Source organism: Alosa pseudoharengus, unplaced genomic scaffold (assembly GCF_046254945.1).
Source record: "Alosa pseudoharengus isolate Yale_2024_CS ecotype anadromous, Long Island Sound unplaced genomic scaffold, YU_APseudo_1.1 YU_APseudo_1.1_scf_12, whole genome shotgun sequence".
NCBI classification, from domain to species: Eukaryota; Metazoa; Chordata; class Actinopteri; order Clupeiformes; family Clupeidae; genus Alosa; species Alosa pseudoharengus.
The window spans coordinates 21,652,104-21,724,192 of record NW_027468587.1 but is presented as its reverse complement, the minus strand read 5'-3'; the positions used below and the strand labels follow the sequence as shown (position 1 = coordinate 21,724,192).

At 41.8% G+C, this 72,089-nt stretch overlaps 3 protein-coding genes across 4 annotated transcripts in view; all 3 read right to left on the bottom strand.

Annotated features, from left to right (window-relative positions):
• The window catches only part of LOC143119170 (mitogen-activated protein kinase kinase kinase 5), a 28,585-nt gene extending 22,317 nt beyond the window's left edge, over positions 1-6,268 (bottom strand). For both annotated transcript variants that reach the window (XM_076280468.1, XM_076280469.1), the window contains exons 1-4: positions 5,810-6,268; positions 5,443-5,582; positions 1,692-1,879; positions 1,043-1,211 (exon numbers count right to left, since the gene is read on the bottom strand). In XM_076280468.1, the coding sequence (XP_076136583.1) occupies positions 1,043-1,211; positions 1,692-1,879; positions 5,443-5,582; positions 5,810-6,146 (834 nt within the window). In that variant the 5' untranslated portion in view covers positions 6,147-6,268. The remainder of the gene's footprint in view (positions 1-1,042; positions 1,212-1,691; positions 1,880-5,442; positions 5,583-5,809) is intronic.
• A 9,374-nt stretch (positions 6,269-15,642) lies between these two features.
• On the bottom strand, positions 15,643-18,854 carry snip1 (Smad nuclear interacting protein). Its single transcript, XM_076280467.1, has 4 exons — positions 18,584-18,854; positions 18,055-18,178; positions 17,240-17,856; positions 15,643-16,893 (listed from the first exon to the last, which is right to left on the bottom strand). The coding sequence occupies exons 1-4, from the start codon at positions 18,739-18,741 to the stop codon at positions 16,635-16,637; spliced, it is 1,158 nt and encodes a 385-aa protein (XP_076136582.1). The 5' UTR covers positions 18,742-18,854; the 3' UTR covers positions 15,643-16,634.
• A 14,180-nt stretch (positions 18,855-33,034) lies between these two features.
• Positions 33,035-51,723, bottom strand: rspo1 (R-spondin 1). Its single transcript, XM_076279467.1, has 5 exons — positions 51,618-51,723; positions 46,075-46,269; positions 41,175-41,318; positions 39,339-39,545; positions 33,035-33,255 (listed from the first exon to the last, which is right to left on the bottom strand). Exons 1-5 carry the CDS (start codon positions 51,721-51,723, stop codon positions 33,035-33,037), a joined length of 873 nt encoding a protein of 290 aa, XP_076135582.1.
• Between the last annotated feature and the right edge of the window lie 20,366 nt (positions 51,724-72,089).

The window sequence follows — 72,089 nt, the reverse complement described above, 5'->3', positions numbered from 1 at the left end:
TTCCAGTGGTTATTGCTTTTAGCCATCTTTAGCTATGGTAAATAGTCATGCAAGTCTCATTATGTTACAGAAAAAGTACAATCAGTAGATGATGTCTTCTATGTATATTGAAACAGACAAAAGTGATAAAGGAAAACCACTAAAAAGACTGAGATCACACAGGGGTTTTCCTGTCTTGAGCTGTGTGAAGATCTAACTGCATAAAATGTCACTGCAAATGCAACACCTCAAAATACATTTTGTAAAGTACATATACTGCAAGGTATAGTATCACTTATGGTGTAACATTTAGTAATTGCACCTCTGATAAGATGCTAACTAGATTTCATTGGTTTAGTGCCCGTTCTGGGCACAATGACAAAAAGATTAATCTAATCTAATCTAATCTAATCCTATGACTGGGTTGGAGCCCCAAAAGCAGGTTGTGGAGAAAATGATGTTGCACAAAAAGCTCCACGTGATGGACATATCAGTGTTTCCCATACATTGACTTATTTGTGGCGGCCCAGCACAATATCAACACTGACCACCACACAATGATTTTCTATGTTTTACTACTTAAACTGGATGAAATCCTTTCATTGTACAGCTATGTGAACCTTTGCACAGCCTCTCCTTGTGTCTCTGTCCCTCAACAAACCTGCATGCACGTTTAAAGAAAACTATAAAAATCCTACAAGGATTGTTGTTGGCATAGAAGACAACTGGCTAAATCGTGATTAAATCCGTTAGCATCATAACCACATTGCGCAAATTTGTTCAAAACTGTGAACACCCCCGTCACCTACCACCACAAATAGAATTCAATTCTGTGGGAAACACTGCACATCACCGACACAAACGACTGGTTAGACAGCAGTGTGTTTTCAGTCAGAAGCTCCCTCAGCTCTACTGTAATGAGGACTGAGGCCACACGATTTGGGGAAAATGTCTAATTGTGATTTGTGACACACACACACACACACACACACACACACACACACACACACACACACAAGACGTGTACTGGTACACACATTGTGGGATGCATACACACACACACCTGGACATCCCTGTAGGAGAGCAGCAAGTTGATGACAATGTCGGGGGTTAGGAGCTCCACAGTGTCCAGCCTATTCTGGATGTGGCCCAGCTCCTGACTCAGCTCCTGGCCCGTGAAGCGCTCACGGGCCAGACGGATCTCCCGTCGGATCGACTCCCGGAAGTACTCACTGCAACATTTTACTCATTAGTTTAATACAATAACAGTGTGTGAGGAATGTCCAAGGCCTGAACTCAGGAACGTCCAAGGTCTGAACTTCCTACAAAAAGCACAAGGAAATGGTGGCCAGGGGAATCTTCTTTTTAACAGGAAGAAACCAGCTCAGAAGGGGCATATTGAACTGGCATTCAAAACACTGCCCTATACATGCCAGCAAAAGCTTCAATTTGCTTCTCAATCTGCTCTGAAAGGCTCTGTACATCTATGTAAGAGATTTAGAGGGCATTGGAAAAGGAAGCTATGCAGAAACTACCCAAAACCTTCAGTAACTTCATGACTGATATTGCCAAGTTGAGTCAAGACACAAAATCATGATATCAGACATTTGTAGAGAGACACCGGCAATACTGATCTTTGAATTATAACAGTTATTCCATCTAAATATCACATTGCTGAGGGTCAGCGACAATCAGGGATGTGTTTAATGGACCTGGAATGGATTTGGACATTCTCCAGCATCTGGACCAGTCTGTCCACCAGAGGAGTGAGCAGTGGTTCCAGTTTGAAGCTGGGCTGCATGAGGTCCTGGATCCCCTTCATGGTGGAAGCATCACTGGCAAACACCTTCCCCTGGGGGGACACCATGTATGGGATGAAGGTGTAGCTCCCACATTGCTCCTGAGACGAAAACACACACACACACAAAAACACACACACACAAACACAAACACACATGTAATGGTAGCCAGCTGATACAATAGCTGCACAGTATGTATGTTAGGTAAACCTCCCTCCCAACATCTTGTTGATGTGTTGTTAATAGATGCTAGCAACCATGGGTTTTTAGTTCCCTTGCTAGCATGCTCGCCTCCCAATCCAAGGTGCTGCAAGTTGCGGGTTTGAGAACTGTGTGGCCGGTCAAAAACAATGCAGGTACACAGACTCCAAGATACTAGACCTGAAAGTACCCACATAAGCTGATGTGGCTGACATAGATGAAGGCCGAGAAGCATCCCAGCCAAACCCCAACCAAATTTTAGACTCCAGGCCCATCCGTGCCTACGCGTATGCTTTCTAAATTATTTAGCTAACTCCATCCCCATCAACAAACTTAGGCTATATGGCCAATATCTTTGAAATTTAACGGTCTTGGTTTTATTTGTGGGCATGCCTCAGACTCGTGGTGTGAGCGGTATGGGAGCGGAACAGAGCGGCCACTCCCCCTCTAAATTAAAAAGCGCTCCGCGCTCAAATTCCATCCATACAGGGCCGGCCCGAGGCATAAGCGAACTAAGCGGCTGCTTGGGGCCCCCTGGCCACCAGGGGGCCCCCAATCGAGTTTCTTTTTTTTTTTTTTACATAATAAATAACGTAAACAAGTGACATCAATGAATGAATAAATGAAACAATTAATCATTCAAAACAAGAAAATTCTGATTTCATGATCAATATACCTGCCTACCTCTACTGTGTCCGCCAGCCTTTTGAGTCGCGCATAAACTAGACACCTCGGGTGCATAGACTGCATCAAGTTCAACAATCGGAAGAGACGGTAATGTTAAGACAAGTCACAAAAAAGGACATATCCCTCTGGTGCCGAAAACAGAACGAAGAAAATGACACAGGAGGAGAAAAACGAGCAAGATACAGGTATGTTTGCATGATTATTTACAGTATGTTTTGTGCTTGAGGTAGCTAGCTAGCTGTCATGATCTAATATAAGCCATCACCAGAGCTAAATCTCCGCCATCAACAGAGAAATGTCTCCCATTAATATATATTTATCTAGATGTATTTCAGATGTCAAGGATATTGGGATTGTTTTGGATGTTCAATCAAGCATGTACCCTAGCTTTAGGTGGGCTTATTATGTCGTAAATTAACGTTAGCTAGCTGACTGAAGTGGACATTAGCACTACAGTAGCTACATGAAAACGTAGCTGAAGGCAAATTTACCACAGAGGGATTGTTTCTGATTTCGCACCTGAAAGTGTTGATAGTTTATTACTGTTCTATAATATGTGACATAGTGGTAAGTCTGATAGCAACAACAGGCTAAGCCCAGGCTCCCAGTCCCAACCCAACCCACTGACTAGCGCGACTCTGGGCATCGGTAACGTTCCAGCTTCATAGGCAAAATGGAACAGTAGCCTACGTGCGCTCTGCTCTAAGATCTTTGGAGAGAGATGGTAACGTTAGTGTTTGAGAAAATAGCCTACCATGTTGGGTGGGGAGACTTCTGTGATGAAAATAAACTTACATTTGATTAAGATAGTGGCAAGTGATGTAGCGGTGCTACCCTAATATTTAGACTGCAGTAGATCACCATGTTAAGCGTTCACCATACTGCAATTAAGTATATACTCTTTTGATTATGCCTCATTTGCCAATAGAATATTAATTGTTACATGTGGAATTGCTTGTTATTTGAGTGTAAGTAATGATAGCAAAATAAACTCATTCTGCTCGATCAACTATGCACCTATGCAATATTTTTTTTTTTCAGAGACACTGTTGAAGTCCTTTGGAGCACATCTCTACCTCTACCTAACTCTACCTTATCAAGTGTCTGCCTCCATGGCTGATGACACAGAAGGTGAGGTTTTTTTTGTTGATGGCAAAAGGTTACATAGCCTGTTAATATGACATGACACATTTAACAGTTTTTTTTTTTATTTATGTATTTATTTAATCATTGCAGGTTCGTCCACTGCAGAGTTGCAGATGCCTAAAAACCAGGAACGAAGTAGGAATAATTATCTATTTTTTGGGACATTTTATTTTTGATTATTAATGTTTGTCTATTTTGTTTTTATTTTGTAGTTGAAAATTGCTCATTTAATGCACATTTGCGGATTTGTTCAGCAAATCTGTTGAAAAACAAGTCATTAAACTTATGTACTTGTTTACAACAAATACAAATGCTGTTGTATTTTGTCATTTGTCAATTCAACTTCAGTAAACCACCCTTAGTGCTTCACTTTGAATATGAATGTTTCAAATAAATCTGTGATTTTAGTACCCTCTAAGATTAAAAGGTGACAGGGTTGGTGTAAATAACAACTATATTAATACATTGGTTTACCAAGCACATGGGGCCAGAAGTCTAGATTGGAGCCCCAAAACATTTTTGGCATGTGAGCAAGGATGGATTACTGAATGAGCCTACCGAGCCCAAGAGGTCAAGGGACCCTGAACCCCAAGTAGTTGTGTGAATTCACTACATATATAAGTCAAAAAGCAAAAGGCTATGAATCTGAACAAATTTAGGTACTGCCCTTCTCCAGCTGACCATCCCAAAAATGCACCAGAATACAGGAAATCACATCTAACCCCCCCCCCCCCCACACACACACACACACACCCGTTTGTACCCACATTTGCACAAACAGGGTAGGGGGAGAGGGTCCTTATGCATCTGTGTCCAGGGGGACAGTAGTTCATAATCAGTCGCTGTATTAATACATGACCTCACTGTATTAATTTATAATATGACATTATAGTGTGAAGTTGTCAATTATCGCCAAACACAGGTGACTGCGTTGTGGGAGGGGGCCCCCAAATCAAATTCTGCTTAGGGCCCCCAAAAGGCTCGGGCCGGCACTGCATCCATATTACACAAAACTATAAAATGATCTAAACTTCATTCACTCTCGGTGTATAGATCAGGACAGACTTGCGGAACAGGCTGCAGGTCAACAGCCTGCATGAAGATAAGCATTAATGGTCCAGTAGTAAAACAGTGCAATTACCAAAGGGCCCTTGAAATGATCTTTTTAAAGCCAAGGAGGATGGCTTGTAACAATGCTAGTTGTCAGCTCTGCCATAAGTAGTGACTGATCACATTTGCACATTTTGTTGTTTTGCACTTTCTGTTGCACTTGTTCTATAGTTTTGTGTAATAGTCTTTAAACTAGTCTGTTAAAATTGCACAAATTACACAAATATTTTGAAATATTTGTATACTGTTGTATAGTTTGTTTGGTGTTGTTACTTTGTTCTTTGTTAACTGTTATTTTGAGAATGGTTATTTATTTATAATGTAGTGTTTAATAAATAATTGTTAAATATACAGAGTATGTAGTGTATTGCACAAACAAGACGGCAACCGATACAAGAACCCCCCACCCCCCGCTCGGATGGCAACCGATACCAGACCCCCCCCCCCCCGGACCTACGACCTACCACTTTGACTAACACATTTCCTGCGGGAAACCCTGCTTAGGTTATGTGTCCTATACCTTGAGGGGTTGCAGGTCATTCTCCTGCTTATTACAATACAGAATGATGTTGTTCGTCATATTGAAACTCTCCCTCACGCCCAGGTGGTAGAAAAGGGAGGGCTGACAAAATGATTCACTCATCTCCACCACTGCAACATCTGAAACAGAAAGGACACGAAAATGAAAATGCACCTCAAACGGTTTACATCCACTAATTAGGACTCTGGACTTGGTCCAATCAATTACACTTTTCTGTCATAAATAGACAATTATTTCACAAACCGTATAGGCCTAACTCTTAACATGCATGCAATGTGTGCCTATACTGTTTGTTTGGTGTAGAATAGGCTAATGATTCCCTAAAAGAAAACATTCTACGACTTGCCTGCGTTGTAAAAGTTGTCCAAAACATCAGTTGTCCCCAGTGCTATTCTCTCAAAAGGAATAGTTTTCAACACAGCATGTGTGTCAGCGCACGCCTCTGTAAGGCATTTCAGAGAAAGATTTTCTTCTGTTTGAGGTACTGAAGCATGTTCAACGACAATGTAGACAACAGCCAGTGCCCTCGTCCGACTTCGAGGCGAAATTATATTTTTACCCGAGGAGGTGTTACTGAGTTCAATTGCCAACGGGTCCTGCCATAGACTTCCAGCCGAAACTCTAACAGGATCCTTTCTTTTGATCTCGTGCAGGCTCATTCGCCTGCGTTCGGATGTGTACATCGTATCTCCCTCAAAGTATCTTTTGCGCAACTACGAATCTGAGAAAACTACTTCGGAATTCCTTCATCTTCTTTTCAAGTTTCCAGAGCGCAACACGGTATTCCTGCAAGCTCCCAGGTGAGTCTTCCTCTACATTCCTTTCCTTCACAAGATTGGTCACGCCCTCTCCACTCCTCCTGTCAAACTCAAAAACATTTCGGACAGTTACTAGGAAGCTGCGTCCTCTGTCGCCGCAATGATACAATTGCAATAGCTAATCCACATAATCAAATTGAAGACTTCTGAACGATTTCTCGGTGGAACCATCACACATAGAAAGAGAAATCAATCTTAGCCTTTATTACATAGGCTAGTTTGTGCATGACTATTAATTAATTCTGACCCCAACAGGCGTTATTATTTGCAGAGGTGGACGAAGTACAATTCCTTTAGCCTACTTAAGATAGCCTACACCTTGTCAAATATTAGCCTACTCCAAGTCAGATTTTTACTTAAATTGAAGTAGCCTACAGAAGTAGGCCTACTTGCTTTTAAAAATACTTAAGTATTCAGAAGTACAAGTATTTGTCCTTTTTAATGTATTGTAATGCAATGTTTATTTGGTCATTATAGGGTTTGGTCACTCATGTGTAACATTTTACAGTTTACCCTGTCTAAAGAACATCATGCTACTTTATGTCCCACAAGGTGATCTTATCAATACGACAATAGGACAAATCCACTTGAGGGGTGGGGCAGGGGGGCGCGATCGTAACACACAATGAACCTGTCATGAAGAGGCCAAAATGATTGACCTCTCACCCCCCAAGCCAAATTGATGCAACTGCATTTATAGGCTAGGGCGGCCTAGGCCTACATGACGGGCCGCAAATAGGCTAAATACTTTTAAAAAAAACAAATCCCGGAGGTCACCGGACCACATGTGGACCGGCCCACTGGGCATTTGCCCGGTTGTACCACTGGTGTTCTTTATAGATCAGTGGGTTGTACAGATTACCAGTCCAAGCCTGCCCAGAAGTACGTCACATGAACTTCTGTGATTTTATTGGAATAAAGATTGAAGCTGCATTAACCGAAGAAACATCCTTTTTTCCTATGAACACCTTGTGTTTTTCTTAGGACTTACATCCAACAAAAACATTTTACCTATTTGCATTGCAACTGTTCAAATGGATGCAATAATATAATTTGAATCATTATTCATTCTCTGTTCACAAATCTAAAAACAGTTTAACTGTCAAATACAAAATCAGATAACTCAATTTTGAGTAGATTATTTATCGTTTAATGATGTACGCTAAAGACCTAGCTATGTGGTGAATGTCAGGTGATTGTCTAATTTCATTCCAATTTCACCATGGAGGATAACCTGGTTAACACCAGACCACTTCTCAAGTCTCGATTGCAGGTTTTTGTAGTTCTCCCAGGAGGATGTTCTAATGAAGAACCTATTGCAAACAGGTTTGTGTAGTTCTCCCAGGCTACATGGAGGATGTTCTGATGAAGAATCTATTGTCCCCATCATTACCACAGCCAATTCAGCCAAACTCAAATTGGACTATTGGAAAATAACTTCAAGATGGTCAATCGCATTATTGCATTCAAAGACTCAAATTTGGTTAAAAGTAATGAATACTTTATGCTCATATTTCAAATGTAGTGGAGTCAAAAGTACAGTAGGCCTAAGAAGACACAAAGGGGCTTAGGGCACTCAGGAGACTTCAGATAATTCCTTGCTCAGCGCTTCTATGACGGGTGAAGTGAGAATCCAAAGAAAAAAGATTTTGCAGAGGCACTCTGAGGTTGGAAAAGTATAAAAAGCCTTTAATTTACGCCCATGTCCATACTTCATAAAAAGGGGGAAAAGTCGCATTCCTCATGAAGCCCAGGGAAAGAGGTTGCCTTGAGTTTACTGATCCAAAAGGTTTCTCTTTGGAGAAGGGTCCTTAGATGGTCTCCACCTCTCACGGGTTTGGGGACAACCTCTATCACCATCACTTTGAGGGAGGAAGCAGAGGGATGACCTGCCTGCTGGTAATGGACCGCCATGGGGTAAGCATGATTTCTTGTCCTTATGGCGTTCTTATGTTCTGCAACTCTGTCCTTCAGCCTTCTTTTCGTTCTGCCGATGTAGAAGCAGCCACACTCACACTCGAGTCTATAGACTACAAAGGTAGTGTTGGCTGAGAGAAAGTGGATTAGAACATTATGTCCAATATTCCAATATGTGGTTTAATGTTCTGCATTTCTCATTAGTGGGTCACTTTGATACTAAAACTATGATTTTATGTAATGACTGTATGATATCTGTGTGTGACTGTGTAGAGATAAGCAGGAATATTATGACTTTGCAGTGTGTCACTGTTCTGCATGGCTGCGTCAGTAGCTATCTGCTCCGGATTGCCAGGCTGCCACTAATCAGGGTCTGATTCAGTGTAGTCCACGTGAGATGGGATGACCAACGCCATCTCCCATCAGCCTGGAAGGATACTTAAACCCTAACTATTTCCTTGTCTAGTTAGAGCAGCTGGTGGATCTTTAGGTGAAGTCATACTGTCTCTCCCTTGATGCGCATCATTGTAAATAAACTCTGTTCCTGATTTTTCATACTATTGGTCTGACTGGGTCTCTATTAAATCTATGATAAAAATTACCATCATGGCAAAGGCATTAACAGTAAAGCTTGTACTGGAAAACACATCCACAAAAGTAGCGTTTTTTACTACATTACCGCAATGGTTGCAGTTCTCACATCTGTGATTCCCTTTTAGTTTACGTAGCCAATGTTTTTTCTTTTCAACTGTAAGGTGACTCTTCACTAATTTATCTCTTAATGTGGGTGCTCGTCTAAGACAAAATGAGGGAGGATCACGGATCTCTTTCAATGAGAAGCTTTGAAGTATGGCCCAATTACTCTTTATTATGTTTTTAATTTTCAAAGCTGCCTTGCTGTATCTGGTGGAAAAATAAACTTGATGATTCCTCTTGGATTTCCGTCTTTTTATGAGTAGGTCACTCCTATTACATTGGTTGGCCCTCCTTTGGGCCTGTTGAACAACCTCTGTCTTGTATCCCCTTTCCTCAAAACGTTTAGTCATTTCCACAGATTTAGATTGAAAGTCATCTTGTGTGTCACAGATCCTTTTAAGACGAACTGTCCATACGGGAATGTTATATATCAGGTGTGGTGAATGAAAGCTGTCAGCTCTCAGGACAGTGTTGCGATCTGTGCTTTTTCTAAAGATAGATGAGTGCAAATCTCCATTTACCTCTTTACTAATTAATAAATCCAAAAATTGTATTTCTCTTTGGCTGTATTCTAATGTCATTCGTATGTTAGGATTAATGGAGTTTACACATTTTTGAAACTCCAGAAGGCTGGGTTCAGTACCTTTAAAATAACAAAAAAACAGTATAGTGGGGGGCCTTAAGCACATTTTCGCGCAAATTCATCTAAAAGCGCCAAATTTGGCACAGATGTAGCTCAGGTCATACTGAAATGATTTAGCTAGGGCGCCGGAGTCAGCGACCCTTGGGGCCAAGATGGTGGCCAAATCCAATATGGCCGCTGCGCGAAAAGGGTTCCGGCTATAACTTTTGAACTACATGGGTTACAAATACAAACTTGATATCTTTTTCAGCTTAATTGATCATGGGGAATACATAGGATGTTAATATTTAGGACCCGGGACATCTAGACCCCTTATTCCTCCAATTCTAATATGGCCGCTGTCCAAAAAAGCAGTTTTGGCTGTAGTATGGGGCCTTACACCCCATTGTTTGTGCAAATTAATCTACAAGCACAAAATTTGGCACGGATGCAGCTGTGGGCATAATGAAATGATTTAGCCAGGCCGCCCGAGCCAATGGTCCCTGAGACCAACATGGCAGCCAAATCCAAAATGGTTGTCGCCTGAAAGGGATTCGGCTATAGCTTTGGAGCCAGATGAGATACAAATACAAACTTGATGTCTATTTTACCTTTTTTAATGATGGGAAACCCATAGGAATACTTACATTTATGATTGGGTATATCAGGACCCCCCAAATTCCCTAAATTCAATATGGCTGCTGTCCGAAAAAGGGTTTTGGCTTCAAATTTTGAACCAAATGCGCTACAAATGAGGATGTTGTGTCTATTTTTAGTTTATTGACCACAGGAAGTCCTTTGGCATATTTATATGTATGCTTGGGTAAGTCTGGAACCTTTATTCTTTTCAAGACTTTGGTTGAAAATCTTTTTTGACCACAACTTTGAAGGTTATTCTCAATGTGTATTAATTTGTGAAAGTGAAGTGAAATGATTTTAGTGTACCACAGGTGAATACATTTCAAAATGTAATCATATAAGAAAGAATAAGACACAATTATTATTGCAAGGCAATATTTATAGTATGTCAAATTGTTAAAAGAATAATATAGTCAATTTGTCCAAAACTCTTCAAAGGTTTGCTTAGCATATCAAAAAAACAGCAATAACATAAAAACAACAACAGAGAATTCTCATGGTCTCTCTCATGAATTTTTGCCTGAAGAAGACCCAGCAGGGTCGAAATGTTGCCTGTTGTGCAAACATATGGGAGTCAAAAGCAGTGTTGCGGACATTATATTTTTTCAATTGAGTACGTTTTAATTTGTCCTGCACCTGCCAGAAGGTGGGATGTGCACACAATAACTGTTTGCTCTCTCATGAATTCTCATTCTCATGGTCTCTCTCACAATTGTAGTCATAAGAACAAAACACTTATAGAAAAAAGTACACCTGGTTAGGAAGGAAGTTGGTAGGAAAGGAAGTAGTTGGCTAAACACTGTTGCTGGTCATCTTCTGAGACCACAGGTGACCACTACATGGACCCATTACAATTTGCATACCGTCCAGAGGTGGGTGTGGAGGATGCCTTAATCTACCTGCTACCTGATAGAACACACTCTCACATGGACAGGGGCTGGCAGTATTGTGAGGATCATGTTCTTTGATTTTTCAAAGTGCTTTTAACACCATACAGCCTATGCTGCTACGTGACAACCTTTGAAGGATGCAAGTAGACACCTCCACAACTTCATGGATTACTGATTACCTGACTGACAGACCACAGGTTGTGAGAATAAAAGGGTGTGTGTCTGAACAGATAGTCAGTCGCATAGGAGTCTCCTTTTTTCTTCACACTGTACACCTCAGACTTCCAGTACAACTCTGAGTCATGTCACCTGCAGAAGTTCTCAGACAGTTCACAGACTGCAGTTGTGGGGTGTGTCAGTGATGGTGAGGAGACGGAGTACAGGCAACTGGTGGACCACTTTGTGACATGGTGCAGAAACAACCACCTTGTCTTGAATGTGGCTAAGACAAGGGAAATGGTGGTGGACTTTCGTAAGGCCAGGCCTGAGCTAAATACCATTTCAATACTGGGTGAGGAAGTTGTTGAGAACTACAAATATGTGAGGGTTCTTATAGACAATAAACTGGATTGGAGGTACACTGAGGCTGTATACATACCCTGGAATGGAATTGTCTCTGCGAGACACTCTGGCAAAGAGCAATGATGCACGTTACTTTTACCCCAACATTCCGGGGAACCAGCTAAACGGATGAAGACAGCTCTGCAACGTTGGTGGACAGTACACATTGGTCGTATTGTTATCCGATTGCGTCGATGCGTTAAATGCATGCTTGTTGCCGCCCCTCGAGTTGGGCCATTACATTGCTCTTTGCCAGACCCTTAATCTTTCTAGATTATCAGGGTCTGGATTTTCCAGGCTACTGAGGCTGTATACATAAGTATACTCTTTTGATCCCGTGAGGGAAATTTGACTCTGCATTTAACCCAATCCGTGAATTAGTGAAACACACTCAGCACAAAGTGAACACACAGTGAGGTGAAGCACAGACTAATCCCGATGCAGTGAGCTGCCTGCTACAGCGGCGCTCGGGGAGCAGTGAGGAGTTAGGTGCCTCGCTCAAGGGCACTTCAGTTGTTCCTACTGGTCGGTGTTCGAACCTGCAACCCTCCAGTTACAAGTCTGAAGCGCTAACCAGTAGGCCACGGCTGCCCCAAAGAAGGGTCAGAGCAGACTCTATTTTTTGAGAAAGCTTAGGTCATTTAATGTGTGGTCATGGTAAAAAAAAATAGTTTTCATCTGTAGCTTATTCGGTTCAAAAGTTGTAGTCAAAACCCTTTTTTGGACAGTCACCAGATTGCATTTGGGGACTTTGAGGGTCCACATATACCCAATCATAAATATATATATTTTGTGTTTCCCATAGCCAGAAAAGGTGAAATATTTATTAATTTTACATTTGTATCTCATCTGGTTCAAAATATGCAGCCTACAGTAATCCCTTTTCAGGTGGCGGCCATATTGGATTTGGCAGCCATCTTGGTCCCAGGGGCCACTGGCTCCGGCATCCTCGCTAAATAATTTCAGTATGCCCTCAGCTGCATCCATGCCAAATTTTGTGCTTGTAGATAAATTGGCGAAAACAATGGGGTGTAAGGCCATATTGGAATTGGAGGATTAAGGGGTCCAGATATACTGGGTCATACATATAAACATTTATATGTGTTTCCCATTATCAATTAAGCTGAAAAAGACATCAAGTTTGTATTTGCAGCTCATGTGGTTCAAAAGTTATAGTCGGAACCCTTTTCGGGCAGCGGCCATATTGGATTTGGCTGCCATCTTAGCCCCAAGGGTCGCTGGCTGCGGCGCCCTAGCTAAATCATTTCAGTATGACCTGAGCTACATCTGTGCCAAATTCGGTGCTTGTAGATAAATTGGGGCAAACAATGGGGTATAACTACAGTCAAAACTGCTTTTTTGGACAGGGGCCATATTGGAATTGGAGGATTAAGCTGTCCAGATATACTGGGTCATAAATATAAACATTCCTATGTGTTTCCCATGATCAATTAAGTTGTAAAAGACATCAAGTTTGTATTAGCTCATGTGGTTAAAAGCTAGTCGGAACCCTTTTCGTGCAGCAGCCATATCGGATTGGCTGTCATCTTGGCCCCGAGGGTCTCTGGCTCCGGCGCCCTAGCTAAATAATTTCAGTATAACTTGAGCCACATCTGTGCCAAATTTGGCGCTTTTAGAAGAAATTGCGCGAAACAACCTATTTATGTGCTTAAGGCCCCCCACTAGTAGGCCTATTTGTCTTTCAAATGTATAGTGGAGTAAAAGTCACAAGTTTCAAAAAATATTAATACTTAAGTAAAGTACAGATACTCAAAAATCATACTTAAGTACAGTAATCAAGTACTTAGTTACTGTCCACCCCTGATTATTTGCCAGTATGTCACCAGGCAAAGCCATTTTTTTTTGCTATTCATTCTCACTGCTGCTTTTCGCCTATAAGCAATCACAATTTATTTTATGTGGTTTGAGAACACATGAAGCAAAACTATTGACATTTAAATGCACCCTTAACAGTTTTTTTACCTTAACATAAAGTTTCCAAGATCATTTCGATGGCACATAACCTCATAACATGACAAACGTTTCCAGCTAAAATTGTTATTTAAAAAAGCTATGAAAATAGCCTTCCTTGGGCTACTATCCAGAGCATAGGATAGGATAGATAGGATGCCAGAGGACTGCTTGACGTCTCTCAAGCACAGCATAGGAAATGTGATGGAAGCCTACGATAAATCCATTACCATTCCATACATGACCCATGGACAGCACCAACTGGAGCCTACCAGACAGAGGCCCAAAACACGGATCCCGATTTTGCAAGAACTGTTTATTTATTGAACGAGATGTACCGCAGAGCACCGCCGCCCAGTCCAGCACATTTTTTCCACAAAAAGAAATCACGCTGAAAGGCCTATATGATTCTAACTGACCACAAGTACCAAAACATGATTAGTTCATAGATTTCACATGTAAAATTCATTTTATACAACCCCTCCTCCATCTTGCCTGTTCATAATTCTGAGAAATTCTTGATTGTTTGTGTTATGTTTATGTTATGTGTGTGGGTGTGTGTGTGTGTGTGTGTGTGTGTGTGTGCGTCTGCGTATGTGCCTGTGCATGCAAGCGTACATATGTCTACTGTGTGAGTATGCGTCATACGTATGATTACTGTGAATGTATGTGTGTGTGTGTGTATCTGTTTGTGCACATGTGTGCACATGAAATGGGTTAACATGACCCCTGGAAGCAAACATACGGGAAAAAATGGTCATCCTAGGCCCTACAGTTCTCAAGATATTCACAGAGAACTGTGTCTGCCCTACCCTCCTTTCGGGGGGTCCAGTCCAGCAGGGGGGGCTACAGATCAAAACGAAAAATGACGGTTCCATGCTATCCATGTGGGGGTACATGCCCACCAAGTTTTGAGTACCCTGGTCTTTCAGTGTCCCGGGAATCCTTGTTGGTGTACGTCACTAAATGTACACATAAATTATTTTATTGTAAGGCCCCCCATGAACGAAAGTACACAAAACTTGGCATGCATTCGGAGGGTGTCATAATGATCCTACACTTTTAATTTCGTGCAGTTTTGACCTTGTCAGCCAGAGATATTGTGATGAAAACACCTAATTTTTTGCTTTTTAATTTTTAACTAGGTGGCGCAATACATGAAATGTGGTAATGGGATGGGTTGACATGCCCCCTTAAGACCAACATACATAAAAAAAGGTGGACCTCCTAGGCCCTACGGTTCTCGAGATATTCACAGAAAACTGTCTCCGGCCACCTACAGGCCAGTTGGTGTATAGTAACATAAATTAATTTATTGTGTGGCCCCCCATGAACGGAATTCCACAAAACTTGGCGTGCATACAGAGGGTGTCATAATGATCCTACACTTCCAATTTCGTGCAGTTTTGACTATGTTAGGTCACAGATACCTTCAATTACAACACCTCATTTTTACTTTTTTGTGTTTAACTAGGTGGCGCTATACATGAAATGAGTGGTTATGTAATGGGTTGACATGGCCCCTTGAGATCAACATACAAAAAAAATGGTCCTCCTAAACCCTACGGTTTTCGAGATATTCACAGAAAACTGTGTCTGCCCTACCCTCCTTTCGGGGGGTCCAGTCCAGCGGGGGGGGCTACAGATCAAAACGAAAAACGATGGTTCCATGCTATCCATGTGGGGTTACATGTCCACCAAGTTTCGTGTACCCCGGTCTTTCAGTGTCCCGGGAATCATTGACGGAAATTTGGGCATGCGAAAAAGAAAAGAAACTAAACCTACAGTATATGACCGCCGCTTCGCTGCGCGGCGGTCATAATAAGGTGGTCATGCTGTGGTTTATTATTGCAACTGGAGCATTCTGGAACTCTTGATTTACTGATACATCTTCTGTGTTACGGATATTTGTGATGAGTCTCTGCCTAACCTGCTTCAGCTATGCATCTTAAGGTAGGGTGCTCATAGTTGAAGGCCTTTTAGGTTTTAAATATTAGAATTTAATTTCTTACACAATTTGAAATATCAGTTTGCCTAAATAAACAAAGGATTCAAACTGCAAAGGAAGTATTCAGAATTTAATCTGGAAAAGTGAACAATCACAGAAACCCTGTAGCCTTTTTCTTGCTGATGTGTAGTGGATTAGACCTCTTCATATAATGTCGCTTTTTCATATACTGCTCATAGGTCTGTTTGGAAACCAACAATACCCAAACAGCTATTTGGTTTGGTCATTTCAAATATAAGAGAATTGTCCACTAAGCCAAACCGATTTTTTTACATGTTTATTTACAATACAAAACATCTAAAACTAACCAAAAATATATATATGCCAAGATACTCTGGGGCTTACCAAAAAAAGTGTTTCTCATAATACATGAAAATAATCAATTTCTTTGTACGATGATACCAGTGATGAGGAGCATTGCAAGTGGAATCGGATACCACCTAAACTCAATGAAGATAACAAACTACAGCGACTGTACTCCACACTCTGCTTACAAACAGGACAGAGGAGCTGAATAAAGGCCCACAAAACAGTTTTGGTTTCATTTTCTTCTATAATACCGTGTGACCCACTGCTTTTTGCTGGATTTAAAATAAAAAAGTCCAGCAAAAACTTTCAATACATCCAGTGCATTGACAGTAAATAGCCTGGACATGTACAACAGAGGTACAACATATAGGCTAGTAATAAGCCTAATCCTAAATACATGGCAATGTCTTGTGATAGAGCGCATGAAGCTGGCGTTAAGCACATGTAGGAGTTGGCATGAGCTTGTAGAGGCAGTGGAGTGTGTAAACTGCACCACTGCACTCAGACTAACCACCTGAGATAAGAATGTCTTATACAATAGTTCCATGGACACTGGGGCCTGTCAGTATACAGACGTGTTGTGGAGACATTTCCACTTTTTTGTTCCATTACAACATGAAAACAGTTCGAATAACCGTGTCTTCCTCGTCACCTGCTATTTTGTAGTCGGTGATCTCAACCAAAGAGGAGGTTTTTCATTGTGCCTCAAAGGGCAGTCTTTGTCGAGCTTGACCCCTCCCCTACTCGTCCAGGCCTTCATCCTCGTCGTCCTCTTCCTGTTTGGTGTCCACCTCACTGGTGTCGGAGGTCTCATGCAGCAGCACATACTCGCGGCTGCTGAAGCCGAACTTGAGCACGTCCTTCTCCTTCAGTTCGTAGTAGCGCTGGGCCTCAATGCGTTGGTTGTTCAGGTATGTGCCATTGCCTGAGCCCAGGTCGATGATGTAGGGCTTCACCCGACGCCCAGAGGTTCCGTCGGCCCGGGTGTGTTCCACCAGCCTGAACAGTGCCAGAACACAGTTTGTTAAGTGAAGTTTGTATCATTACAGGGAAGTTTGTATCATTTAGACAACAGAAAATCACATCATAAATCATTCAGTCTTGTCTAAAATAGGTTTCCACATGACTAAGATAACTTTACTTGTAACTGTATTTTTATTAGGTTATGGCCTAGGCTACTCATTACATTACAACCTAGTTACCACAGAAAGAAGGGGCAGCGATGGCCACAGAAATCTTTTTGAAGAGATATCACAAAGATAAATTAGACATGAAAAGTCCACTGATAGACTGAAACACAGCTATATTTTTATGAGAAACATGCACATTTCATGGTAGTCCTCACCTATATTGGAAAACTGCATGCTGCTTGGAACAGGAGGGGTGGTCAATGGGGATATCGGCGATCTTCCTCTGCCGCCCCATAAGGTAGGCACTCTGCCTGTGGATGTACATAACTGGGAGCGGCTCATCATTCTTAAAGGGGTACAGGCGCCATCTCCTCTTAGGGATGCGGGCCTCAGGCGGCTCGTTGTATTTAATCACCACCCCTCTGAACGTGTTGGTATCTTCCACCAGGGCTCCTGACAGTTCAAAGTTGGGTTTCTCCTTGTCGGCGGCTGTGGCGTCATCATCCTCTTCCTGGTCAGGCCCACCAAAGGCTTGGTCTTCTTCGTTCCCAGCCTGCCTTGCGGCTCTCCTCTCCAGACGCTGCTCGTCGTGGCGCTGCCTCTCAGCTGACTGCTGCTGGAAGGCGTGAATATCCCGCTCACGAGCATGTTCAACTCGTCCTCCTCTCCCTCCACCTCCCCTCCTATCTCTTTCCCCGTCTCTGTCCCTCTCTCTCTCCCTTTCCCTCTCTCTCTGACGTGGGCGCTCTGCCTCTCTCTTCACCTGCCTGTCATCCACATCCTCCCATCGACTAGGACGCCTCCTCTCTTCATCACCACGAACTTCACGTTCCTGATGGCCAAATAACACATAACAGATTACTCTCACAGCATGCGATTATGGACACAATATGTTTGGGGCTGTTTATTATTCTAATTAACTGCAACGTCCAATAAGCACATTATATTCATGGGAAGTAGAGAATAGTAAGTGTATTGTTATAAGCCCGATAACACCGTGGCACACTAATAGTAAAATAAAACATGTCACCCGCTTAATTTTGATATCGGCATCCCGAGACGAACTACGACTTCTGCTTGGTGGAGACTTGTCGCGACCTCCTCTCGTCTTATCCCTTACTTCCGGTGAACGGTCCCTTCTCCTGCGCGGTGATCTAATAGAAAACAAGTTAATGTTCTCTGGTGACGTTAAGCGATGATCAGTAGTACAAATGCTATCGTCTTCACTAAACCCAGTTTAAAAAATTGCAATAAGCTTTACAGACAAATCAACCTAACGTCACTGCTAAGTTACTGGTATATGAAGGTTATGAAATACAGAAAAGTACTCAACGTTAGAAGCTAGCTTGTTGGATAACGTCAGTCCATAATTACGCCAGTTAGCGAGCATGAGGCAAACAAATCAATCCAGTTTACGAATCATTGTAGGCTAGCAGCTATGGCATTATGATGGCTTCGTGTATCTGTACAAGATTAACATGAACATACAACACTAACTACCAAACGTTTGTATCTGTGTTTTGATTAAGTTAGCTAATGATAGCAAGCTAGCTACCCACCTGCTGCCTCGTCTCCTCGGGGGACTTGAGCCGTTAGATCCAGAACTTGATCGGCGTGATCTCTGAGCCCGAACTGGACTGAGTTTTTCTTCTTTAATTTTTATCTTTGCGTCACGTATGGGAGATTCAGGCCGCTTATGTCGTTTTCTGCTTTCCATTCCGAGCACCTGGGATAACAAACTTACTTACTTCCTAAATTGGAGAATTAGCTTCATATCACACAACCACCGATAGAAGCTAAATTCACGTTGCTAATGCTGATGCTTAGCCCACTTCCGCTTCCGGTGGCCTGTTGTAAATAGTTCCGCAGTAGATACAAGGCTAAAAGTTCCGACATAGCTCATCGTCTTAATACAATTATTCGTTGAATTAATTTCCAAATATGACACAAAATGTAACAACATAAGTTTGATAAAGTTGTTTCTTGATTATATTAATCTATAATAATATTAATCTATAATAAATCAATGCATTAGAAATAAGTGGAATTGATGAAAAAACGCGATTTGGTTTTCAATCAACGTTTTATTTAATTCTCGGAAATGTATCCAGTGATCCCGAGGTTACAATCACAATGAAATACTAGGACTATGCAATGAAGTAGTGGGCCTACGTAGTTGTAGTGAAATGTACAAATACATTAAAACAAAATAAACAATAAAAGACGTAACATTTTAGGGGGGGGGGTAATTACAACGCTTAGGCTACACATTGACATCAGAAGATCTAAACTGACCATAGGAAGGTATAAAGACTTAATTTTTACAGTGCTATGTTGAAGAGTATTTTTTAATTAAGTTTTAGTTTAATTACGTTTTTTTTAAATATGTATTAAATTATTTATTAAATATTTATTAAGTTTGGGCATTATAGCAAAAGGCTGATTTTCTCAGCTCTTAATGAAAAATGCATGCACCTTGAGAATCAAACAGTCATTTGATCTGGTCTGATACAGGGACCAGAATTCCAATCAATAGGTGAAATATCAGATGGTCATTTTTTCATCATAGGTAGCCTAGATAAATGAATGTTTATTTCCCCTCTTTGTTAAAGATGGCCAACCCATTTCATCTGCAATGGTAAGTATATAGCCACCACCAGTAAGAGGCTAAATCTAAGGGCAGAGTGATAAATTGTGTCCAGGCAGAGCCTTGAGGAAGCTGCAGCATTTAAATTACCATATTACAATAATCTCTAGTCTAACACTGCCATAAAAACTGCTTTAACAATAATGTTATACACATAAGAAGGCTGGATTTGTTTCTGTAGACATTAAAATATATTGTCAAAATTTGTTTACATGTGTAGCAGGTAGACCTTCTCTGCCTGCTATTTCCCCATAGCACCTGCCAGTGCTAATGAAGGGGGCGGGGCATAGGCATTTAATCAATCTGGCACCAGTGGAGTGCTACTTAAGAGGGGCAGTAGCAATGTAGACTCCACTGGTGTAGCCCCTGTCTGCTACTGTCAGGTATGCTGTCTCCCCATAAACATTTGTGGTTTTATGTTATGTATATTGTGGTGTTGTCATTGTTTAATCTTCTGTGTTCTGTTCTTTTAGGCAGCACAGTAGGGATGTGCCGAGCGAGGCTTTTGAAACAGTGGCGCTTCTACAGCCAAACTGGTTTGATGCCTCGAAGCTTTTGACACACTACTCCACAACGCCATCTGGTGGTCAATAAAAATCCCTACACCAACATTACAGACATGCATGAATTTGCAGAAATGCACGAATACTCAAATACAAATGTTTTTATTTCAGAATATGATTTATTCTGCAGTGCTGGCGCTTAATCGGCTCTTTTTACTGAAGACATCACCAGCTTTGGAAAATGTACGTTTAAAAATATGAACTTTAGTATCTGCCCGCACCCGGAAACAGTAGGCTACTATCCCGGATCGGGAGTCGAGCGTGCAGTCAACCGAGCTAAAAGCTCCTTCATAGGCACTATTCTTGACGTTGTTTAGGCTACTAATGTAGGCTACATATAGCCTAGCATACTGGCTAAAGTTACATTCATGTGAAACAGATGTGCCCGTAAGAGCCTGATATATACTGGCCAGAGCATGAAGATGGGGGATACACAGACTTATGTTAGACATGATGTATTGTTTAATGCATTAACAGTTTACCTATTTGGGTGAGTCTGTGCTGTGTTTTGAGACCTGCATGACGTGTCAGTGAGGTAACGAAGCTTCGTTTCAATAGGTCACGTGACAACCTCATTTTAAGATAGGCTCCGAAGCGGTGTTTCGAAGCACTAGTGTTTCGCAAGCTCGAGACGTGTGTCGGGACTGTGTGTCGAGCGACCCATCCCTACAGCACAGTCATGCTGGTGGGGTAACATGGGTCGTGCTGCTGTCTTGTCTTGTCTTGGTTTTGCTTTGGTTATTTGTTATGTTTGGTTTTTGTGTTGCCTGTCTTGTCCTTCTGTGTGTAATTTTTATGTTTATTTAGTAGGGAGGTGGCTCTGAGGGAGGTCTAGTATAAGCACACGTGTGGTGTTTCTGGTGTGCTGCTTATAGCTTTGCTGTGTGCTGTGTAACAGGTGAACCTTTTATGATGTTTGCATGATATTTGTGTGGACTTCCATAACTGCCACCCTCAGATCTCCACTTCCCAAACTCTGTGTAGTGGGTGATTCTCCAACTATGGTACTTTTTCTGTCCTTGACATATATTTAAAAAAATAAAAAACATTTCTACTTTTTTATTTTTTTCACACTTACTACATATTTAGGGGAACCTATATATAAAAAATCATTGTTCAATTATGTTGTTTTTTATAAAATATAAGACATTTTATATGCGTTTTTTACTATTTTGCCTCTGTCCCTAGGCCAGACTTTGGGTCTTCGACCTTATCTCACTTAAAATCTAATACTGATATAATTTTAAATTCAAACAGAAAGTATGCATTATAACCCAATTCATTCAAATCTACTATTTGTTTTTATATTTCTTTTCGATTTGGCATATTTTAAACATGTTAAACACTTGTCCCTTGGGTTCACCGTCATTTCCACACCTCTGCATAAAATGCAATCCCAGGCTCAGTATTCTAGATTTGTATACTCATTAACCATAGCAACTGACACTCCAGAGGGATCCACATGGCTGAATGAAAGAATGATCCCAGCAGAGGTTAATACATAGGAGATATATCAAGGTAAATATGAGAAATACCGCGAGTATGTTTATTGTACGTCATTTCTGAACCGCTCATAATTCATTCCGATGGGAAAAATTCTGGATTTTTACCATTTCATTAGGTGTAATTTGAGATTATTTAATGCTAACTCTAAAACTAACACTGCAGGCTAGTCAAACATGAGATATTAGAGGGAAAGTGGGAAAATGTCATTTCCACGACCGTCTTTTCCACATCTGTCTCCATGGTAGTGATAGGTAGACAGGTTGGCTTGTTTTTGTTCGTTTGTGGAAATGACCATTGCTTTTGCCATTGTCTGGAAAAATGTCAAAAAATACATATTAATCCATAAAAATCAGCACAGCCAACTTCAGGGCAGGTATCTAGGCATACTGGGGAAACAAATTATGCCAGTAATATTTTAATTAAAAATGTTTAATTTTCTGAAAATGTTCAGGTCCAAAAAGTACCATAGTTGGAGAATCACCCAGTAATAAATCTTTTGCTTTGCTGGAATTCATGTCTCCTTTGTGTAATATTCGAACCTGAACGAGCTGTCTCTGTTTAGAGGTACGATCTCTTAAAGATTCCCTGATGCATTAGGCCTCAGGGTGGTGTAGTCTACTGTAATTGGCCCCTTGGCCCTTCCTATGTACCACCCTGTTACACATGCTATATATGGTTATTAAATGCAAATTTCTCACACTCGTATCCTTATTTCTAGCTAAACAGCATCATTTAATTGAGTCTAGTTTGTAGCATTAGGCATTACTGTAATGTACTAGCCTGGGTGAATCCAGACTAACCTGTTAGCAAATTTGAATGGGCTCTGCAGGTCAGTCTGGAAAAGATGAAATGCCCGCACTCTGCTAAAACCTATATTTATTGTGTTGCAACGTTTCGACCCGGCTGGGTCTTCCTCAGGCAAGGAAGGAAGACCCAGCCGGGTCGAAACGTTGCAACACAATAAATATATGTTTGTTTTAGCAGAGTGCAGGCATTTCGTTCCTTTTCTAGTTCCATTTGCCCTGCACCTCACAGGTGGGGATGTGTACACTTCCATAACAACTCAGTTTGGAAAAGATCCCATTAACATCCATGTTCCAAATCCCCAAAACGGGAATGTGTTATTATGACCGCTGAGAAATCAAGCGGCGGTCATATAGGTTTAGTAAGCATTTTTTATTTTTCTTAATTTTCAATAATTCTGTGTCAATGATTCCCAGGACACTGAAAGACCGGGTTGCACGAAACTTGATGGGCATATAGCCCCACAAGGATAACATGGAACCACTGTTTTACGTGTTGATCTGTAACTTATAACCCTTCAAAGCAGTATCAGTCATTGAAACAGTTTTTTTTATTTATTATTATTACAGTAAATATATCATTATATATAGTGTATAAATATATAGTAAACATATTTCCTTGAATTTCCCCTAGGGATCAATAAAGTATCTATCTAACTATCAGGAGGTGTCTAACATTAACACATGCACATCTCATTTCTTAAGTAAGCAATAAATAGTGGAATAAGACTCCTAATAGAAATGACATAGTGATTAATGGATTCTGACTTTGTCTGTAAATAGCCTATAGGCCTTTGTTATATTGCATATGGCTTAAAGCAGTGGTTCTTAAACTTTTTGTCTGGCGACCCCCCCCCCCAAAAAAAAACATTGGCCAAGTTTCGCGACCCCTTTCTCTCTAACCAGCAACAAGGCAGCAAATGTGTTATTTCTAGGCTACAGTATGAGCTAATCATTGCAAGAGGCGCAGGTAAATATTTGCATAAACAGAGCATTTACTTCTACGGAAGCACTGAGAGTTGTAAGCCTACATTTACTGAACATTCCAGTTCTTAAGCATGTTTGTCTAAAAACCTTTTGTGACTAACCCAATATTTTTGCTGTCCCCCAGTTTAAGAACCACTGGCTTAATGGGCTTGTAGCCTAAGTGACTCCTATAAGATTCATAACTGGCATTTTCAGCTTTCATAAATTTCATAAGTTACAGATTTGTTTTTAGATCAAGTAGAATAAAGTATCTCAATATCAGAATTATTTTTTTCAGTTTAGGTAGCCTACAGATGCTCATGACTGATTCTAGTAGGCCAACAGTGTTTGTTGAGCCTTGGATTAAGAGATGAAATTTGATCAGGGGCTACCATAACCAAAGATCCTGCCGGGCTATGCAGAGTGCATTGTTGAGTGAGCAGCCACCTTTTTCTTTGAAGAAACCACCACTAGGTGTCCTCAGTTGCATGAATAAAATCCATTCACTCACCACTTGGCTTCTACAGTGGCTCAGCGCTACATTTCATATCAACTCATTTGATATGAAGGGTTAATTCAGTTCTGGTCTCTCTGTGGTTTATGTTTATAAACATAATATACATTATATATTTATATATGTATAATATACATACTAACATAGTAACAAAATCAATGACAAATGATATTGCATCATAAAGATTCCAAAATAAGATTGGTTGAGGAATTGGTGTTATGAACAAAAATCTTTAACAACTTGTCGGATGAAGCATTATTATTATATAGGGATTGTAAATTTTTTTTTTTTTTTTCCGTCATCTACTTCCTGAATTTTTGGTCAACAATACCCGGGACACCGAACCACCGGGGCACATGCAATTTGGTGGGTATGTAGCCCCACTAGACTTTTACGGAAAAATTTAGTTTCGTCCCCGGGGTCCACTTTTACTGCAGGTACGTTAATCTTATAATATCAATAATGTTACGTTAGCGTTGGTTGAGTGATGGAGGCCAATTTGATTGATTGCATTTGTAGAAAACTATAAATGCGGTTATACCAAGCAAATTGATAGCAGCACTGTAATTGTATCTTTCGACTGTCATTTGTTGCACGTGCTACAAAAATCATTCTGTGCAATGGAAGATTTACCAACGTTACACCGGTCTGATACAGTTTTGCCTATACATGCGTGAGACTGAGACGCCTGTTTATTTTGTTTTAAGTGCGTGCAGGGTGTGAGAGGGGAATCGATGTGCTTTGATTCCAGCTTGGTAGTTGTAGTCTGTGAAATTAAAAAGCACGTGTGTGTGAAGTATCCAAACAATGACACCTTCATTTCATTATGGCTGCTTTAGCAACACACCTTAAACTACTGTGGGTCCCATTTAGAAGTGGCTACTTCATTCGCGCTTTAGTTGACTCATGGAGCTGCGTGCATTTTATTACAACTTTTCGCCACGATATGGCAATTTAAGTCCGCTTGATACTGTAAGGCGTAAGCCATTGGTTTCCAAAGGAGATTTTATTTGTGTCGCCAGCATAGCCTATTGACAATTTATGTTGTAAATAGGCCTACCTTATAAGCCTACCTGTAGCTTAGGGAAGCTAACAGCTTTGTATTAGGATCTAGTTTGTTAGTTACAGTTTTGTCATAACTCCCTGATGCATTTTTGCATTTAGAATAGCCAGAGCGTGAACAATATCGGGTGCCTATGGACTAGGCTTGGTGAACCCAGCCTGATCTGCCCATTCCGCTATTTATTTTTTGATTTCTTAAAAGATTGAGCTTGGTCTGGTGAAAGCCAGACTAGCCATGGACCTCAGTTACACAATGCAAGGGAACATGAATCAGCCTATATTTGCACGAACAATAACGGACAACAGCTCTTCAACTTTGGCCCGTTAAAATGTGTATGAACAGTCTAGCGACGCATTTCATCAAGGCCCATTTGGACATGTCAGTTATTTGCACCACTAGATGTAGCATTTCGTTTCAGACTACTGTTACTTAATTTGTGCATTGACAATAAAGTATTACATGAACTAAAGATGACTAAAATCTTATGTAGAAGAAGAAACATTCACAAAAAAATCCATCCATCCAAAAATGACCTTTGTTTTTGATAGCTGTTGAAAACGGCATGGAACTGACAGAGATGTTTTTGTATATAAATAAATAAATAAATAAATAACATTATGCTGATACCTTTTGCTTTTCCCAAATACAATGTAGCCTACAGGTGTAAGTGACCTTTCATCAATCCAGTTGCAATGGATGAACTGTGATGAACTGCCCTACTTGTGATTGTTTAGAGATTTTAAAGGTTTTATAACAATGCTACATCTTCTTTGGCTATTCTACAATCTATTCACCTTTTCAGCACCAGTAGGCTACTTTCTGTGCAGCCGCACACACACACTCAGGCATGCCAAACAAGCATACACAAAAGTTTCAAGAGTGGGGGATGGAGTAAAATATGGAGACAAATTGAAGTGTGATTTATTTTCGCGGAACGGATGTACAGGACTGAGCGGCGGTCATATTTTGTACCGCTATGCGGTACATCTAGTTAGTATATGGATGCACAAGAACAATGTTTAAACGATCTCAAAGATGTAAGTTTAGAGCTTAGAGCAGTCAAACCCATCAATGTGTTACTGTCAGCATATCACCTCTGACAACTTACGCAACCCTCTCCCAGTATTAAGTATCAGCAGAGTGATGCCTTTCCCCATTACAGAGCCTCATATCACCTTTTAACAACAGACCTACTGGGAAACTACTGACTTCAAACTGAAGAGCGCTCTCTGCGTTACGGCTCCTCACATCCAGAACACGACTGTTGGAGGACCTTCAGAGAGAAGCTGACACTCCGGTGAGGATGGCCAGCGTTCTGACGCCCACCCATCCCCCGCACCCTTCAGATAACCTCCACACTGGCCAAGCTCACCCGGCGTGCCCCGCTCACAGTCAGGCCCAGTTCAAAGAGATCAAAACATGGCACGGGGCTTGTCCTGTTGGAAGCCTCCAGCTCTGCGCTCCTCTCTCTTTCTCTCTCTCTCTCTCTCTCTCTCTCTCTCTCTCTCTTCCACAATCAGTTGTTCTCCTCTGCTGCTACTCCTGCGAGCCGACCCAGCGAGGCCTGGATCGGGCCCAGTGCTCAGTTCCAGACATGGATGTGTGTGTGTGTGTGTGTGTGTGTGAGCATGTGTGTGCGTGTGTGTGTGTGCATGTGTGTGTGAGTGTTTGTGAGAGAGTGTCTGAGTGTCAGAGTATGTTCATGTAGGTATGTGTGTGGGCACTCCCACATACAGACCCCCCCCCCCCCACACACACACACACACAATACTGGATGTCACGGCCCACTTGCCGTGCATGCACTTATAGCCCTCGTAACAAACGCAATGAGCGGCTGCACTGCGCTGCTTGCCATGCGATACATAGGTCACCGCACTTCAAAAGAGTGCGTGGCTGGCCAGTGTGTGTGTGGTACAGACTGGGGGATATAAATTCAGCATTAACAAAACCGCCTAATGGCTGTAGCCCTGGAGATGAATGGCCTAATGATGGGGGTTCATCATGTGCGATGGTTTCACAACTGGCCGCCAAACTCGTCTGCCATGGAAAACCATATCCCCACAATTACTCATCATCGGCACCCAGATCAAACGCTGACAAGCGGTGTTATTTGTAGTGCTTGCTTGAGAGAAGTCATAATTTTGTGTGCATACTCATGGTACCCATGTGAATGTGTTTCGAAATGGAAATAATGAGCTATTTTGTCTGGCCTGGGTTCGCATGGCCTCCTAATTCTTGCAGATAAGAAAACACAGGGAAAATATGACTTCATGCGTTAGTGCAGCTCATCCTCTTAGCACTCACATTAGGTGTAAAAGAAAACGTCAAGTCAGGAAATCACTTTGCCCATTACTATGGGCTACTGACTGCCTCTTAAAGGTGGACTTCAACAGTTTATAACACCCCTATCATCTTATCTCTCTTCCTCCAAAGTATGCATTCAAAGGTTGTCATGAAAAACCTTCTTTCATGAAAACAATATTTCTCAATTCAAGAATTGGGGCCCGGGCAGCCTCTCTACAAACAGCTCACCTGCTCCTGGCTGATTAACTAGCTTGTTTGTGTCTTTATGAAGAATTGTAAGGATTGGTTCAGTACCCCAATGAGGTCATGAAGAATTGCAGTTTGAATTCACATACTGAGGCTGTGATCGGTCAATCGTAGATACAAAGCCACTGCTTATTTCCATCATGATACACCTTGTAAAACATAGCCGACATCATACGGACATGTTAACAAGGTTAAAAACTTTATTTTCACTAAAGGGCATATTTAAATGTGTCATTTATAGTGGTTAGCAGAGGTTAGGTCAGTATGTTCGTGTGGTTACGTGTGCTGAAGTATATTTTCAAATTGCTGATAATGGGCTGCCGTGACTGGGCTTTTGACATCCACAAATGCACATTTCCAGGGCATCATAGACCCACAGACTAGCCCATGTGGCCTGTTGCCACTGCACTACATGTGCAAAAAAAAATAAAAAATAAATTGTGGATGCTTCCTTGCTTGCAGTGTTTGTTTTGGCCCCCGTTTCCGCCTTTCTCTCAGATTGGAGCCTATTGTAGAGGCCCTGCCACTGAGAGAAGGGGAACATGGGAAAGGAGGATCGGCACGGTCGGTCTCGGGGGGGAATCCTCGGGTTCAGCTGAGGAGAGCTGGAAGCCTGTGCGTAGCTCTCGGTTAGACTCTCTGCGAAGGGCAGAGGCTCGGAATTGGTAATAACACACTGAGCACTAATGTGTGCCGCTTTAGCTCTGTGGGCTCGCCCGAGACTCTGGTGGCCTTGAATGCCCCCGACTTCTGCTGGGCCGATGATGCAACAGCGTAAGCCAGGGACATCTGGTCCATGTTTACATGGGGGACGGGCACGAGCAAACTCACTGTGCTGAGCGTGACAGTGCAGGGACGTCATCACTCAAGAGCTGAAAGGGATCATGGGTGAATATAGAACAGGGTGCAGTTTTGAGAGTTGAAGGTTGAGGTGGTGAACTGACCATCACTTTGACTGAGAGTCAGGTGAATCTCTCTCTGGGGAAGGCCCACAAATGGACATATACATGTCCTTAAACCAGTAGGTTGGTCCGGGATGTGGAACAAAAACACTTAAAGGATCTTTAATTTCTCAAGATTTTACATTGTCATTTTCACAACACACAAACTCAGATTAGTTTAAGGTACTCTGGTGTTTAAGATCTATTTAGTACACAATTACATTTTGATAAATGGAAAATCTAAATGTCATGAGGATTCATTTATTTTAAAGGGGAAATCCGGTGTAATTTTGGATATGCTTAGCATGATAACGAGTTCGAACGTTCGTTGGGGAGAAAAAAACGCTAATGCTAAGCATATCCAAAATCCTTTTTACACTGGATTTCCCCTTTAAGTGAAGCATAGGCTACATCCATAAGATTTACAACAGACATGTAGGTCAATCAGATAGTGCTGTTTTACCATGACATCTGTTGTCCAAAACCATGGAGGTAGCTATGACCCTTATCAGGTAAGCGTGTGGTTATTAATGGGATGCAGTTTGTGAAGCTGGCTCTAGTGGTGTTGCCAAAGAAAGGTCACTAACAAAATGCTGAAATGACTTTTATGAAACGCTTCATTTATGAGGAACTCATTAGTGAAAATGTACAGTAGACTACAATTGCTTGGTCAGTGTAACATACAGTACTACTTGTACTCACTTATACTCTGTGCATTTGGTGGTTGTGTGTGTGTGTGTGTGTGTGAGGGAGAGAATGTCTACACTCAGCATTCATCTCCTTTATGTAAGTGCATGTGTGTGTGTGTGTGTGTGTGAGTGTGTGTGTGTGTGTGTGAGAGAGAGAGAGAGAGAGAGAGAGAGAGAGAGAGAGAGAGAGAGAGTCCTCTCTTATATGAGCTCAAAAAATGGCTGAATCACATGAACATCCCTAATCTAAAATCTCATAACTCTCAAATTACTGACATTAAAAACCATTTGGCAGATCTGGGCCAACTGAGCATATCATATCTCATCCCAATGCTCGCCCCTGATCTCAAATTGACATTTTCAAACTCATATGCAGTTGTACTAGTGAAAACATGCGAATAAGACACAAGATATGCTCCATAATGATTTTCTTTTTTAATGTAGACACACACAAGTAAGGCATCAGGATGAAAAAAAAGTCAAGACAGGGCACTTAAAACAGTTATGGTTCAAATGACTTGCTAATAACATTTGTATTGAAGTATATGTCATCCTTAGAGAGAATGTGGCCTGGTGTCGTGGAGATCCAGCCCAAGGGCACCTACTTTCAGGGAGGATAACCCTTCAGTCATAATAAAATATCATAATATACTGTACTGTTACAGCATATTATCAGTCAATATAATCATAGCTTTCTTCCAAAACTGAAGCTAACACACTGTACTCAGTGCGACGACCCATATTCTGAGTGTAGCCATTGCAGTTTTCCACTGAAATAAAGTACTTTTTAATGTGTGCGCACGGCTACCAGACCGAGGGAAAATTACAAGAGTGCTGATAGTGGCTCAAAAGCCTAAGTCAAACTTCAGATTGTCTCACCATACCATAACACTGTGAAAAAAAGTTTAATTCCATACAGCAATCTGAATACATTGCAAACATGGAGGCACTGTGCAATATAAATTCTTGCTATCTGACCCTGTAGCAAAACATAAATGTGTAAGTATTGAAGAGCTGTATGAACATGGTATACATATAACCAGATGATTAGGAATAATGAGGCTGTTAATATATAAGTGTGATGATATATTTCAACCATTTGTTTTCTCTTAGCAGGAGTTGATACAAACATAAACATCTGTAAACACACAGAAAAAGGATACAGTCATGTATTGACATGCAAACCACTGTCCTCCTCTCTCATCTCACTCTCATGCACACACACATGCACACGCACGCACACGCACACACATACACACACAACACATACAAATTCTCTTATCCATAATGCATATTTTGTAAACAAACACAATCCCTCTACATTTTAAATCTCATTCTGCCCCCCACACACACACACACACACACAATCTCTATTTTATTTTCACTCTTTCATCTTCATTCTTATTGCTCAATTATTGTGCATTACAATTTATTTTCCTTCTCATCAAAATAACATTTATAAAGGAACTAGCCAACTTACTTATGAGTGTTGAGTGAGGTCTTGGGAAGAGTATTTGGATAATAAAGAGTATATCTGCATTCATCTCCTTTATGTGATTGCATGTGTGTGTGTGTGTGTGTGTGTGAGAGAGAGAGAGAGAGAGAGAGAGAGAGAGAGAGTCCTCTCTTATGTGAGCTCAAAAAATGGCTGAATCACATGAACATCCCTAATCTAAAATCTCATAACTCTCAAATTTACTGACATTAAAAACCATTTGGCAGATCTGGGCCAACTGAGCATATCATATCTCATCCCAACGCTCGCCCCTGATCTCAAAGTGACATATTCAAACTCATATGCAGTTGTACTAGTGAAAACATGCGAATAAGACACAAGATATGCTCCATGTAATGATTTTCTTTTTTAATGTAGACACACACAAGTAAGGCATCAGGATGAAAAAAAAAGTCAAGACAGGGCACTTAAAACAGTTATGGTTCAAATGACTTGCTAATAACATTTGTATTGAAGTATATGTCATCCTTAGAGAGAATGTGGCCTGGTGTCGTGGAGATCCAGCCCAAGGGCACCTACTTTCAGGGAGGATAACCCTTCAGTCATAATAAAATATCATAATATACTGTACTGTTACAGCATATTATCAGTCAATATAATCATAGCTTTCTTCCAAAACTGAAGCTAACACACTGTACTCAGTGTGACGACCCATATTCTGAGTATAGCCATTGCAGTTTTCCACTGAAATAAAGTACTTTTTAATGTGTGCGCACGGCTACCAGACCGAGGGAAAATTACGAGAGTGCTGATAGTGGCTCAAAAGCCTAAGTCAAACTTCAGATTGTCTCACCATACCATAACACTGTGAAAAAGGTTAATTCTATGAAAGGTTAATTCCATACAGCAATCTGAATATATTGCAAACATGGAGGCACTGTGCAATATAAATTCTTGCTATCTGACCCTGTAGCAAAACATAAATGTGTAAGTATTGAAGAGCTGTATGAACATGGTATACATATAACCAGATGATTAGGAATAATGAGGCTGTTAATATATAAGTGTGCTGATATATTTCAACCATTTGTTTTCTCTTAGCAGGAGTTGATACAAACATAAACATCTGTAAACACACAGAAAAAGGATACAGACATGCAAACCACTGTCCTCCTCTCTCATCTCACTCTCATGCACACACACATGCACACGCACACACATACACACACAACACATACAAATTCTCTTATCCATAATGCATATTTTGTAAACAAACACAATCCCTCTACATTTTAAATCTCATTCCCCCCCCCCCCCCCACACACACACACAATCTCTATTTTATTTTCACTCATTTCATTCTTATTGCTCAATTATTGTGCATTACAATTTATTTTCCTTCTCATCAAAATAACATTTATAAAGGAACTAGCCAAGTTACTTATGAGTGTTGAGTGAGGTCTTGGGAAGAGTATTTGGATAATAAAGAGTATATTGGTTTACTCTATCTCTCATGTCATTGTTTCTTGGATCCTTTCCTTACCAAAAAAAGTCAAACATCTTTTGGTATTTGTTTTTGAACAAGCCACACATTAGTTCCAGTGCCTTTCTGTTGTTCCAACATAAAGTAGAAATTAAACAATAAAGCGCATTAATACTGTCCATTTCCTGCTCCGTCGACTTAAAACAAATACCTACAAACTTGTTATCTGCCTTGGACAAGCCATTATTAGAACAGTTACCATAATAACAAAGCAAACTGCTTTCAGACATTCTTATTTAAGAGTGTTTTGTATTTTCGAATTTCTCATCTCCACAGTTATAGGGCATAAGAGTGTAGTCCTTTGATCGATTAAAAAAAAAAACACTTGACTGTTCTCTTTTTCTTATGTTCGCCCACTGTGTTTTGTAAGGAACCACCTCCTGCTGGGCAGGTTCTCAGTGAGACCAGCCACCATCAGCTTTTGACTCACAGTACTTCCATCTATCCAACAAAGCCAATCTTTTTCATGTGTTGTTTTTGCTCCTCTCAAATGTCTTGTCTTTCTTCAATACAAAGCAAAAAGAGTTCATTTTTTGTATTTCAACAGTCCTCCAGTTCTCTCATGAGCATTTTCTGAGAATGCATAGCAGCAAGGATCTTCTCCTCATTTAGTTGGACACTGTTGTCATTTTTGTCTTGTGTTTGTTTGTTTGTGTTTTTGTTTTGCGTCTGGGTTTTGCGGTGGGCAGAGGTGTGGGTGGGGCGGGGGTGGGGGGGGGGGGGTGTCCATCCTCCTATCCAATGCTCCCACCTCAGAGCCAGGAGGGCACTAGGTGACGGTGCTCGCTGTTAGGATGGGTGTGGGAACAGTGGTGGCACGGAGTTTCTTTTTCTTTCCACCTCCTGCTCCTCCTCCTCCCCCTCCTCCTCCTCCCCCACCTCCTCCTCCTCCTCCTCCTGTTCCTTTATTGTCTCGGCCACGGTTCTTGCTGCCCGTGCCTTTATCACGGTTCCTCGGGCCATCTTGTTTGTCTTTTTTCCCCTTGCCTCCTCCTGTAGGAAGAGAAGAGAAGAGAAGAGAAGAGAAGACCAAAAGAAAAATTATGATCAGATTCTCTGGACACGTGTTAACAGCACAGACTGCATACACAGCTCTGATTGGCCAGAATTGATGACTGCAACAGAACCTCAGCACCCTCCCCAGCATGACTGTTCCGAGCCACACAAACATTTGGGTCTGGGATCCTTATGCACAGGTTGAAGACTAACTAGCGCCACTCACCGATGTGTGTGACCTGAGCAATGCACCGGCATCGTAAAGAATAAACTCTAGCCCAAGGTTCTCCTGTGTTTATGCTGTCATTTGCACCTAATTACCCTTCCCCTCTTTTCATTTTCTCTCTATCCCCCTCTCTTTTCCTACTTCTCTCTGTCCTTCCCTCTCTCTCTATCTGTCTGTTGCATTTATAAATGCCTCTGAGGCAGAACAGTACCACGGGTGCGTTGACAGTTATACACACAGCAGCCGTCTCCACACCGTAACTACAATCCCTATAATTAATACTCATACTGTGGAGACTGAGGCTCCTATGACTGATGTAAACTTCGGTGCCAGCCGAGGTGAAAGCAACAGGCCCTGGCTGGTTTTCTCCTCCTGTGCTCTCTAGGTTTCCACTTAGTCTAAGCTGGGGCCTGTCACTTACTTTAAGTGTCCAACCACTGTGTTCACACAAACCGCCTTTAAAGTGTTTGGTTGGGGATAAGAACTTAATCCAGCTCAAGAGAGGAAGGAGTGTGTGGAGAAGACTGGTGGCCTATGCGTTTTCTCCCCTACACTCTCTGATCATGCCCACAGCTCTTCAGAAGACCTCTTCCTGTTATATTATATGTCAGCTTATACATCACACTGTAATGGAAAAATAGAAATTTGACACTGAAATATTGTAATGTGTGTCGCTGAAGAGTGAGTTAGTAAAGCAGAATGCGTGTACAGAGTTTTAGGTTGACTCCGCCCGAAGCGCATAACTGCCTTCATAGCTCACAAATCACAGACTTAGTCAAGGGGTTGAGTAGCCTACAGGTAGGCTGAAAATGTGTGCATGGGAGAAGACTACTCTAAATTACTTGGGGAAACACTTACCAGTAGCAGCACACTAAAAATGCTGAGCTGGTGCGTCAGAGTGTAATGCAGACTGTGTGCTTTGTCCTGGACTATCCTAGTTTGAGGCCAGCGGCTACCAGACAGCGCTAAATGACATACTGTTAGCAAATGGAAAATAGACATTTAGAGAGAGATGAACAGATTCCTAAAAAGAGTCACTCACGGCACTGGAGAGAGAGAGAGAGAGAGAGAGAGAGAGAGATGATGATGATGAAAGACATGCAGAGAGAAAGACTGATACAGAAGGAGATAAGCGAGTAAACTAACATAAAGAGAACAGTGGAGACAGCCAGACCTACTGAGAAAGTGAAATAAATGGGCCGAGACTGATGGTGCGAAAGAGGGATGTGGATACAGGGAGAGAAAGAGAGGGAGAGAAAGAGAAAGACAGAGAGAGAGAGAGAGAGAGAGAGAGAGAGAATTTGGAAAAACAGAAATAAAAAGTGGGAGAGTGGTGAAACAGAAACAGAGAGTAAGTGAGAGTGTGAGTGAACGGGAAAAGCCTAAATGCTGGAAATCAAAAGGTCGTTTCCAAGCTCCCTTGTCAGTACAACCCTAACCGCAAACTGGAGGGGGGGGGGACTGACTGATGGCTGTTATGAACTGGTGTGTTGCGAGTTTCGGCGTTCCCTGGATACAGAATCAACACTCGTACGGGACTGGAGAACGTTTGCTGCGTGTTTGATGACAAGAGTCTTACGGTGGCGACGGCAGCTACCCCCTGCTCCAGACGCACTCTCCTCTCCTCCACTCTCCTCTCTTCTCCTCTACTCTCCTCTCTCTCTCCTTTCCTGTTCTGTCCCTCTTCTATTTACTTCTTCTCTCCTCTACTCCTCTCCTCTGACCTTGTCTCCGCACCTGAAAGTCTATGTGCACAGACCTGCTTGCTTTGTGTCTATTTTTTGACATCCAACTCCTTCAATGTCCTGCATAGGAATTTGACAAAGAACAATAATAAGTGCTCGCTTCAGATTTGTTGTGTACTTGAATGGTATTTTATTGCATTTCAGTAAACAAACAAAGAACGCAAAAAAAAGATCTCTGGCAGAACACTTTTTTTAATCAGTGCTATTTTAACAGAGCTCATTTTTTGAGCAAAAATAGACTCCTGAAAGAAAAGAGAATCAATTACCATTCTTTTCGTTTATTGAACAATGACAAATGCCAGGGTCTCCCATGGTGAGCTGGAGCATTCTGCACAACTTCAGGCTGACCAGCAGACTATACATGCAGTAACATGCTACATGACCACACTAAGATGGAGGCGCCCTCAGCATCATGTGCCAATAACATACTGAGACAGAGTTTATTTAAAACTTCTCTTCCTAACTACCCTCTAAAGGGCAATAAAAATAAACTTTAGAATGTTATATTGGCTAAAGGCTTGTTTGTTTATGGTTTTGCTCATTGTGTTTAATTTTGAAGCGTGTTTCAATTTTCGAGGGTGTTAAGCGGACCACGTTTTCCCTTAAGCTTTACCATGAGTGGATTGTGCTGTGCTAGTGAGAGAGGTTTTTGGACTCAGCACTCACAAAGCCTGGTCGTCTCCGAGCTCTCGGCGTGGCTGCATCACTTTAGGCTGTTTTAAAACACCGCTTAAAGGAGGGCTGGGGAGGCTCCACTAATTTATGACAGCAATGATTGCAGCCGCACTCACTCCAAGGCAAACACTGGTGCCTGACAAAGGCAATCATGCATTTAGCAAATTCTGTTTTCGTGCAAAACCCATCTATTACTTGACAGGAAGGAAAAAAAAGGAGTTCGGGCCAAATCGACACAAAGCGTGAGATCCACAGATCACTAAATCACCGCTGTTATACAAGCGCTGCCCCTTGTGATTTTTACAGCAGCTCCCTCTGCCAATTCTTGCAGATGTATTCACAGCCTAGCTAATTTAGCGCTCGGCATGCATTTACGCACAATGACAAAAGGGGAGGCGCAGGTCAAGACACCCATCACCTATGAGTTAATTCGCAAGAGAAGTACATTTATTCCTGGGAGTCCAGGCAACCGAGCGTAGCTCTTTCTCACATCCCCAAATCTGGATGAGGATCACAAGTCATGGCTAATGGCTAACATACACTACAACCCCAGCTCACAAATCTCCTGATTCAAAGACCTCACTCACCCAGGGTCTCCCAGTCCAGCAGGTTGGGGGTGTGCATATGTGTGTGTGTGTGTGTGTGTGTTGGGGGGGGGGGGGTTGCCAAGCCATGCTAACAAGTAACTTTTCTCTCACGGCCTGTCAGATTGTCAGCAACTGGTCGCTAAATTTAGATGTCTGGCAGGCAGGCATAGCATTTTAATGGGGCAGTTTATAATATTTCACCGTTAATTATTCTTCTGAACCAACGCTTGCAAATTCTTTCCATGAAGGTGTCATGCAGTGTAAATTAGCTTCTCATTTCTCACATCCTGTTCGGGCATTTGCCCCACACTCCACAGCTTTTTGCCTCTTCTGACATCCATTTACACAAAGGCATAGAGAGGGGTTTCCCCTCAAACTAAAACAAAGCTCTTAATCTTCGCAGCATGTCAATTATTTATCATATTTGGATTATTCACGCTCAGCGTTTACTGAAAAGAACAACATCCTTTAAAACACCTCGCTGTTTTGACATTACCACGCACTATGAAGTTTGTTATCTTCCTTGTCTTTGCAGTTTATGTTTCTTTATTTCAATGCTAATCCGTTTGTATTTTTATGTTAACTCAAGTTAAGTATACCTTCAGGAAGGGGTTAACTGTAGATAGTCATAAAAGAACATGGAGATAGAAATGAAACCTAGTCTTTATGGAACAGAATGTCATAATTTCTTCTATTTTTCATCAGGTAAATTAAGTAGATTAGCACTTGGGTTCACTAATAATTAAGATGCTGTATACCAACAGTTTAATGCGAAATAAAGGGGTCTGTATCCAAATGAAGGAATACAGCCTTAGCCTCCATTTGTTCTTCATGAGTTGAACCCTCTGAGCACAAGCAAGGCCCTCAGTCCTCTGTTCAGTTTTCAAAGGCACTTTTATTACTTAGGCAGAAAATTTAAAAAGATTGTGAAAACAAGCTGACCAAATAAAAAGCTCTCTGATTTGGTGTTTTGCGTGTAACTTGAGTAAAAAAGATTTGAGGCCAGATTCATTGTTTAATAAATACCTGTTCTGGACAATGTTTATGGCCAATCAGTAACAAACTGTGTGACTAACAAGACTGTTAAATTTCTTTAGTGCACAACTGAGCTGCACAACTGACCACATGGGTATTCTACACACTGTGAAATTTCTTTAGTGCACAACTAGGCTGCACAACTGACCACACGGGTCCTCTACACACTGTGAAAACAGTCTATGCTCAGATGTTCAGTTTGAACTGGAGACGTCCAGGTCCTTTTCGATGATTGCCTTCTTCAGCTGTCAAGCCAAGTCTCACTTGACCTCCACTTCATTATCACAGTGCCTCCATGCCAAAAACCTACAAGCATGTTCCAGTGATGAAAAGCTTACATTTCCAGCACTGCCTCTGTTTGTCTAGACTGATATGATATGTGTGCGCTTGTGTTGGTCCTGATCAGGAGGAAACCTCATGTTCTTCTGCGGTTTACACAACTGAGTGTTTCCCCGGCAACTCCACTCTGAGAGACAGCTCTGTGAGTAGAGGCCTGTAACTTTAGGGAGACCCTTGTACTCTCAACTAGGAATATGCTGGTTTATTCCATGTTTAAAACTCGTTCCCGTCCGATCAAAATTGAGTCAAAAATTACTCCTTAACAAATGTATGTTTGAGATGAGATTAATTAATTATTTATATGTGGGTCCAAAACCCCATGAAGAGCAGCTTTAATAGCAGTCCAAATGTGTTGTATGGTTAAATAACTTAATGGCATTAATCAGTGTCTGCCAGTGTCGTGTGTAACACGTTCCAAAGTACAAGTACAAGTATAAAGTAACGCATTACAGTAACGTAACTACTTTTTCGTGTAACGAAACATAGTTCCTTTTTCAATTCAACGCAACGTTACTTTTCCCATGGACAGATTTGACAGCGACACTGCTTTCTCAGCTGCGTGCTTGTGTAATAGTCACATGACAGAGGCTGGTGGTAGCATGGAGAGCAATCATGGCAAGCGAGAAGCAGCCAACGCTAACTTTTGAGGGATGGAGGTATTCCCATTACTTCAAACTCGTTGAAACTAAGGGTAGGAATGTATGTGCAAGGTGTACACACTGTGCCCTGGTGAGAAACTTTTGTCCACTGCCGCTAACTCAACTGCCAGCCTATTAAAACGATTTGCACTTAACTTTGCACCAATTTCGGAGGAGCCTGTTTAATGAAAGAGTATACGGCTATAAAATAAGTCCTTATGTATTTTGTGTTCACCTATATGCCCATAAGATGTATCGAGGCTATGTAAGGGATAATGTATAGAAATAGGACCCTAACGCGCAGCAGAGTGAATAGTGTTGTAATTTATATTGTTTTATAGGGCTTTAGTGGTGGTGTTGAAGCCTATAACAGCTCAAGGTTTTCTTGTCAAGTGCTCTGTCTGTGGCATTTTTTTATAATAAAGAGCACAAAAGAAATACCTGTTATGTCCTCCATAGTATTATGTAGGCCTACACTTTTAGGAACAGATATTGGGTTCTGCCCAAAGTCGAGCAACATAAAAGTAACGTAAAAGAAACGAGTAACGTAAAAAGTTATTTCCATAGAGGATAACGAAGTAAAGTAACGGATTACTTTTTTAAGAAGTATCACTACTTTTTAAAAGTAACTTCCCCAACACTGATGTTTGCTGTACTGTTGTTCGTGTTCTCTTTTGGGAGATTTAGGTAGCAACCACAATTTGTTTATAAAAACAAATAAACCTCTCACAGCCACTTTATGTGTCCTGCTGTCTGCATCTGCAATTCACACTCAACAGTTTTGAGTCTTTTAGAGCGGAGTGGTTTAGTTGCCACTCACCTCCTTTCCCACCACACTGGACCCTCTTGGGAACGGTGCACCTCTGGCTCTCGGTCTCCGGGGCGCAGGTGGAGGAAGGTGGGGGCCGGGAGGCCGTGTCGGGGCTGGGGGGCTGCGCTGGCTCCCTGACACGCGTCTGGGTGCCCTTCTTAAAGCCACACGTCTTGTTCTTCTTCATGCACGGGCCCCAGGCACTCCATTCACCCAGCTCACATTGCACTATGGCAGAGAGAGAGAGAGAGATTTAGAAAGAGACAGAGAGAGAGCGAGAGAGATAGAGAGAGAAAGAGAAAGAGAGGAGAAGATGTGGAGAGAGGTCGGGAGACATGATTGATAGGAATGGTAAACCACAGCAGTCGCTGATGGCGAAAAAATACACACACACAGCCTCTGCCCCTCTCTTTCTCTCTCTCTTTCCCTTTCAATCTCTCTCTGACACACACACACACACACACACACACACACACACACACACACACACACGCACGCACGCACACACACATACACGTACACACAGGCACAAACAGAGGCACACCAGAGGCAGACTCTTCGACTTGCACAACCAGAGTGTTTTATTGGAGCACGTATCCGTACCACTTAGAATCTGACAGGGATTAAAAGCCCAAATTGAGACGGTTGATATCTGACATCCCTCACATTCATCCCGCGGACCACACTGCAACCAAGGGAATGGGCCGGCCGTGATTACGCTTGGATCCACATTTACCCAAACTTATGATATGCTGTCATTCTGCAGCCTCGTCTCCATCTGGGCTGAGAGCCTCTCAGTTGCATGCAGACACTCAGTACTGGCTTTTTTTTTTATTCTTTAACTTGTTTTTCTTTTCTTTTTTCATTTTCTTTAACTTCTTCCCTCTGTGTTTTAAGAACAGGGACACAGGGAAGTGTGTGGGGGAGGGGGGGGGTGATGGTCTGGGGGGGACTTGACTATCTTAAAAAACAATCATGCACGCAGAGAGAGAGAGAGAGAGAGAGATATCAATGATAAGGAACGTTTGGATCGGACGGCTCACTGAAGGTTTGAGATGATAGAGCGGTCCAGGCTGCTCCAAGACGTCACGCCAGCAGCGGCGTATCATTTCTCACCGGCCTGGCCCGACCAGGGGGCGTTGGGTGGGGGTGTTCTCCCCGCGCTGTAATGCTATTAGGCAGTGTATTTGCTTTCTTATGACAGAACGGTTTTCAAAGGAAATCAATAATAGCTCCTTATCAGCCAACGGGCCTGCTTCCAGACCTCAACTCTCGAACGCACACTTGTGATTGAGAAACAGCAGAGGAGTGGGAGAACAGAGAGAGAGGAGAGGATAGTCTTTCATGTCTTTTATGCTTTGTAATTGATACCCCCTGATAAGACCAATTTGCTCATTTGGGGGTAATGATGACCTTCTGGTCATAAAAAAGCCAACACAAGATCCACATACAGCAATTTAATTCAGTTTCAGGCTTTTGGGAAAGGTGAAGGACAAAGCTGTGCATGTGTTACCTGACCAACGCGCTGTGCGTGATAATGTGCAATGCATCTGGTTCACATATGAATGTACTTACGTCATAAAGACTAGATAAATTAGTGCATTAATCTGATAATAATTCATTCATTTAGCCAACATCTTTCTATCCAGAGTTATATAACTTTGTATATCAGTATATGTGGCTGCCAAATCAATGAAAAATTATTTTGACGCGATTAAATTGTATTTATATAATAGAACAACATAAGAATGTCTCAAGGCATTTTAGAAAGGCCAACATAAACTAGATCCCCGAAACATAACTCTATTTTGATAACCAATGAAAACAGACTCTCCTAAAGGTCAAAAGGTCACTCACCCACACACTCCATAGTGCCATTGACTGTGCTGTGTCCCTCTGGGCAACTGGAGTAGCATCTGCCTCTGTGAGAATATAAGCCCTCCTTACACTTTGTGCAAAACGTTCGACTGAAGCACTCCTCACAGTTTTCTATTTTACATTCTACGGAGAAGAGAGAGAACAGACAAAAAAAGCAAAGGGATCATCAGAGGAAAATTTATGGCCATCATAATGTCAAAGGTGAAGTTTCACACCACCTCCCCCAGGGTTGACCCTGATCGGTCTGCGCCATTTCACAGATCTGCAAGTCAGACCCATACAGAAACATCCCTGTAAACACACCTGTTAAGATCACACTCTTTTTATGACTTCAAATAAGGCAGCAAGGAACAATTCTGGTGAACTCGTCTATTCAGGGGGGGGGGGGGTTCTGTCTTTTTTTCTCTTTCTGGACGTGTTATCAGCAAAGTTTGAACCATTTTCACCCCAGCAAATATCCTGGGATTTCTCCTGGAGAGTTATTTCCTCTGAATGGCGTCATGTTGGGGATTTATTAGTGGCAGATTGGAATAATCGAGGGGGAGAGGGTACATTTAGGATACATCATGAATAACATTTACAATCTCTTAAAAGCATTTGCTCACCGCCATCCAACACCACCGCCACCACCCACCACCCCTTTCCTTTTCTTTTCCTTTTCCACTTCAACCCCAGCCGCCAGCTTACCAGGGTTGAACAAGTCCAGTCGCTTCAACACTGCCCATCAGACTAAACGGAGGAGGCCTCCGAAACACCTCCCCTTAAACATGACCAACGCTCCTGCTCCAGTCTAACAAACAAACAGCTTTAAATTGGGGGGCAATTATGGAATGCAGGGGAACGAAGGCCAGACACCTACTGAGACTACCTGAACCTATCAGCTCCCTCCCTCACTTGATCCTTTCTGATTATCCTCATTATCTTATTTCTGCACAAACAGCAGCACCAGGCCAGCATCTCATTCCTATCTTTCCATTGGCACTTGGCAGGCGAAGTGGAGCCACGTCTCCTGGGAGACAGCTTGTATGTACACATATGGAGCAATGGAAAGCTAACGTTTGCACTGCTTACGTAGGGTGAGTGCATGAGCTGACACATTTCAGGGCAGAATACACACAAGAACATTTCAAGACTCTGTCGTACCAGAAGCATGGAACATGAAACAGTATGTTCTTAAAAACTACATCAAAGGCCTTGTTGAAGGACTATAGTCTCTCTGCTGACCTATGTCATACCATTGGAAAACACATGCCGTGTACTGTAACATATAAGGCAAGCACGTCCAGTTCTCTGGTCATTTGTCAGAGGAGGAGAGGTCCCCCCTTCATTTTTTTTCCCTTTCTTGTTTTTTTCCCTTCCTTTTTCTTCTCCCCCCCCCCCCCCCCCCCCCCGAATCGTAACCTCTGCTCTCAATTACTACTTTTAACTCTTGACAACTAAATTTGACATCAGTAATGTTTGGAGCGAATACTTTTGCACTGAACCGTTTATAAATGTTCCCCTAATGCAAGACAAATGTTGCTAACAAGACATCTTGGGGATTTGGAGACAAACGAAATGCACACTGCTGATTGAATAATCACAGCGCGTGAACCACGGCCGGGCAGGGCTCAAAGGTTGAAAGGGGAATGCTAGTGTGCACGCTTGGCCTCCTCTGTATCCCCGGCAAAGAACAGTTTGCATCCTCCAACTCTAATCCTGAAAGAAAACTTCAACGGCTTCAACTGTTTGTACGAGGGAGAAAGAACACAACGGTCTTTGTAATGTGAATCTGCTTGACGAGTGCACAGTGTTAGCATTCTCTCACAGTGCTGACAGTTTTCTAGAAGGAGCTGGATCCGGAAGATATGACAACGATATCATATCTGCCTGCCAATAAAATGGTATGAGTTAAACAGAAAGGCAACAAATGCTGTCAAACACCTCACACCACAGCAGGTTTAGTCACACAGGAGACCACAGGCAGAGAGACACCCATCCCAAAGCTTCAAAACAATTTAAACAGTTACTAAAAACCTTGGGTGCTTTCATACACTAGCCCATTGAGTAAATTGAAAAGGATCAATTACATTGGCGGAGAGGGAAACACCATTACCAAAGCTTGGCTCCCCATGTTTGCTCTGCAAAGAAAGAAATCCCTTGTTGAGTCCACAAAATGAAGTACTTATATCCCCCTTCCATCTTTGTTTTGTGTTTACCTGTTATGAGATCCCGTAAAAAGGCAAGAATCACGCAAACATCTGAGAGATATTAATGTGATCCAGCAATGGATAAAAAAGAATAGTATTTTTTTTCTCATAACAAAATATAATGGTTCCAAGCTGCAGTGCAGGCTAATTGGCTATCAAAAAAGTTCTAGTTTCTCAAACTGGGGAAGATTTCAGCGGTTTAAAGCATTGGGCTCCAATTTCCAAATTCTGACAAAGTCAGTCTCTGGTGGCGGATCGATTGAAGCGTTTTGTTCTGTCGGAAATCATATTATTTTGACTTCCTTCACTAAGTTGAAAAGACTTTCTGAGATGTACACATTTGCTTTCCATATTTCGAAACTATATTTTCATGTGTTCCTAATTAAGAGAAAATTGTTCTTAATAGAAGGAGAACATGATAACATTTTTTTAAGACCACATATTGCTGACATCTGTACTTGGGTAACAGAGGGGGAAACTTCCCTCGAACTGGAATGCCTTCGTCATTCGCAGGCCAAAATAATAACGTAGACATCCTAACAGAAAGACAAACAGCAGTGTTTTACCACTGTTTTGCTTTGGATTTTTTTTTCTCTCAAAGCCTGTTTTTCACCCACAACTAAAAGAAAACAGATCACAGTCCTGGCTGCTGGCACACACACAGAACAGGACCCTAGTGTGTAATGCCACCATGTACGTCTGTGTGTGTGTGTGTGTGTGTGTGTGTCAGAGCTAGTGAGCGGAGCAGAGCGCGAGCGAGCGAGGAGCGGAGCGGAGGGGATGGATTTTTGCTGGAGCGCGGAGCGCTTTTACATTCAGAGGCCGTAGCGGCCGCTCTGTCCCGCTCCATTTTCGCTCCGATACCGCTCACGCCACGAGTGTGAGGCATGCCCAAATCCACCCTGAATTCACGTCTTAGTAGTGTATCCAAGACCGCTACAATTCAAAACAACGTACTGACCATAATTGTAACAGTTTCGGGCATAGCCAGAGCTTTGCTCAAGATAAGCTTTAAAGGCTAGCATTCAGAATCAGGGGCGAGAATAGTCTACAGGTCACGAAAACAGCGCACACTAGTGGTGTGCGATACTGTAAAATTTGGTTTCGATCCGATACCAATTAAATATAAGGCCTGTATTGCCGATACCGATTCCAATACTGATATTTGCAACTAAAAGCTGTTTATATACTTTTATGTAGGGGAGAACATTGTGTCATGATTTATGCCGTGAATAAAACATCAATATACTACATTTGAATAAATTTCCATGACCATGACCATGATTTTATGATTTCCACTGTTTATAGTTTACAAACATTTCAGCAACAAAACATTGCAAAACGGGCATGCAAAATGTGAAAGGAATAGTGTTTGCATAACTGTAGGCTAGCCCTTGGTGAAACAGGAACAATGCATTTTGAATAAATTAAGAGATATTGGAAGTGAACTCAAATTAAAGTATCGATCTCATCACGCTGGTATCGATACGATACCAATACCAATGTTGGTATCGATACTATCGATATTTGGATCGATGTGCCCACCCCTAGCGCACACTAGGCGTGTCAAACACATACACACACTACACATACAGGGGTGGACGCAGCCCCCCACACAAAAAAGATCGCACACAAGGAAGACCTAAAAGGGTACGCTACACTAAAACACGGACATTAAAACAGTAAATAAAGGCATTAACACACACAAACAACCCCCAGAGTTCTCCCCCGTATCCCAGAATGCATTGTCCCAGAGTCCGTAGCACATAGGACTAGTCCAGCATGCCGACGTTACAGTAAGTTCGTTGGGGATGAAGTCGCTAAATATTTTAGAAAGGAAACTGAAAGTCATAGGGCTTACAAGCGTAGGCTACTATTCCTACTAAACAACTAGATACTAACAATGTAGAGCAAGAACATAACTGGTGACACTGTTCCAGTGAGATTTATTTTGGAATTTAAGAAGACACATTTCGCGGAAACATGAGTGTGCTAGGAGAGCAAAGAAAAACGTGAGCAATTTGAATAGCCTATGCTTTAAGTAAGGCTGAAGTAAACTCGGATGCTAAACCCCTATTATTTAGGCAATTAATCCCACGTATCCCTTTAGTTTAAGGCTTATTGATGTTAGCAAGCTTGTTCGTCGGTGTTGCATTAGGCTATCTTTTACAATACATGTTCTATGAGTGACATTGCCGTTGCTCTTAGTTCTTTGGGATTTAAGTTTTCTAAAGTGACAATTCGGCTTGTAGATTATTTGTGACGAAATAAGGGGAGCGAAACTGAGCGTAGTGGCCTGACGTGAATTTGAGCGGAGGAGCGGCCGAGTGAACAGCCACCTGAGCGAGGAGCGGGATATTCGCACCGCTCAGCTCACTAGCTCTGGTGTGTGTGTGTGTGTGTGTGTGTGTGTGTGTGTGTGTTGTGTGTGTGTGTGTGTGTGTGTTTGAGAGAGCGCTCTACACTTGTGTAAGGGATATACAGTATGTATGTGTGTGTCTGTGTGTGTGTGTGTGTGTGTGTGTGTTTGAGAGAGCGCTCTACACTTGTGTGAGGAATATATACAGTATATACTGTACAGTATGTATATGTGTGTGTGTGTGTGTGTGTTTAAGAGATTGATCTACACTTGTGCGAGGAATATACAGTAAATACTGTATGTGTGTGTGTATGTGTGTGAAGGTACTCACGAGCACACTTGTTCATGTCCGGCTGTCGAATGCCGAAGTAGCCGACGGGACAGGAGGCCAGGCACACGCCCGTCTGCCGGATGTCATTGCGCTCCAGGAGGAAGAAGAGGCGAGGGCGGCATTTCAGACAGCCGTTGTCCTTTGAACAGTTCTCACAGCCATTTGAGCAAGATGGCGGTGGCACTTCAGTACTTACTAGGGGCATGAGAAGACAGATGGGATGAAGGAGGAGAGAGAAAGAATGAGGTCTTGCTGAACAATCACAGACACAACATATACTGTGCATATAAACCGCCACAGTAGCTTCATAATCAAGTAAGTAAGTAAGTAAGTATATACTCTTTTGATCCTGTGAGGGAAATTTGGTCTCTGCATTTATCCCAATCTGTGAATGAGTGAAACACACTCAGCACACAGTGAACACACAGTGAGGTGAAGCACACACTAATCCCGACGCAGTGAGCTGCCTGCTACAACAGCGGCGCTCGGGGAGCAGTGAGGGGTTAGGTGCCTTGCAATGTTGCTTATAAAATATAAGATTCAGTGTGGAGGACTTCCAAGCACCGTGTTTACACTAATAATTCACCATTTGGCATTTTTGACACAAGTCAACCCTCCATCCCGTTTTCATAGTTGATTCTTTTTTGTTGTTGTTGAGGGAAGAGGTAACATTTGTTGCAAATTTCACACCAAATGGTCACGCCAAACATCTTTGTTTCAATGCTTTCAATGCTTTCTCTGTGTTTACTTGAAAGAGTCTGTCTGAGATCCTGAACAGATTTTTTAAGGCTGTGTTCTGCAGACTGACGCTCTACACAGGCCTACCCCAGATCAGTGACTGATATCACAGTGCGTCTAGGCAGAACGTCACGGAGGTCACGGATGCTTGCCAGCAACATGGCTATGAAAAGACTTGATACAGATTTTTGGACTTCTCTCGAGAAAGAAAGAACCAGAAGCATTTTGTAGATGCAAATGCAATATTTACCATTCGTGGCAATTCACCTTGGGAGTGGAAAAAAAAGTGGTTAAAAAAACAAAACAAAACAAAAAACACCAACAACATTAACATGAAAACGTGAAAAGTGTGTCATGTCCTGTTTCCAGGCCCATGAGCAGAGCCATGTGAGCTGATTTAATGGGCCGGTTGCCCTATCAGCTCAATATTTACATGTCAGTGGGGGCAATCCATCTAGTGTGCTGTCTCTGCGAGAGATAAATCCGCTGGTAAAGATCCTCGAGACGATCCACGTGAAGAAAGCCAGAGATAGTGAGGGAACCAACGGCACTAAAATGTGAGCCATGGCAACCTATCAGCACCTGCGGACTGCCTTATCGATGCTAATAATCAGGAAGATCAGTACACAGCTTTTCCCCTTGGGGACGAGGTGAGGAGTGGGAAATATGCTCAGGTGAGACCAGATGCCACTGGCTCAGGGTGGGGCACGGCGGTTGTTTAGGGCCTGGCTGATTAATCAGTTGGCCCCATGTGTTTCTTAGTTGTTTTTTTTTGCTGTTATTCTGCCTATTGTAGCCTAATCGGGAAGCTTCCAGTGTATTTGCAGTCGTTCGCTGACTGTGTGTGTGTGTGTGTGTGTGTGTGTGTGTGTGTGTGTGTGTGTGTGTGTGAGTGTGTTGTTTGAAACCGTGGGAGAAATCACACATGATTTATATTATTATGTCAGATGTAAGTGATTATTTCCCATACAGTGTTTTGCAAGACAAGACACACACTGCTCAGCCACACCTTAGGTTTTTATATTGCTTGTTGGCAACAGACATTGACAGGAGTTTTAGTAAACGTGTCAATGATATTATGAGTTCATATCATAAAAAAACATATATAATTCTCAGAGAGTTATTCTGTGTCTGAGTAATATTACGTACTACAGTATACTGTACACACATTATTTAAATAAGGCCAGGCAACCTTTCTAGTAGAGATCCTATTACCGACTCACTCCAGTGAAAGAGATTTAGTGGTCTGTTCATACCACTGTCCCCGATTGACTGATTTAATAGTCGACATGGGATCAACTCGTAGGGTAGGGGATCCTTTTAAACGGGGAAAGGTGATGATTGGGAATGTCCGTTGAAAAAATGGACCAGTTCACATCAGGCAATGAAAATGTGATTTTCACCCCCAGCCCCGAAAAGACGTCCCCCAACCCACTCACATACATCATAGATTCCCAGAGACTTTTGCACTCATGGATGCGATGACTGCTGCATTCCACAGCCCTCCCTCAGAGCCTCCAGATATGCTAAAAATCTCACTTCAGCAGAAACAATAGAAAAAAAAACGGAACTAGCAATTGGGGGGCCGTTAGACCACAGGGTTGCAGATAGACCATGAGAGAGTTACCACATGTTACCCTATGTGGATGGGACTAAACAAAAACAATGACATGGTGTGGCAGAAATCAGACACATGGCAGTGAGTGCTAAACTGACTTCTAACCCTCTCTGTGACATTGGTGTTCCTAGTGGTGATGGGGGACACTCAGTACCCCCCCCCCCCCCCACACACACACACACACACACACCACCACCTCCACCTCGACCCCCATCCACCCCAAAGTCCAAATTTCCGCAGGAAGCCTCGCACCTCCCAAGAAGCAGTGGAGCATTAATCAAAAGCATAAATCTGACCCCATCTCAGCTGTTGCTCAAGCATGAGCGTGTTAATATACGAGTGAAGGGGGGGGGGCTGAGATGAACTGCAGTCTGCTGCCCCAGAATGAAAACAGTGCTCTGGCCCAGGGGAGGCTCACTCTGGCCGAGTCATATTTTCAACAGTGGAAGCGAGCCAAAAAAACAAAGTCTGGCAACGTACAGTGCGCGCTCTTCACAAGCGAGGATTCAGCTTTCCTTTTCTGTGGGTTGGTTGGGTTGCGCGTGAAGCGGTTGATATAAGCTTACGGGCGCTCAGGTTACAGGTTAAGTGGCCTCATTCTCAAATATGTCAGGTTATATGAAAACACAAGCTTGGTGACACACAGAGGCAGGCTTGGGTGATAATGATGGGCGACTTTATTTAGGAAGTGCTCTCTGAACACACCTTAAACCTTTAATGTCATAAATGTGGTTATAAATTGCAGTTTACAAAATAACTACTCTTTACTGTCTTCAGGTTCTGGAGGGCATTGTTGAGCAATGTGTTGCATCTGCATGCTATGCTATGCTATGCACTGATTCTTTAGAAATGGAACAAATTAAATGTAAATGTTTGATATTAAATGTATTCAAATCATCTTAAAAATGTACTTATTTTGGTCAAAAGCAACATTAAAAATACCAAATATGGACAGGATGATATCCAAATGGCAAAGCAGTTTTACGGTTGTGTACCCTTTGTTTGTCAACTCCATCAGGCATTCATTAAATTGTAATGCAACCAGGCAATATTAAGGGCAGCTGTCATTATGAAGGATCTCTTGCCAAGGATCTCGTCATAACAATATTTCTTTACATTTAGTTTTGTCCTATTCTTAAGAATCAATATAGGGCAAAATGACTTACCACCCATCTTACCACCAACAGGTCCAAATCAACTACATGCTGAACCTATTTCTCCTCATTTCTTGTCTGAATAAGAGAGATTACTCACTGCTCGCTACGATGTTCAGGTCCATGCTTGGTCAAACAGCACAGATATGATGTAAGACAAATGTTTGACCTTTTAAGAAAGTGTGTTGCAATCTCAATCGAAATTCACCATGAATAATCAGAACATTTTTAAATGTTTAAAAGGCGAATAGATATAAACAAGCCCTTAAGTTGACAAATGAATCTGTTTCTCTTGGACGCGCTGACACCCACCCGACAGCTAAGCACAGTGAGGGCAGTATTCCCAGATTCATTAACAGTGCTGCTGCCCAGAAAAAATTTTATATATTATTGAGCGTTTTACACACTACAAATTGTAACCAGTGGTTTTCTTAGCTATGGTAACATTCTATACAATGAAATGAGAGTGAGTACACAGTTAGTGGCAAATAGTGGTAAACAACCCACAAATAGCACTCACAGACACACAATTAGCCTCTAGAGAAATCTCCACAGTGCATCTATACAGTACACTCTCTCCCACAAGTGGTTCCTGATACCGGTTTCTAACTTTAGAGGGTGCTGTTGTATTCATTACACCAGTTGGACATCTCTGACAGACAGACAGACAATCAGACAGTCGGATCAAGGCAGGCACCCATGCCCTCTGGCCTTCTAACAAAACCCCATGGACACTCAAAATGACATTTAGATTACCAATTACAGAAAACCCAAGCACCACAGAGTTATGTCCTGAACTTAGTTGAATATGTACTGGCATTTTGATGGACACTCCACAGAACGAGACCTTCTAATTGTTGGTCTCCAGCGCTCACCCTCACTGAATTGGCATGCCTAATTTGTAAACACTCGAAACGAAAGAGTAAACAAGTGCTCTGCGATAAGTCGCTCGGCTAACAGCCATAGGGCAGGTGAAGCTGTAAGTCGTTATCCTGTAACTGAAATCTTGTGTGTGTGTGTGTGTGTGTGTGTGTGTGTGTGTGTGTGTGTGTGGAAGACGGGTATGACGTTTAACAGTGCAAACCTTTGATGCACAGGTCGTGCGTAGAGCATTGCGCTTGACATTAAACGGAGCGTAATATCTGACGCAAAGGCTTTGTGTGTGTGGAAAAGAGTCGACGGCACTGGATCGAATGGCATTCGGACGTGAAGTCAGCAGCAGGTTAGGGTGGAGTCTGGCTTTCTGCTTTTGTTTAGGCTGCCTGATGGTGCTGTGTGATGGAGGGCAGTGCGGTACGGTTCGGCGCTGCGAAGTGTCAGGTACACTCTGCAGACAGCGCGCTCTCTGGGTGAGCCCAGGGTGTGAGTTACGTGTTTGCCAAACACTAACTATACGCCTGGACATTCATAAGAACCATACGTTTGTCAACCGTTTAAAAAAAAGGCTTTGATATCAAACCTGATTGATATTGATATCAGACACTCAGACAACAAAGATCTGAGATCTAAAACATGTGTTTTTAACATGTCAAACATCTGCAGCACACAAACTCTAAGAGTAATTAATATATACAAAACATATAATGCCATGTGCAAACTGACAGGCAACCAAGCAGGCAAACAAGCACAGAACACAGACTTACAGGGCAGACAGAAACGTAGAGGAGGCATAAAGACAAATGACTAGAAAGACAGGGCAGAGACAAAACAGGTTGACAGGCAGACAGAGAGTGAGCAGGTTAGTAGACATTCGTGTCTAAGGGCTGAGCTACACCAGACACGTAACTGAAGCGTTCTGTTCGCGTTGCGTCTGCTGTAACAATTAGCTTCCACTATAATCAATGGAAGTAGCTACACCAGACATGATAGCGGCGCGTACGTTCGAAAAAAATAGACCATTCATCTAAAATGGATTTTACGCATCGCGAACGGAACGCTTCAGTTACGCGCCTGGTGTAGCTTCGCTGTAAAGTGTGCGAATGTCTGTGTGTCTAGGTGTGTGTGTGTGTGCGTGTGTGACAGGTGAGACTTACTGCGTCTATGCCTCCTCGCCTTGCCGGGCTTGAGGCTTCCGTCGTCGCCGTGTCCTATGGACGTGCTGAGGATGACCACGGCCAGGGCCAGCAGTCCCGGCTGCATAGTCTCTGCCGGCCGGCTGTGGGGGGGGTGTGCTCTCCCCCCTGCTCCTGCAGGTGCGCCGATCCGTAGGCCTCCCCTCACTTCCACCCAGCCTCTGCTGGGGCTGGAGATGGCGCTGGGACCCCGGAGCAACAATCAGCCGTTCAGGGCAGGCGGACCACCAGTCAGGTCGAAGAGCCGGATAAAAAGGCGGTCAGTCAGCTAGTGGTGACTTCCTTTTTACTGCCACTGGCACCTGTGGCTCCCCACGACGCAGGGAGAGGCCGGTAAGACTACTCTGGCAGCGGACGAGGATGAGGATGGTGGGGATGAGGAAGAGGATGCTGGTGGCGGCAGCGGCGGCGATGCTGGTGGTGATGACGGGGCTGAAGCTGTGAGTCCAAACACACCCGGGGCACGACCCATAGCACACATCAAGGGGTCAACTCGGGTCGAGTTGCGGTGGAGCAGCGTCAGACGAACAGGACGCCAGGCAAAACAGGAGGAGGGCAGATGAGGGAGAGGGAGAGAGAGAGGGAGAGGAGACGAGACACGCTGGCGACTACTGTAATCGGGAGAGACAAAGAGAGAGAGAGAGAGAGAAGGAGGCAGAGAGAGATGGAGAAAGAGAGGGAGAGAGACCCAGGCCCTTCAACCCATGTAGAGGGGCCGCAGCAGCAGCAGAGGTGGCGCGTCGAGGAAACAGCCGGCCCAGGGAGCATACACACCAGGCTTGTGTGTGTGTGAGAGCTTCAGCTCAGGAGCATGTGTCTTATTAGAGATATCGAAAGGAGGAGGAGGAGGAGGAGGCAGAGGAGAAAGAGGAGGAGGACAGAGGGGTGGGGGGAGAGAGGGCTAAAAAAAGAGAGATGGAGTATGGCTCAGGACTCCTACGCGTGACAACGCATCTGTCAGTGCCAAGACCTGCTAAGGGAAGAGAGTGAGAGAGAGGGGAAGGGGGAGAGAGAGGGAAGGAGGGAGAGAGTGGGGAGGGGAGGAGGGAGGGTTGGGAGAGAGAGAGGGGAGAGAGTTAGAGGTGGATGAGTGAGTGGGCAGATGAGGTAAAAAAAAACATGGGAGGACAGTTCTAAAACCACATGGGAGAGCCATTTTACATTATCAGCCACAGTTTAGAACTAGAACAACAAAGGTTTGCCTGAAGACTTACTACTCTCACTCTAGACAGAGATAAAACATCCAGAGGTGCATTTTCAGTCACACCGTGCTGTAGACTGCAGGAGTGTAATTGTTTTTGCATTTCCAGGTCTTTGCCGTTTGTTTTTGGACAACGCCAAAAAACTATTTACCACACTAATTTGTTTGTTTGTAGGGTTTTTTTTGTTTGTTTTTGTTTGTGTTTGCTTTCCCCACATTAAGCAGTGGCCTTCTGCTCCACATGGTAAATGTGGACTAAGTGTGACTGATTCTGTTTGGACAGTCTTACTTGGAAGTGGCCACTAGCTGTGGGCACAGAGATTGTTTTCATTGATTTGAACCAACAAGCTAGTTCAACACGTCAGCCACAAAACTGAGCAGCACTTCTTTTGTGCTTTGCTTTTTTGGAGCTAGCTCCTTGCAAGAGATGAATGCATTAGGTGACAGATTTGTACCACACTCCACACACACACACACGCACACACACACACACGCACACACACACACACACACACACACACACACACACACACACACACACACACACCACAGACACACACACACACACACACACACACTCCTCTCACTCTTTTTGCCTCAACAATAGAGGATAAAATAGGACAAGACATGGGCCTTGACTTTTTCCTAGGTTGCAACTTCACAGACATCATGATCAAGGCTGATTCAACCAAATCATTAGCAGTCATGGCACTATGAAACAAAAAAAATGCCACAAATATTTCTTGGTCACTGCACTTCGACTTGCCTTTCTCGAGGCTGGTGATGGATGGAAAAACATGTTTACACAATCCTCCAAGAAAAACGGCAAACACACAAATATGTTTTTCTCACGCAAAAAAATACAAAAAAAAAAAACAGCAGCCAAAACAAAAAGGCAAACGGTTACACGGAGGGTTAAGATGAATGTGTCTAACGTTTCTAAGTTAATTCTGTGGCATTAGGAAGTGACGGCGAATGATACAGCAGAATCTGAATGGCATAGCTGGTAAGTAACTGTGTGTGACAAGAGCAATGCCTTGAGGCCAGCAAGGAAAAGCGAGCCCATATTTGGCACTAGCACGTTGAACTTAACATCATTGTGAAGCGGAGGAAAACATTTGTTGATTCCCTGCATACCAACTAGCATCATCACGTTCCCAACCATCAGGGACATTTCAAACGACCTGAAAGACCTCCGTCAAAACACATCTCTTCCTAAGATCATTCCAACAAGGTTTTATTGCATTCATTTCACTTGGGAGAAAAAAAAGAATTGATAAAAGACAACTGGCAATGACATGAGCAAGAACTGTAGATAATGGAGTCTGGACATTTTGTGATGAACTTGAGAGATCAAAAAGCGGGTAAAACAAAAAGTAATAAAGTTTGCGGGATAGACCCACATTGATCCGAAGTGTTTTTGAGATTGACCAGACAGTCTCATTCAAAGCACCGCAGCCGAAACATGTCAGCGCATAGCTAGGGGGGAAAAAGAACATCCCTTGTGCAAATAAGTCATGCAATTGTGAAACATTATGAATGGGAACAAGGACAGCGTTTAATTATGCCGGCTCATCCATCATAGCACTGACGAACACTTTTCTGTGGGGAGTCCCCTCTCTGGAATCAAGGACCACTCCATGAGTCTCTCAGCAATTAGCAGTCCAGAGAAGAATAATTAACACACACTCACACACACACACATACAAAGAGAGAGAGAAAAAGGGGAGAGAGCAAGAAAAGGGGGAGAGAGATAGACATAGAGAACCAGACAATGAGAGAGATGAGGAAGGAGAGAAAGGGGGGATGAAACTGTGAAATGATCTTGTAAAGCCAGTGCAAATCTTTAAATCTTCCATGTCTCCCAAACCTTTAAAAGGCCAGTCTGTGCTAAGCAGCCACAGAGGTAGAGGTGCATGTTTTCCACTGTGTACTTTCAACATCTTCAACATCTTCTGGCCAATTTTTTGTTCCCCCTCAAGTGAGAAATCACATTTACTAATTAGCAGAGAAATGCCAAGGTGTACAAGCTCAGGAATCTGCTACTTCTACAAAGCACCTCCAAGCCCAGCCCTGGCCCAGAGTCGGGCACAGCGCAGTTGCAGCGAGATCCTCAAGACAAGACAAGCACAGACAAGGAGAGTCCACAAACGCTGATGTTTGTCTCCCTACCACCTGAAGTCGAACGCCATTTTTAATGACTCCAGTGTGTCTGAATTGAACGAGACATCGCCATGGCGTATAAACGTAATCCGAAAAGACAGAATGCTGCGATGGATTTCAGAAACAGCAATCAGAATGAAAAGCAGACGAACTGGAGAAGGCAGAGGAGGAATGAACTCACAGGAAGCCTATCTGAACAGTGAATACAGTCACTGAAGTTTGATGCTGGATATTGAAAAGAGCCCATTGTGTGAATTAGATAGCCCCACTACTGCATTTGGTAAATAATAATAAAACAACTTTTTGTCATTGCTACTATTGACATACTGTACGTATGTAACTGTTTAGTAAGTATGTCTCAAACATGTCTCTTTTTAATATGACTAGATTTCTTATTTTCTTATAAAGAACTAAGTGGCATATCAACTAAGAATGTGATATCACAAGATATCAAACCTTGCCTAAATCTCTTTTGTCTGTGGACATATAGCAGTTTTAGCATAATCACATTTTTGTTTGACTCCACATCTGTATACTGTAGTAACCACACTTGTTTTCTACTCTACAGTAACGTAACAGTGGGTCTAAGACGATCTCCTCATGGGAATAAGTGGACATTTGTCTGAGCCCCGGCTTGTTGTCCTTTCATGATCTGCTCCTGGCCTTGGCCACAGGTGGTCCCATCTCCTCTATTCAGCTCTATTCACCTGAGCTGAAAGTCACCTGCTCACCTCTTCAGAGCAGACGCAGATTAAATTGCTCAGCTTTGTAGTCGTTTTGATTTATCCATTATTCAGGTGCACCACACAAAAGGATCACGCTCTCCTGGAGAGGTGATCAGGAGGTGAACCCATACATGCACACACACGCACACACACCCGCGCGCACACACACACACACACACCCAATAGACTACAGTTATTCCCTGAATATTGGAATTATGAAAATATTAAACGATGACTAACTATATAACATACCTACCGTGAATCAAATAATTTCTGGATTTCCCAATATGATTTGTTTTAATTATAGATGCTATGTTTTTATTTGATGTTTATATCAAGTTACTCAGAAAACAACCCTATCTGTCTAATGTTTGATGACATTCTGCTCTGTGCAGAGATGCTTGGCTACAGAGCCGGATGAAGATGATGAAAAGTGTGTTATATTAAATAGACTGAAAACATACCAGATACTTGATTAATATTCTGCAGCCTAAACGTTTCCTCAGTATTCCTGGACCCTTTTTCTGTCCACATCTTTTAAAACTCCACTCTACACTCCTTGGAAGAACTCAATGGTCCACAAGACTAACCACCCATGCTATTTATGGTATTTTTACTGCTGTAGGGCTATAAAAAATATTTTGTCTTGTGTATTTTTGCCATGGCAAAAATCAGCAACTACAGCCACAGATACAGCCCAACACAAATCAGTAAATAAATCAGGGAAATTCATAAAAATGAAATAAAACTAAAACACATAGCAATTGGAAGTTTGATTCAGGGCTGTTTTTGATGTTGGGCTGACATCCTTGCACCTGGCTGCATTCACTAGCCTGCCTGATAAAATATGTTAGAACCACAGGGTTACTCATGCTCAGCCCGGTAAATGTTTTTAAAGTCTCCTAAAAGCATGGCATGTTTTTGTGAGTTTGGCTTGCACTCTTGTTTTTGAATCATATTTTCTTTCACACGCCACAGATGATTAATGTGTTGTTTTCAACTATTCCCTTGACAAGGCCAACATATGATACTGTTTGACTATAGATTTTAAAGCTCAACCCCATTTCAGATGGTAAGTAATACTCCAGTTGTCCAACAGGTCTTTGGTTTACACCCATAATAAAGAATAAAGAAAAGAATCAGGGAGAGCAGTAAACAGTTTAGTATAACATATAGGTCTATAATAAGTAAAGGATAATATTGTCTGCCGGTCAATATCAGAAAATTAGTCCCAACAGGGCGAACAGATGTCTTACTTCATCATAAAGGGACTTTTTCCGATATTGACTGGCAGGCCATAAATTAACCAGCATTATTATATGGCTACTTGCCGAAACAGGAAAACAAACTTCATATAATATGTCATCTAAAATTATTTTGTTCAAATAATTCAAATAGTTTGCCACAGTAGTAGAACTTTTCAGGTTTCAGGTGTTATATCGTGACATTTATTTGCTACATTTCACTTTCAATGAAGTTTCCAATAGCCATAAGTGAACAGACTATAGGCTACTTACAGAATGATATGAAAGACATGAATCAGAAACACTGCAGCTTTCATTATACAGAAATATCTGATTCCAAACATTGGGAAGGCCCATTCAAAGTCAGTGGAACTTACTACAGCATTCTGAAGAGACATAATAATAGAAAAGTGACACTTATATTTGTCCTTCATAAAACATATGGCAAACTGTGTCTGAAACTGATCAGGACTGGACTGGACTTTCTGTAATCTACAGTATCCATACAGGACTAGACACAGCACAGCTACAGCATGGACGAGATGTGCAGAAATGGACCGGCAGGCAGACAGACAGACAGACAGACAAACACACAGACAGAAAGGCAGACAGGCAAAAAGACAAACAGGTGGGCGGGCAGACAGACAGACAGACAGACAGACAGACAGGTAGGCAGACGTACAGGTAGGCAGACATACAAACAGACAGGCAGATATACAGATAACCAGACAGTCAGTCCGCCAGACAGGGAGGCAGGCAGGCAGACAGACAGGGTGGCAGGCACCTGGCTTACCCAACGGCACACAGCAGCCAGCGTGGCCCGTTTGAGTAATCACTTCCTGCATGGCGCATTAAAAAAGTTGGGTGAAATGCACTACAGATGTGAGGCCCACCACACATCACCCTCACCCGCCAAACACACACACATGCACACACACACACACACACACACACAATAGCTGCTCTGCTGCTGTCTTCCTTTTTCACACTCTAGCCTTCTGTGTGTGTGTGCCCTTGGAGCACCAAGCAGCGACCACTACCCCACTGTCCACATCATGGTAGCAGCTGGTCTAGCAGTGGGTCAGAAGGAGAGCAGAAGAGTTTAGGGAGCATACCGCAGGGCGCACCACCCACTCTGCCTCACCTCCACCTCTCCCAGCACTCTTTCATCCTCCCCATCATAAGCTTTTGTTTATGTCGGATCAAAAGATGATTGCACCTGCTGTTCTTTCCATCATCAGCATACACCCCTCATTTTATGGAGTGAACAAATCAGGGAATTAACAAATCAGTGGGGAGGGAGAAAGCAAGCAAGAAATAGACTAAAGCAAGTAAGAAAAGAAAGAAAGAAAGCTAAATGTCATGCTCCAGATTCTGCTTAATGGCCTGTCAAATCAGTGGTGCCATGTGGTTAGTGCCAAAACAAATACTCCATTGCTATGCATTCTGCCCTCTCCAAGATACTTATTTGTAATCACACTAACACTAAAACACACTTCTTTTACACAACCTAGGGTTCTTGCTAGCAACATTCAAGTAAGTGGGGGAATGGTGGGCTATTGCATGTTTTTAAATGAATGAGAAAATCCAATGTATTGTCATAGCCTAAAGTCTAATAACGTAGGCACGTCTAGTGTTTCTGTAACAGCCATATATATTTGCATTCGTTTTCACTACTTATGATAGCCTATGCTGAGGATGAACAACTTTAGATTGGCTAAAATATTTGTTTACCATTGACATAGCGTACAGGGAAAATATAGCCTATACATTGCACTTAATAATAAATGATTGTCATGTGTAATACAACACCACTGGACATCGAACATGTAAACGTCCTTTTGAAACGTGGGCTAAACAATACCGCATGTAGGTTGTTAGTCATAGTATATTTTTATAGTTTAACTTCTCATATTGGAGCAACCATGACTAATGTTCTCAAATATTTTGTTATAAAAAATTAAGCCGATAACACTCACGACCTACCAAGGTAACGAGTCTCGTGTGTCTCCAATGGGCTGACGGCTCTCTTTCAATAGAGGAAAATCCTTTACTTTCTGAGTTTCGACTCCTTGCCAGCAGCCGCCTCCGAGTCAGTGCAACTAGTTAACTAAATTTATCATCAAAGTCAGCAAATTGCCTTTCATAGGCAATTATAGTCAAACATGATCAATATGAAAACAAAACTTATATGGTCATAACAATATAAACTGAAATTGTAGAATATGTCTTTAAATAAAATCAAATGACTAATGTTTGTCTTCTTTAACGTTTGATGTGTTACTCGACAGCGGCCTTACTTGAGGACTATCTAGTCATTCTGAGGCAATTTCCACATAAATCCACTTTTAAGGACGGGACATCATCCAACTCGGCTCAGTCATCCTTACTCTCCGGATGTTTGCATCCCCATCTAGGGCTACGACGGGCTCAAGGCAATCGCAAAAGATCCGCGCTAGCCCCTCCCCCCCCGAGCTGAAAGATGAAAAACCTGTGGTGGAGCTAACGCTGGGAGTGTTGTTGTCATATTGTTGTCATGCTCACCCATTGCATAACATGAAATTACGCCATTCCTAGTATTTTTAGCCTATGGTATATAGCCTATTAATCCGTATGGCTGAGTTCATGGTGTTAAATAAAAATGTCATGCATGGTAATGTCTTAATGATGCATAAATGATGTAGGTCTAATGCGATGCATGGAAAGTCTGCATCTGCATGCTGCTGGACCACATAAGAGGAAAAGGCGATATTAAATATTCTCTGCTGAAATGTCCACAGTTATGCAACTTGAAACAATTGCATTAGTTTTCTGAAATGTAGGCTTTTATTTCTTTCTTCCTTGTGGTAAAGTATGGAAAATCAAAGATTGGCACAGGCCTATGACAACAACCCCATGCAATTGTAATTCCTGCAAATGATGTCAGTTTGAGACAATTTTGTGCAGTTTTGGCATAATCGTACATCAATGTTGTGGTCAGTTGCTTAACTGATTAAAATCGTTGGCCATTTTCAACTTAACATATTTTTCAACTTGGCATATAACTTTCCTTATTTCCTCATTTATTTATTTATTGTGTAAAGTTTCAACTTCTTCCCAGCACAGTGCTCAAACCCTATCACATCTAACATATACTCTCAACTGAAATGTATTCAAATATTGATCAATAATATCTTTGTGGAAATGAAGTACTACATTTGCTTGTCTTAAAATAATGTAATGTAAGAGTCACTTCAGGTTGCTGGTTATACGGCCTTGACCTCTTGAATTAGAGGAGGTCATGGTAGCTGTGCACTTAAGAGTGTGGAGCATCTGGATTTCATAGGAGCAGTCCCAGAGTAGGACAGACAGACAGACAGAGACAGAGAGAGAGAGAGAGAGAGAGAGAGAGAGAGAGAGAAATAGGGAGAAGGAGCACTTAAACTAAAACACTTGCTCTTACATATCAGAAACCACAGAGCCCACATATGTGATTGTCCGGATCCTCCTCAAAAACCTGAGCATCTTCCTGGTTTGCTCCCGGCTTGGCAGCATGTCACTGATCGTCTTTTCATCGCTCTCTATCGCTCTCTAGCTCTCTTTCAAGACTCTCTATCCCAACCACCATTAACGTTACCTTATGGGCAGGGACAAGGTCGAGAGTGCGTGCCACTGGCTAATAAAGAGCAGGAAAGTTTTCTAATGAGTTTTGGCTGAGCTATCGGCCTAAAAGAGATTATGTATTGTTTACACAGAACTACCCTCATATAAACCAATCTTGCATGACATGGAGTCATACTTAACGTGTTTTCCCTGTGCTGTGGATATTCTTTTCTCAATCATTTTTCCACTGATGATCAACACTTGCAACATGTGCCTTTTCCCCTCCCTCCTTCTCTCCCAGCAAATGTTTAAACAAGAAGCAAGCTATAGTGGAATGTGTTAGAGTAGTGCCCCCCAAATAACAAACACTTGGCTCATTCATGACATTAGCAATGATTATGGCAAGTACTGTCTGACTCACATGGTTTTAGCCTATTGTGAAACCAGTCATTTATTATCTGCCTGGCCTTTTCCAAACATTAATATTATTTGGATCTAGGAAGATAATATCTGACAGTTTGGGATTTCTTTTGGAGAATAATCAAATGATAACCATGTGTGGGCATTGACATTTCAGCGGAATTCTACTTACTCTCAGCCCTTGGAGTTCCTTGAAAATAATCTGTTCTATTTCTGAATGTGTCTTCAAGACTGGATGGTTATCCTCCTTGATATTTAGTATATCACACCCAGTATTCTTTATCGGGATTCTGGGACTGTGTATTGCTCCTGATGTGGTCACACAAGCTTTGTCTAAAATCCAGTTCTAGCGCCAGCTGTTGGACTCGACACATTCTGACAGTTAAATTATGAAACATCACTAGTGTTAGGCTTAAAATATTTTTTTTTCCAGTAAATAGAGATATTTGTTTTTCATTCAGATCTGAAAAACAACATGGTATATTTTGTTAAGTGGTCTCTCTTCAGTGACACCATCTGGCTCATGATACAACCTTTCCTCTTCAAGATGAATACAAGATGAATTTCAATGGAACACATTCTTCCTACCTGGATGTACACGACTTCATCAAATTATAGAGAAGAAAAGCAGAAAAACTGTAATGAACATGTGACTTCACATCTGTCATATATATTTGAATTTGTGAGGATAAATTGTTATTAATAAATGCCCCCATCTCTTTGTGCTCTGATCTGATATATTAAAAGACCTGGCAGATTAAATGGAGACAGTGGCGAGTTAGAAGAGAAAGATTAAGATGGCAGAAACGAATCTATGTGGCTGAAGTAGTCCTCAGCACTACACTCCTGAATGGACTGCATTTGAAGTCTACATTCATCTCCTCACAGTGCCCATATCTTCACAATCCAACAGAGGGGCATACGCGGCAGCTCCTGAAGATTCCTCTGAGCATTGATACTCTTAAATGGCAAACGCCAAGCAGGAGGTTCACAAGATCTCCTGGCTTCCCACTTGGGTCCTAGGCCAGGGTCCAAACCACAGTATGCAGAAATATGCAGGAGGTATTTCTGTCTCTGATGTTGCATTTCAGAGGCCAACCGTGGCAGATCTGAAACCAATAAAACCTACTCATTTTATAAGGAGTGCTGCGTGTTATACTGCTGTGTGGCTCTGATTTGGTGGGGAGTTTGGAGGATAATTTACTATTTTTATGCACCTAAACTTTTACTGTCATTTATGGATCACAGCTGCTTCTGATGATAGGATTGAAACAGCTGTCGACTCGGCATTACTCTTTCTGTGTGGTCTGTCTTTTTTTTGTCTGATATTCTGTGTTGTTGCCTCCTGTCATTAGCCTTAATTGTGGATACATCTGATAGATAAATAATAACGTTCTCACATTGTTAAACTTAAGCATATAGAATTGACCCTCTCATTTATGTGCAACACATGCATGTGGATAAAATGGACATTGGATTTCTGGCATTGTCACTTCAAATTCACACAATAGTGAATTTGTTGTTGTTACTGTTGTTGTTGTTTTTATTGGTGTTGTTGACGTTTGACAGCTGCAGTAATTATACATGTCGTGAACTGCTTTGAACTCATCTATTAATTCTTGTAAATGGTTGGAAAAGGACACGCCAGTGACCTATCTCCTTCACCTGACTGTCTGAGTTGTCATGCTTATGCGTCCTGTGAGAATAAATCAGTGACATCCCAGTTTGGGATAAGTACTTTGGGATCGTAAATGGAACATTATTCCTCTTTGAATCATTTGAATGAAAAAAAGTGTCTTTTATCTACATCAGTATGTCTTTTACTTGCCACAGTGCTTAGTGTCAAGTCAGTGAGCTTTGCCGTCATGAAAGCCATTCCCTCAATTTTCTTCTCCTGGCTTTTCTCAATATTGCTTTTTCTTTACAATAGATTCAATCCCAATATAGAAAGGACAATACTCACAATACAATACTTTTCTTGTCTTTCTTGCATAATTCATTTAAAATAAAACACTGAAATATCCCATATAACTCTATCTCTATCCCATACAAATCTATCCTTGATACTTTGTCATAGATGTGGGATACTATCACTGAAGTGAAATCCAGTTAATGGCAAAAATGGTTGATGTACTGTATCCACATAGGACATGCTGCGTAGCCCAACCATAAAGGTGTGGTCAAAGGCTCTAAGTGAACAGTAGTAAATCAGTGAGAGGTTTGGTTAAAGCCAACCAACAGCATTGCTGAGCAATCCATTTAAAGTGAACACATCAGATGAGGTTGCAGTGTAAAAAGACGGCCATTTTTCCCTAGGAGTGCCTTTATAAGGACTAAACCATGCATATTCCTTCTGATAAAAACAATTAAATCAAATGACATAATTCTGTTTTGAAATGTTTTAGCCACATACCAGATTTTTAATACATTGCTAATCAAGGTATGTGATTTGAAAATGTCCGAACACACATCATGTAATGCATACTCAATTTAATAATCTAAATTTGTGGAAGGGAATACATTTGTAAGTTCAGACCTAGTTGATGGGAAAAAAATGTATTACTTACATCTTCGCTGAAATGTTAAATGTTTCAGCAGACATTCTGGCTCTTTCTGCGGTGTGACTTGGGGGAGCAGAGGTCAGCTCTATTTTGTTTGGATATAATCGTTTTCAGATGGAAAATTGCTGTCTAGTAGACTATTTTCGCTCCTTTCCCCAACACCAAAGAAGACTACATACTGTATGATATCATGACTCAAACGAATGGGCCTAACGCAGGATCATTCTCTTCAATTTCTCATATATTTTCTTGCATTTTTCTGGTGAGAGAAAACATAGAAAAGCTAACTCTAAATGCAACAAACGTTCATAATAAGCACCCAAATCTTTTCCTACTATGATGCAGTGAATGATACCTCCCACTTGATCATAAACTGGAGGCATGTGCCTGATTGTTTATTATTAGCATAAGTAATGCCCCCTAAATGTGTAGTTATGGGCAAATTCCCAAACTTCGGCATTTGGACCACATGGATGCATCAATGCATTTGTTCATAAGTGCATTTGTGTCTCCAAGCATACACTTTGCCTATATTTTTTTTTTTATAAAAGCTTCAAAACGTTTCCCTGCTTTTGGCAATTTGTGTAAAAGATGTTACTCTTATCTTGATAAGTGTAAGAGATTACCTGACCTTGTGAAATTCTCTCTTTTTTAAATGAAAAACAAAAATAAGAAAATGTTGTTGATGTTGGTGAAATAAATGGGTACTAACAGCCATATATATATATATATATATATATATATAGAGAGAGAGAGAGACAGAGAGAGAGAGAGAGAGAGAGAGATGGTAGAGCTAGTCTGGGATCTGGGAACAAATTTTGCATGTGTTCAGAGCCCCAGCAGAACTGAACAGGTGAGTTAGAGCGTGCTAACGTTAGTACAGTATTAGATCAATGGGACAGGGAACACATATTGAGTGACACAATATGGTAAGTGAGATAGACTGATGATATGGGATTTCCCACAGACAAATAGGAAACATGCAGGGATAATGTGCACTCTTTTAATTTAGGGAACATGATATTTCTTGCCAGATAAATAAGCAGTGATGCTTTGTGATTGGTGCATTCAGATAATCCCTATCAGAGAAGAATACGTTCTCTAAATCTATGCCTCTGCATAAAGTTTGTATTATGGAGTTTCAGAAGACCTGCCTAGACGCGATAGACCATTTACGCCAGCCATTTTTCACTGTCAAACTAGGGCCCAAATAGTAAAATATGAAATCAGAATGAGCAATGGAGAGACGGAGAGGAGAGGAGGCTTCTAGTTGTTTTTCAGATGTCCTCAAAATAGTGGGGGACAGTGAGCGATACCAATCTTTGGGAAAAGAGTTCAGGGCCTCAAACTGAATTTACAAGGCAATTCCAACTCACCGAGGGGTGCTTTGAAACCGGGTCGAGTCATAAAAGATTAATCTTCTTTTAATGCAGTTTTGTTTAGCAACTGTGAAGTTGATTTCCTGGCTATAGTAGGCTATCTGCTCTCTGTGATGGCTCTAACAGAAGTGCAGTGAATTGAAGTGTTTTTTTTTTACTCTTGGCCCCTTTCTTCTTCTCCTTTAAAAAAAGGACCATACTGGGTCTTTTCAGCTTTGTGGAAATTAATAAGTTATTATTACCATAAGCCACCCCCTGGGTTTGGTTTAATCCAACTCTGTTTGAAGAGGAGGGTTCTCATCATGTTGTATGGGTGGGGGTGTGGGTAGAAGGACAGCAGCAGCACTTCTCATAAAAGAATGCAATTATTTTCTTTCAACATGGCTCATGGTATTTTGCTGAAATTTACAATTGGCAAAGGAAGAAAATAACACCAAGTCCAATGGGTCGAACGTACAGGACTTAAACTCTCATAGGAGCTGCACATTGTCTTACAAAGGTGCTGATTGCTGAGGGACTTAAGACTGCTTAAGAAATTAGGAATGATGAAAGCAGTTCACAAATTCCTCAGAGCAGACAACATGTTGGTATTTGAAGTAAAACCCACAATGCTATTCACATCAGAGACTAATGAAAACATGACAAATTGCAGAAAACTTGAGAGGTATTCAGACCACAACAAACACCGTTGTATGAAATCAATTTCATTTCATTGTTCTTTGAAAAATTATCCCAAATGAATGTCATTTCAAATTAAATTCGGTGTCACTTTAAATTTCTGGCCTAAGATCCAGCTGGGATGGCATGAAAGAGTAACCAAAGAATTAATTAACTTCAGGCCCTATTTGTCTCTTTCTGGTGCATGTTATTTGTTATATTAAATAAGTCTTAAATCCAGTATAATATGTCCAGTGACTGCAAATCATGTCTATTTGTATAAAGTGATAAACCATTATATGGGCGATATAGTTTTCTCACTACTTTAGTCTCACAAATTCAGCAACAATAAGATAAGAAAAATCTTGATCTGAAAATCCCTGAACATCCCATTGTGAAGGCTTTTCAATAGTTTCCTATTATTCTTCATATCCTCCCAAAAAATCTTCTGTTTTAGGTTTGGCTAAATGCTATAGATCTCAGTAAGATCTCACTCTGTAGTGTCATTCTATACTGCACATCACTTTTTTAGTATGAGTCCACTTTGACCAAACCTCACACGTTAACCTGACCCAGTGAAAAGTATGAGTGGCAATCTCCCTCACTACATATCAATTAGACTTGCGGTACGACTGACAAAACCAAAACGGACCTGCCTCCACCATGCCAGCATGCTATGTGGTCATGTAGAGCTATAGGCAACTGGCCATTTGAAGGCATTTACAGAGGTAGACAAAATGCTAATAGCATGTGTGCTATTAGCATTTTGCGTCCCACTATAGGCAGGGCTTCACGCAAGAAACTGTTTTGTGTCTGAAGTTTTAGACATATTGAAGCCATTATATATCATCATCTATTTTCACATCTGAATCTGCTGAACCCATGCCTGCATTTTTACTCAATCTCTATCCAGTGATCTTGTGATGGCCTCTGTCTTCTATCACCCACTGATCTTGTAATGGCCTCTATCTTGTGATGGCTCGTCTTCTATCACCCACTGATCTTGTAATGGCCTCTATCTTGTGATGGCTCGTCTTCTATCAACCAGTGGTGTGATGGCCTCTGTCTTCTATCACCCACTGATCTTTTGATGGCCTCTGTCGTCATGGATCTTTCTCTGTTTGTTGTGTCCAAGGCGCCACCAAGTGCAAACGATTAGGATCGAAGTGCTCCAGTTACTAGGGCGATTATGATGTGGTTAGCATAATTCATTACACCCAAGACAAACGAGCTGCCTAAAGACTGAACTGACTTCCACACATTCATGTTCAGTCGTAAATTTGATGGTGTGGTAATCTGTGCTTGTCCTCATACTGCTGAATTTATGCCCTTCCATTGGGCCAGGAGCTGTGCTGGAGGATGCTGTGTTTGAGACTATTTTGATTTAGAGAATCACTTTTATCCGAGACAAGCATAAATGATGACAATGTTTTTGAATAGTTAAACCGCTCTTACAACACTGGTGGATGCACCATCTGCTGTTGCATCCACATGGGAGGACTTGATAGAATAATCAAACCAAGGATGCAGGGTGAGGAGACATTTTTATTATGTGAGCTGACAATTGCTACTTCAACACAGAACAGAGCGGTTAGAGGCTGTTCTCATTTTGTTCTTACAGCATTACAACCAAGCTGTGCTATTTTGACACTTTAAGGAGACTGGTAAAATTTTACATTTGGAAAATCAGACATCAGGTTCCAAGTCATAATAAGGGACCTGAACTAAAAATTAAAAAGGAAGAACCACAGGAGGCAAGATCCTGTGCTTTTTATGTTCCTTTATATGTTCCTTTGGTTCCAAAGGGATTTCCTAAAATCTCTACCACTGCAACATACAGCTTTATGTGAATTTGGTAAGTATACATCATATTGTTTACTTTAGTTTAAGGTCAGGTCATTTGTATAATAAATTATTGAAAAGAAATAAGATATCCAAATAAGATTCAGTAGGCTTTCAATTCTGTCAGTTTTCAACATTTGATGAATAAATGATTATCATTATACTCATATCATTATAGCGCTTCAACAAAAAGTAGCTGCCTAGAGAGATGGACAGTGGGGAGACTGACTGACTGAAAGAAAGAAAAAACATAGATAGACAGAAAGAAAGAGAGAGGGAAACGAAAAAATTAAAGCAAGAAAAGGAAAGAGATGGAGAAAATGAAAGAGAATTGTGCGAGCAAAAGAATGACATTAAATGGAAGAAGGATGTAGCCTCTCCAGACTATCCTGAAATGCTGTTAATGACCATGTTTTCCTGTGACCCTATTCCTGTTCGAAATGAGAGTGCCACACATCACTTTGCCTGCCAATAGCCAACCCATGAGAGCCCTTAAACCAAGTCAGACAGTCTTTTTAGTGGCAGATACAACATGCTTATGCATGCAAATATTATAAAATAGACTTTATTAAGGTCATATTTTTTCTCAAAGTCCATCAGCCAACAGTAGTTAAGGTGGTCGTAATGCCTCTGCAGTAGACTGCTACACAGCCAGTATAACGAGAGTCCTGGGGATTAATGATGTTTAATGATAGCTTTATGACTCCAACATTGGACTGTTCAGAACAGCGGGATGGGAACATCAGAGCAAAATATATGGATGTTCTTCAAATCCATCATGCAAAAGAGAACATAATATTAAGCACACTGCCAAAATCGGAGGGGAAAAAACCCAAAGGGTGGGGAATGGAATGATGTAAAATGCAGGCGCTTTTGGTTTCCATTGAATCACTAATACATAAGGGAAACTGCGGTAAGCATCGTAAAGACTCGATAACGATGAGGATGGCCCGTCTCTCTGCAGGAAGCAGATGGGGGTTTTTTGTGCAATAATTTCATTACATGCATTTACAATGATAAAATGGCATATGTACTGCATGGGAGATGTCTGTCTTAACATACCTGGTGTGGATTCCACTATGGCTCTCCATAGACATCAATAAAATCCAAAATAGTGATTCTGCTACACAGAGCCAACAATGCAGATGAGCTTTTATGGTAGCCAAAGTAAACATGCAATGGAAGCCAGAATAGGCAAGATACTTAAGGGCTCATCACATGGCTTTGGCCTTTGCCATAACTTCCACTATGAGTAAAAAAAGGGAATGGGAAAGGCTTGAGGACCCACTAGGGGAGGACACAGATCAAAGGGTACAGGGTCCTGGGTTATGCTTTACTTGTTAAGATGTAGTTCAAGTCAGTTGGTTGAAATCCAAGGGCTCAAGAGATGAGCACCAAGGACCACAGGATATTAGTGACCCTGCTACAGCAGAGGGAAGACCTGGTACGCTTGCAGAGTGGTGGACATCATGCAGATGGTGAACAGCAGGGCCAAATGGAGCAGGCATAGGAAGGTAACATGCAGTGGACAAAAAACCAAAGGGTGGATGGCCAAGAACTTCTGAAGTCAAGGAATGGTACAAAGACACTATGACTGCCTGATCTGACATGGTGACCACTGTGGAAGACAAAAAAGGTGTCATGTGATCCTGGCATATAGCACTGTCGGGAAAAGGAATTATGGAGTTATAACCAGCTTGGGGAGGAATTCAGTGGTGCTAACACCAGCTTGGGGCCGGGGTACACAGTGTAAGGATACAACAGCCAGAACGATGCAGGGAAATCCGAGGGAAAGTGACATCCATGAGAAGACGCAGAAGTTGCATTCTAGTAGGGATATTATTGGACAGGTAGAGAGAGGAAGATCAGGGTTTAGATTCCGTGAGATTGATTGGGTGGTTTGGTTAATGAAAGGGACAGAAGCCTGAAGGATGTTGCATGAATGACATAATTTTGCAATGATCTTTGGGTGACTAACATGGTCCTATATACCGGAGTGTGTGTGTGTGTGTGTGTGTGCGTGCGCTGAGGCACATCAACATCTAACTACAGTGGGTGGTCAGCCCTGTAATGACACCAGGATACTGACAATATGGTGATCTTTAAAAAAAAGCAAAATCTGTGTGCAATATTTCCACTGTCAAAAAAAACTACTCTTGTGTGGTGCACACTGACACGCTTGTGGGAGCACAACATGTCACATGTGACAAAGAGAGACATATTGTGCCAATAGCCTCCCCTTGATCTATTGGCTATGAGTCCAAGTTATGGCAAATCAGAAAGAAAAAATGAAAACTTAAGAGTAGAGGGGTTTAGAGTATAATCAGTCTGTGACATGCTTACTGCCATTGGTAAACAAGTTGATGATTGTTGTCATGTTGTGCTGAGTATCTTGTTTTCGTTCCCTTTAATGCGCTTGTAATATTTCCCTGTCCTAACTCTGGCTCAAGGAGAGAAATTAGAGGCAAATAAGACATACATGTGTTCCTGATGAAAAGAGTAATCATTTGGAACAGAGCTGCCAGAGAGAAGAACACCATTCTGTCTGGTTTTCCTCGTCTGTCTCCTTGGCCCGGCATGACATCTCTTCTGGATAACCATAGAGCACACAAATTATATTATTGTGGTGAGCAAACAAACAAAAAAGTACAACACACACACACACATATGGACACACACTCAGAGAGAGAGACAATTACACAGATTGTGAAACACAAACATTGATACCTAGAAGCGATTTGGATTGCATAACCAGATTATATGGAATTTCAATGTGCATTGACATGTCGTTGCGTCACATTAGTGTCAAAACCACAACAGACCAGTAGTCATATGTGCATAATATACTTGAACGCATACCAATATTATTGCTGTCATGCCCTTTGCGTCTTCCTCAACCATGTCACTTGACATAGCACAAATGAATCGTCCTGCACATCACACAGAGGGACGGCTTCTGGCATTCTATCCATTCACATGTACACAAAATATGTGATGGAGGAAGGATGTGTTTGTCTGGAAATACTTTTGGTTTTAGTAAAAAATAAACAAAACACAACGTAAAAAGCTCTTGTTGGTTCAAGTATTTGTTCTTCTGGCCGTTGTCCACAGTACAATACAACACAACACATTGGAGCACAGAGACATGTGAGAAATGAGAAAGACTGTTTGGTGTTACTTCTCTTGAGCCTAACGTCACAAATGTGATACACTCTCATCACGGTGAATGTCCAGCCATTTACAGTGTCATAATCCGTAGCCGTCATAACGGTGTAATACCATGACAGCTTCATGGGATGTGACATGAAACAAATTCAAACCTCAATGATGACAATTGTGAAGAAATGCCATACAGTATGACCCTTTGTCCGCAAGAAAAGATCACACATGGGAATGAAAGCAGTGTACAGGAAAGTGTAGCAATTATACACATGTCAGCAAATAGAAACATCTCAATTTTCATCAGATAGATAGATAGATAGATAGATAGATAGATAGATAGATAGATAGATAGATAAATATAGTGTTAAATTGTTGTGCCGTTGGTTGTTAAAGGTTGGACTGTATAAGGAACGATGAATTTATGATGGGTGTGTCCTTTAGTTGTCTGTAAGAACACAAAAGAGTCAATGGAATCCAATCCAGTAATTTACTTTGGGTATTAAAGAAATGAACACAGTACAGCAGGGTGTGGGTGTGGTCTGATATTAGAACAAACAATTTTTGCATTAATATGACATTATAAAGTCAGATAATAATTGGTAACACTTTATTTGAAGGGGTCTACATAAGGATGACATGTAACCGTCATAAGAATGACATGACACATCATGTACATTAATGACACATTATTGATGTTTATGACTGTTGTCATAATGTGTCATTCGGTTTTTGGAATGTCAAATTGACATTGTTTGGGTGTCATCATTATGACAACTTGACATTAGCCAAGATGACATTATTTGACGGGTCTTTGTCATGACAACTTGACATTAGCCAAGAAAATGTAACCCATTTACAATATTGTCATGACGACTTGACATATCATGTTTGGCATGATATTGTCATGACAACTTGACATATAACTGTGTTTGGCCTGACTTATCTTCTAGGTTTGTAAAGTGAAGGGCCTGAACAATTGACTGTGATGACACCATTATAATTGTGTCATGAATACTTTCCTTGACCTCAATTACAGTGGTACAGTTTTGAGTTTTCATTAAGCTGTCACAAAGAACTATTACACACCAAAATAGTTTCCTGACAGTGTCATGAATTGTCATGACAACTTGACATAATTGTTTAATTATTACATGAACAAGTTCATATACTGTGTTTGGCCTCACTTATCTTCTAGGTTTGTGAAGTGATGGGCCTGAACAATTGGCTGTCATGACGCCATTATAAATTGGTCATGAATACTTTTATTGACCTCAACTACAGTGGTACAGTTTTGACTTGTCATTAAGCTGTCACAAATAACTATTACACACCAAAATAGTTTCCTGACAGTGTCATGAATACTTACCTTTGACCTAAAGTACAGTGAACCATCTGAGATGTTTCCTGAACATGTCATTAAGTGTCATTACACTATCATGTAGGTCCTATTTCTGTACATTTTACATTTCTGGAACATCGAGTCTAATTTCAACTATA

Coding starts and splice junctions, on each gene's coding strand:
- snip1 (XM_076280467.1), bottom strand. CDS start 18,741: ATGGAAAGCAGAAAACGACATAAGCGGCCTGAATCTCCCATACGTGAC. Junction 18,179..18,583: donor CCGAGGAGACGAGGCAGCAG/GTGGGTAGCTAG, acceptor GTTTTCTATTAG/ATCACCGCGCAGGAGAAGGG. Junction 16,894..17,239: donor CATGCAGTTTTCCAATATAG/GTGAGGACTACC, acceptor GGCACTGTTCAG/GCTGGTGGAACACACCCGGG.
- rspo1 (XM_076279467.1), bottom strand. CDS start 51,723: ATGCAGCCGGGACTGCTGGCCCTGGCCGTGGTCATCCTCAGCACGTCC. Junction 41,319..46,074: donor GGACATGAACAAGTGTGCTC/GTGAGTACCTTC, acceptor TCTTCTCCGTAG/AATGTAAAATAGAAAACTGT. Junction 33,256..39,338: donor TCCCAAGAGGGTCCAGTGTG/GTGGGAAAGGAG, acceptor TTCCTACAGGAG/GAGGCAAGGGGAAAAAAGAC.